The sequence below is a fragment of the Vulpes vulpes genome, chromosome 9 (genome assembly GCF_048418805.1).
Source record: "Vulpes vulpes isolate BD-2025 chromosome 9, VulVul3, whole genome shotgun sequence".
NCBI classification, from domain to species: domain Eukaryota; kingdom Metazoa; phylum Chordata; class Mammalia; order Carnivora; family Canidae; genus Vulpes; species Vulpes vulpes.
Genome location: NC_132788.1, coordinates 63,042,401 through 63,114,489, shown reverse-complemented (window position 1 = coordinate 63,114,489; position 72,089 = coordinate 63,042,401). Strand labels below are relative to the sequence as shown.

General features: G+C 37.8%; 1 pseudogene; it reads right to left on the bottom strand.

Moving 5' to 3' along the window:
- Positions 1–44,289: 44,289 nt before the first annotated feature.
- On the bottom strand, positions 44,290–45,582 carry LOC112933711 (transducin-like enhancer protein 6; annotated as a pseudogene).
- Between the last annotated feature and the right edge of the window lie 26,507 nt (positions 45,583–72,089).

Here is a 72,089-nt window from a genome sequence, read left to right as displayed (position 1 = left end):
AAGTCCTGATAATATTAGGCAGAATGAGTATCTTTTGAACTTGGAGTGGGGGAAACAAAAGGAGAAAGAAAAACATTTGCTTTCATTAATAAATGATAATTAATATATGTAGTAAGACTTAAATTTTAAGTCCTGATAATTAGATCATCTCAAGCTTATGCTGGAAAAATTAGACATCTTCTACACTTAGTTATGGTGACTGTCCATGAAAGGTCTTAGTCTGATAAAATAGTGGTGTAAATGAATGGGATTTTGGAACTCATACTTGGTCTTCAGAAAGCCTTCACTGTAGCAAAACCATCCCTAGTAGAAAGTCTTCACACATACAGTAGCCAAGTCAATTGTTTTCCTTTCTGTATCAAGAAATTATCTATGAAGATGGGATTGAATTCTAAACTATAGACCCTCTTGGCATGACCAACTGAAACAAGGAGAATATCTTAATACTGGAAAGAAAAAGATACAATAATAAGCACTTTTGATCTATTATCAATTATAGGGAGTTTTCTTGGAGTTAAGCTCACATTACAATTGTCTGACTTCTACTTCAGTTGACTTAAGGAAAGCTGTGATTATCTGACCAGTTTCCGATGGGAAAAAAATTAATGAATTTTTTTAAAGATTTTATTTATTTATTCATGAGAGAGACAGAGGCAGAGACACAGGCAGAGGGAGAAGCAGGCTCTATACAGAGAGCCCGACGTGGGACTCGATCCTGGGTCTCCAGGATCACTCTTTGGGCTGAAGGCAGTGCTAAACCACTGAGCCACCCAGGCTGCCCTAATGGAATTTTTTAAATAAGACTTCTACACCATTACAACAGTTAAGGTTACAACTGTTAAATTAAAGAAAGTCAATAAGATTTTATTCACTGGTTCGTATTTCTAAATAATCTAAGATAGTTGGTTATTTGGCTGAATTTTATAGTAAAATATGAATATTCATTCCTCAACTAACTGTTTTGTTACATCTGACCTTCCAAACAACAGATTTTGACTCTCTGACTTCTGAAGCACAAAGAAGAAAGAGAGAAATGTTTAAAAATACTTTTTAAAATTGGGAGCTCTTTAAATACAAGGAATTATCCAGCTCTCTCTTCAGTAGGTTCATTATTGTTGCCCTATGCTCCTGGCAGTGTTGTTATAAGAATCTTAGATTCTGAACTCCTAGAAAATTGAAATTGTACCTTAGCCTATCATTGTATCTTAAAAGTCTCATTAGAGATATGCCCTCATGATCGCAATAACCCACACTGGTTTCCACTGCACAACCCTGACCTAGAAAAGCAACTTCATACAACAGGGGAGGTAAGGAGAAATAAATAACAGCCATCAGTAGAATATCATCATTTAGCTATTTCCTGTTGCTTCTGGGGTCTTTCCTCAAAGACAGTCTGAACTTATTAGTCCATGTACAAGACAAAGTTTACAAGCTATACAGGAAACTAGTTGACATTTTCCAAAGTGCATTTATATCTTTTCCCACTTACTCGAAAGTACTACTTGAAGGCACCTAGAACAGAAAATATTATTTGCCAAGGAAATACAAAAAACTCAGAGTACAGGAAATGACATGCTTTGCATAAGCTATAGATGGTAGAACTAGGGCTAGAACTCATATAACCTGAGGTGCAACCCTGTGAGCTCTGGCCAAGCCTCTTATTTTCCTACCTGTTGGTGTTCTGTTACTAAAGTTCCTCATTCCTAAGGCTTATCATTAAGCATTTATTGAACATCTACCATGTGGCAAATACTTAATTCAGCTGCATAGGTCAAGATCTCTTTATGTTTTCAAGTTTCATTATCTGAGAGGCCAGTATCTTCCTCTCTGCAAAAGAGATCAACTATATTGCCTCTAAGGTTTCTTTCTTTCTGAGACCAACCCTGTAGTTTGTTTTTAATATATAACAAGAAGGAAGATAATACAAGTTACTCAGGCATAATTTTAAAAGTTTGCCTAATTGGTTCTAATTTAAATTTCTAGGGCAGCTGGAAGATCCAGCATCTTTACGTGTTTCTGGTGGGTTAATAACTTCTACATTATATAAAACAGTAGGTTGCTTAATGATATATCATAATAAAGGGTTGTAATAACCAGAGGGTGCATGCTTGTTCTGACCATTTGTTCTGCTGGCTTGAAACCATTTATTTCTCTTACTCATCATGTTATGGCCTAGGTTTGTACTTGTCCTGTTCCATAAATCCGTAGTTTAATTGGGAAAGAGAGATATCAGATCCCTATTAATTGCAATTACCCTTCAAGACTACACCCCCCTTCCAAACACACACACACACACACACAAATCCAACAACAACAACAACAAAAAAAAAAACAGATGAACAGATGTAGTCTAGTCTCTATCTGGCCCTCTATATTCTAAATAATTTCAAAAGAAATTGCTCTGACATAGTACAATTCTGATGTCATATCCATTTGTATAAAATAAGGACAGTTAAAATATTTTTCCAATAAATGCCTAAAACTGGAACCCTTTCTCTTATATCTTTGCTACAACAAAGGACTTGGATTCAGAGGGTCTAACCTGTACTTCTGAGGTTTATCACTTACGCTGTCAGCATTATTTATTTCTCAAAGTGCTTTCATGGTTTCCCTCTTGATATATACTCACCACAACCCTAAGAGGGAAAGAAGGCAAGTTGCAAATGGGGAAGGTGCAGTATTTACCTAGGACTACAGTGAATGGTCTGAGGTCTTAAGTCAAAGTGGAAATCAGACCTAGCACCTCTGACTCCTGGTCTAGGGCCCTTTACCTTTACCAGTGCTATGATTTTTCCCAAAATGAGGTGAGTGTTACATAATGAGTCACAGCAGCTTAGTGTCTGGGCTCTAACTCAGTCTCTCCATCAATGGATCACTCCTATCTTTTTCCTTCCCTGGTGTTACTCCATCACCCAACCAGGTTCACACTATGGAGCTGAGCCATTGACAAGCAGTATTAAGATTTATTGTACACACTTCAACCCAACCAAATGACAACCCAAATATTAAACTAGAAAATAAGCATGAGAACATGCAAGAGTGTTCTTGGTTTTCTTAAATGGCTACTTGGATGCTTGCTTTCTCACACTAAAATTTTTACAAAGAATATTTTGGAAGGGTCCCCTGCTTTGTAGATACTCCAAGCATGTATGCATTGTGCTGTCAAAATCAACCACTTGGCAATGAATAGTAAAGAACACACTCAGACACACACACACACACACACACACACACACACACACAACTTCTCATCCTATACAAAATCAATGCCTTACAGCAGGGGCCTCTGCCAAACCAGTGCCACCTCAGGCCCAGCTCCCTGCAGGGGTCTGTTGTCAGATCTCTAAGGAAAGCTTCCATGAAGAAAGGCACAACAAACAATGTGCTTCCCTGAGGTGCCATCCTGTCAACTCTGTTTCCTTCCACCAGGGCTAGAAGCCTGGGTGCTCTTCTAACTGAGTCAGAATCATTTAGCTCATGAATAATCCTGTCACAACTAGTGATACGCTCCACTAGAATCATTCAAAGTTAATATAAGTATAACATTGATAAAATCCAAACAGAGCTTCCTTGCTGGGAATGGCAGTGGTAGCAAGGAGAGGAGTTGTGGGCCCAATTACTTGATAATACATATGCCCCTCAAATTGCCAGTGGGATGATACAATTCTCATTGTGTCCATTAACTCAGGAATTGTTCCTTCCATTTGCAAGTGAGTTTTGAAAGGAATAATTTACATTTCCAACCACAGTGTCTCAAGCCCGAGACAAGATTTAAATTCCATATCAGACTTCACTTTGATAACTGTATATTATCCCGCCCTAACTCTTCGATTAGGCATTTTGTTATGGATCAATTTCTCTGGTGGTAGTTAATTCTGTATGGTGGAGGGGAGGCAGAGTAATGCATTGCTATGTAGCCCCCATTGTTTGCAGCTCTGATTTGCTCATCTAGACATGCCCATCATACATGTGTTCATGTGGCAGCTGGCCATAATGGCTCAGTTACATTTAAATTCAAAGTACAAAGTTTAACAAAAAATTATTCATAGTTCACTATGGAAGAAAGCCAAGTTGATAGCTAGCCACTTTCGCCATAAATAAGCAAGATAATAACCAGGCAGCACATGTAAATGATAGCCACTATGTATTTTAAGCAGTGATAGTATCACTGCTAAAATAATACTTTATTCTAAATTATGTTTCATCTGAGACCAATAATATTGGGAATGAGTCATTAGCCTCTGTTCCCCTTTGAAAAGAGCTGATTGTGTGATATTGATTTCAAAGACCTACCTGTAGTTAAAGCTGAGAGATGCTCTCTGAAGCTATCAGGATACTTGCCTTGCCAGAAAGAACTTTCCGCACAGGCCTAGTATTAGCTGCCTCCATGGACTGGGTACCTGTTAACTGCAAGGTTTTTACTTTTGGGAACAGAGAATGAACCCATTGTAACCTAACTTCATAGTAGCCGAAGGAGTACCTAGTAGATTTGGGAAAGAAAGGAGATAGGTTTTGATGGTGACTGACCCACACTGTTTACAGTTGTGCTCATGCATGGTGCAATTTCAGCCCTGCCACCTCCTTCTCACTCAGCCCTCCTCCCCTGCATGTACATTTCTGTAGGCTCAATCCCATCCTAAACTTGGGATTAATCCTGAATTGAAGATCAAAGGAGGAAAGAGTTGGCCCCTATCTCATCCTCTGAAAGGCAGCACCTTCCTCTGTTACTCTAGTTCCCTCCTGGAATGCACAACAAACTGATAGCATCATAAGATAGAAAGAGTCTGGACTCCTGAAAAATCAAAATGGAAAAGAACTTCCACTTAGTTGCACTGTAACTTACCTGAGCAGAAAGCAAACTCTCCTATGGTAATTCACTGAAATGGGGGATTGGTTGTTAACAAACCATAAAATAATACGCACCTCTTTTCTGGACCCCCACCAAGCACCATCATTTAGTCAGCATGATATATGTGCTATCATTTCAAATGCCAAACCTACCCTTTAAAGTATTCCTCAATCATTAGTCTTCCTTTGACTTCTGGCAGCTTTCCACCGCCCAATGAAATGTTGGCTGTCCCTCCACTGTGTGATGGGGTCAGTAAGAAATGAAATGAATCAAAGCTCCTGGCTGTGCCCCAGCAAGTCAGCTGCAAGTACAGACAGTTTTAATTGATGGAGCAACTTACTGAGTCTCTAAATTAAAATATTCGATTTGAGCCACATGATATCCTAGGATCCGCCTGACCTCTCTCTGGAGCTCAGAGGTGGTGACATCAGAATACAGCAGCCAGCAGTAAGTGCACCTGTTCTGTAATTAAGGTCCTTCCTCACCCTCCAGGGAATGATGCCAAAGCTTTAACTTGAGACACAGGGCAGATAAAATGTTAATTGCAATCATGTAGGAGGAGGCACAAGGTATGAGCTGCACTGCTCACCTTGCTCAGTCAGATTTCAAGAAGGTGGTGTCTGAGAGTTGACGGCTTTATTAGCATTCTTATTGTGCTTTCCAAGTCTGTAATATTTGCAGAACTCTCTCCACCAAACACATAGTTAGGAAAGATGCCCGGTAAGTAAGAGCAATGGGGCTCACAAGGGGTGACAGCTTATAGGACTGGGGGATGTTATATGTGCAGAATCACTATTATTATGCTTTGCGCATTAAGTCTGTCTGGGCTGAATGCTGATCCAATTCTGCCAAATACAGAACACAAAAAGGCATATGTTCTCAAAGGATGTTCTCTTAGAAAATGTCCATATGAAGATACCCACTGGGAAATTTGTAAGCATTTTGTCCCTTAGTAAGTATATCAATAGGTATCGAGGAATTGGAACATGCAACTTTGAAAGGCAAAGGAGAAATCGTTGGTGTAGCTTTGCTAGTCCCTTCACCTTTAGGAGAAAATTGACCCCTGTCTTCTGCTTGCAGCCCAGTGGCATTGCACTATATCTCTCCCTGGTATCACAGTGATCGCACACTTTCTATCAATGAAGTTAGGATGTCAAATATATGGCCTCTAAGTAGATACTATCTAACTCCACTATGTGTCATATCTAGCTAATTAATCTCAGCACTGCTGTTCAACCACATTCTCCAGATGGCCGCTACTAATTGACCAAGGTTAGTAAAAGAGATGAAACCAATTGTTCATTCAGATACGAGATGCTTGTCTTTATTTTTCTGCAAATAACTGGTTGAAGCCATCTCCATTACCCCAGATTCTCCCTGACAGTCTGCTCAGGAAGTCAAGCTGATCTGAGCTTAATTACCTTCATCAGTTTTGGCTATGGGTCCTGGGAAAACTCACCTGGCTGTTCTGATCCTCTGTTTATTACTGAAACGATGCCTCTTAGGGTTAATGGTTGAAACTAGCAGAAATTTTAAAGCTTGTTTTTCAGACAATTGTTTCTCTAATCAGCTATTGTTCCTTTTCAGACCCCACTAACAAATCTACTAGCTGTCTCTGCAGAAGCCTGGACTCAAGGTCAACTGGAACAAGCAAGACCCTGCATTCCTTACCTGAAATAACAAGCCCAAGACCCCATCTAGTTTGTAACATCCCTGGAAGCAGGTCCATAACCCCTTCTCCTTGCCCTAAGATAGCCTCTTCATGTCAGGGCCTGAATTTTGCCTCTTTCTAATGTTCTCTCCACCCCAAAGTGAATAGGGACTATATGGTACATACATGTTTGATCAATGTACATGCTCCAACATTCCTCATGAATACTCATAAGTCCCCCCATCCTTTTCATCAATATGTATGTCATTTCAACTGCTATGATTATAAAAAAATTTGTTCTCTCCCCTTTCAGGGAGGCTGATTGGAAACCTGCCCTCCTGTCTCCTCATCTGACTGCCTCTTGAATAAATCCCTTCCTTGTTGTGTACCTGATGTGTCAGTGATTGGCTTTGCTGCATCTTGCACACTTGGTTTTGGGTTCAGTTACATTACATATAAAATGAGAAGTAATGAAATCTTTCATACAGTGTGCGATTGGGAGGATTATGTAACATAACATATATGAAAACACCTAGCACAATGCCTGCCATATCAAAAGTGCTTAATACACACATGTTCATTACGTGTTTCAGTCTGAAAAACATTGAGATGCCGTCCAGGGACAAAGAGAACTTGCTTGCAGGTTTTATTTTTCTCTTACCCCCCCCCCCCATTATGTTATACCTATTAAGTAAGAAACATAAACTTCATGACATACTTCATACTTAGAAACAGGATTAACATTAGTGGTGAAAATATGAAGGCATGCATGCAAAATGATTTTTCAAATATTGATTTTTTCCCCAACAACATTGGCAGAGGAAGTGGGTATATGCTAGAGAGTTTCATGAATTACTAAAATGACATCAAAATCTCTTATGTTTTCTTATAGAAGAAGGAGATGGAGATGCAGATAGAGTCTGGAATCTTTGGCCTGTCTTAATTAACATAAACAATGCTGGGGAAAACAGATAAGGAAGAGGAGTCTCGTGTTTTCCTAGAAAAATAGTTGAAACTTGGAGTCTGTAGAACTCTGCCTGCAGCCCCATACGTGCCACATAAGTCAAGCAGATTATCAAAGTCTGGCTTTGAAATGAAAAGAAAAGCAGCAAGGCTAACAGCCTGCTGTCTAAGGACTGCGACACAGCAAGATTGAAATCCTTGACCAACAGATAATGTCAGCTCCTTCAACCAATGAAAAAACCCCAGCACCATAGAGGAGACCCTTAAGGTTGGAGTAAGTCAGGTGGGTTAAGGCAAAAGAATACCTGTTGCCATCTGAGAGGCATGTTAAGGCAAGAGTGCTGAAGGCCATTTCAGTTGTTTTGCAAAACCTGTAAGACAAATTCCCACTTCTAAGCATAACCTACAAGGCCTTCCATGGCCTGACCTCTCCATTTTCTCTAGTCTTATCTCTTAACCACACTCTGCCACATAGAGCAGCTCCATGCTACTTGTAACTCTGCATACCGTGATGTTCCTCGGAGGATGTTCCTCCTCCTTGACCCTCTACTCATGCTCTGCCTTCCACCTGGAAGGCACTCTCCTCTTTTTCCCTCCCTCCCACCAACTTCCTCCAATTCTCCTGCTTGACTCCTTATCTTTCAAAACTGGGCAATCCCAGGGAATCTCCCACAAGCTGTGTCACATGCTTTCTGTATGCATCCCATAATTCACTGAACATAAGTTCTGTCACTGCCGTTACCATCCTGCTTTATGACTAAGCACTTCTGAATCTTCCAGTCTAGACTATAAGCAATAGGAGAGGGGCCACGCTGTGCCTTTCAGTGCTGCAGTGCCAGTGAGTAGAAATGGTTGGGCTTGCTGCAGAGCACTGAAGAAATGGTTACTCGATGAACAAACACCTGAATGAGGAATTAATGACTAATGTACCCCTCAGACATGGAAAGGGGGAAAGAGAGGGAAGCCACATCTTGTAGACCACATCCTATCCACTCCAACCAGCACCACCCAGAGATTCGGAAGTGCCCAGGTGACTGTATGTGGAAAACAGTTAAGACTGGGGTTTCTAGGATTGTTACACTCATTTTCCCACCACAGAGAGGCAGTCAAACTCTCTAGCCCTGAGTATATCCAGTTTCTTCCTCCAGAGATGGCTTTAGAGTTATATTTTTAATCCCTTTTGATATGAAAAAAAAATCCCTAGTGCTCAAACACTAATCACAGTAGACTGTTTGTCACTTTAGTCAACACCAGAGGTAAAGCTATGCCCACTCCAGCCTCAACACGCCATCAAACCTGATGACTGTTGTGATGATAAAAAGTGACATGAGACGCGGCTGGCATACACACACCACTCACTCCTGGCAATGTAGGAGATTTAGCTGATAAGCATTTAAGGTGCAAGAGGAAAGGAAGGCTGTTTCTCAGAATTTGTGGTTGGAATAAAAAGGATAGGTAAAGTACTCTCCCGACAGCATCATGATACAAACAGTATTAACTGATGTAGTATTTTTCTTGAGCCATTGAACCCATTACTCCCTGACATAATATGTTACAAATATCCAGTTATATTACAACCTTGCTTTCCTAGGGACCAGTTGACCAGTTATTTACATCACCCAGGAGTCAAAATGAGAGTTACAGGGGATAAGAAAATGTCCATTTTATGGTTTCTCAAAAGTTTATCAATTTAGCCTATTTGCGACAAGGCACACTTCATTCCACTAATACGTTTAACAAATATTTGCTGAGTGCCCACCCTGTGCATACAGCACTGCACTAAGTACTAGAAGTTCAGTTGGGTCAACAGGGAGAAGGGAAAATAAGAGTAGAAGGGTGAACTGACATCTAAAATACAAGTTGATGAGATCCTAAAATAAATCCTTCTTTGGCAATATTTTTTAGTGGTGTTTCCTTTAACTTTGTGGTTCCAAACTGGGATTGCAACATTTGTGACAGTGTGTGCCACGTTAATGTTTTGTCTTTCCTAAAAGCTGAAGTAGAAGTACCTTTTGGATATAAGCAGAAATCTTAACCCAAGATGCAACAAAAATTGGTTATTCATGAATGGAAGATATAGCATCCACAGTAACCCTGATCCAAAATATTCTGGTAAGAAAACTAGGAGAAATGGAAAGGTAATGAAGAACCTCCAGGAACTTCAGAGAATTCAGAGAATAAGGAAAGGTGTTAAATGAATAACTAATGTCCAATAAAATTAATACCATTTAACAGCAAAGTGGCATTTCATCTTTAACACCTGATACCAGATACCAGATAATTCTCTATCTCTTAGATAGAGAATTAAAATTATTGGAGAAATGATTTATCAGGACTTGAGTACATGGTGCAAGCTTAAGGTTTGGGACCAGGATATCTGAGAAAGGCAAAAGAAATGGGAAAGAGTTGATTTTTTCTCCCAAGGGCAGAAGAGATGAATAAGAGAGAAAGTAGGGAAGGCAGTGCTGCGACTGGGCATAGAGACACATGCCAAGAGAGCTACTGGCACAGATTTGGCTCTAAAGACTTTTAGGAAGGAGAAATTCTAATATTCAAGATTAAAGTTGTTTCACATGCAAGCCTGGAATGTCAACCTCTCCACTGTCCCTCTAAAACTTATGAAATTTCTCAAAAGACTTTAGGATGCCAGAGTTTTCCTGGAACCCGAAGAGTTTTATAGTGAATTACACACAGAAGCACAGAAAAATATATGTGTATATGTGTTGGAATGGAATCCCTGAGGCAAACAAAGGCAAGGGAGTAAAATCTCTGCAAAGAATTCACTGAACTCTTGAAAAATCCCACAGACACAGAAAACTCTTGCAGTCAGGCTGCTAACTTACAGGTTACTTTGCTTTATTTCATGTGAGAACTTTTGCCTTCAGTGGTAACTGAAAGAAAACTTGAGACTATTTCTCAAATCTCTGGGGCCAGTGAGAGTCGATAGCAAGGGCACAATTGTTGGGCGTCTACCTGCAGGTTTGTGATTGTGTCAACTGGCTTTAAACAATCAAAATCTGCAACACCATCTTTTTTCCTCAGTAGAAAAAAAAAAGATTTCTAATAAAAAACAAGACTTTGCAATTAAAAGCATTGTTGAATCTTAATCAGCTGGAATGGTCAAGTAAATGATACATTTTCTTTCCTAATCTGCCACTGAGAGCCAAGAGGCAAGAGAGACAAATGATTTATATGAAAGTTTGTATAATATGACAATTTTTAAGGGGAACTTGAAACCAGCAATCGAAATAAGCCTCATTTTTCTGATCTACAACATAAAGTTATTAATGATGAGATTTGAATAAGGTCTGTAGTCTAGTTAATAGCACTGCACAAATGTCAGTTTCCTGGTTCTGATTACATATAGAATTATGTAAGATGTCCTTATAAATTGGGTTAAGGATACATGAGACCTCTCTATACTATTTTTATAACTTCTTATAAGCCTAAAACTACTTAAAAATAAAAAGTTTGAAAGAGGGATGCCTGGGTGGCTCAGTGGTTGAGCATCTGTTTTCAGCCCAGGGCCTGATCCTAGAAACCTATGATCGAGTACCATGTCGGTGTCCCTGTGTGGAGCCTGCTTCTCTCTCTGCCTGTGTCTCTATTTCTCTCTCTGTGTCTCTCACGAATAAATAAATAAAACCTTTAAAAAAATGTTTGAAAGAAATGCTGTTAATAGTATCTTCCTAACAGGGCAGTAATGATTAAATGGAATAAAATATGAAAATATACTGTTAAATTCCCAAAAGTGCAGGATTCTTGGTGGAGCCTATTCTCCAGCTCTCAAAATCAATGTTCTAGTAACTTTTCTCAGGGTAATAATAGCTAATATATGTACCTCTTACACGTGTTAGTTATCACTCTCAGTTTTTATGTCTGCTATCTCATATAAGTCTCTCAACAGTGCTATGAGAGACTAATAATGGTTTTCCTTTTTGCAGGTAAGGAAAATGAGGCTCAGAGGGATGAGACATTTGGTAAAAGTCACAGAGCTTATAATTGGATAGAACTGGGTCACAAAGCTAGGTCTAAGATTCCAGTGCTTGAGCTCTTAAATGCCACATGCAATGCTTCTCCTTCTGCTGTCTTACCTCCCCCAGGTGCCAAAATAAAAGAGATTATGGTTTGTATTCATTTTCTATTGCTGTACAACAAATCACAGCAAACTCAGCGGCTTATAGCGACATTCATTTATTGTCTCATTGTTCCTCAAGTCAGAAAGTTGAGGAGTGGCATGACTGGGTTCACAGCTCATGTTCTGAAGGACTGAAATCAAGGTGTCTGGGCAGCTGCATTTTCATCTGGAGCTCAAAGTCCTCTCTACACTCAGATGGCTGTGGCGGAATTCAGTGCTGCACAGTTGTAGGACTAAAGTCTCTACTTCCTTGCTGCTGCCAACAAAAGGACGCTCACAGCTCCTCAAGGTACCTTCAAATCATGCCATGTGGTGCCCTTTATCTTCAAAACCAGCAATGGAGACTCTCCCTAAATGAAATCCTTTTGGATTTCAAATCTCAATCCCCAGGAAGAGTCCAGGCCCTTTTAAGAGCTCACCTAACTAGATCAAGTCTGCCCAGGATATTGTCCCTTTCTTAAAGCCATCTGTGCCACATAAATAACCTAAAGATGGTATGACATATATCAGAGTCACAGCTTGGGAATTACACCAGGGTAGGGATCTTTGGAGCCATCTTAAAATTCTTCCTATCCCTTGGGCACCTGGCTTGCTCAGTGGTTGAGTATCTGCCTTTGGCTCAGGTCATGAGCCTAGGGTCCCAGGATTGAGTCCTGCATCAGGCTCTCCACAGGGAGCCTGCTTCTCCCTCTGCCTATGTCTCTGCCTCTCTCTCTGTGTCTCTCATGAATAAATAGATAAAATCTTTTTTAAAAAAAATTCTTCCTATCCCAAGACTTTCTCTGTTTTTCCAGCCTTGTCAACCCTCTCCCTTAACCTTGATGGACTAGCATATGAAAAGATAAAAGGCCATCTCAAGTTAACTCAAATGCAATTAACTGATTAATCCAGCCCTTTAGTATGTATTACACAACTGAGCAAAGTGGTGTGCTATGTCTAGCTCCCAAAGTTGCTTGATGGAGATTTCAATATTCACTAAAAGTCAAAATTCAATGTTTTGTCATTGTTTGTTTGCTGTAACATTTTGACTAGGACAGAAATCCATATGAAAAGAATACGACAAGGAACACTTGGGATGACCACTTCTCAGGATAACCAGGAGAATCCAAACTACATTGAGTCATGTGATTTGATTACTCTTCAGCGGATTCATTGGGGCAGGACTATTTAAACAGAGTATTTTGAATATTTGTCTGGCAGATGAACTGCTCCTACATGTAAGCATAAAGAGGCCAAAAATAGGGCAGCCCCAGTGGCGCAGGGGTTTAGCGCCCCCTGAAGCCCAGGGCGTGATCCTGGAGTCCCAGGATCGGGTCCCACATCGGGTCCCACATCGGGCTCCTGGCATGGAGCCTGCTTCTTCCTCTGCCTGTGTCTCTGACTCTCTCTCTCTCTGAATAAATAAATAAATCTTAAAAAAATAAAAAATAAAAATCTAAAAAAAAAAAAGGCCAAAAGTATTAAAGCATCAAAATCTTTAGGCCTCCCCCTCCACCAGAGGACAAAGAGAATGCTATATTCGTCCTTAGCTCTTCTTCCTCTTCTCCTGTACCTTTGAGACCTCCCACTCTCCAGGAAAGAAAATCAGCACCAGACTGGTTACTTGATTTGTCAGTGCATCATTAGAGAAGGGACAGGAAGACATAAGACTGAGGGAGGTAGAGGTAGGAAAGTCCTTTACAAGAAATGCTAAGTCAATCTGTAACGTAAGAAGCTGGAAGAGAAAGGAGAAGTACGACAGAAAATGTGTGCAAGCTGAAAGCAGAGAGTAGTGAGGACAGGTGGAATTAGAAAATGAGATCCTGGAGAGAATGTGGGATGGGAAGAACTAGGAACCTTTTAATAACCTCTGGGAAAAAAAAAGATTAACTTGCTCTAAATAAGTTTTAATTTGCTTGAGGGTGGACAGTGTTCCTAAATCCACTAAAATGCTAAGTAAAATTGTGTGTGAATATACTCTTTTGAAAATTATTCTGTAACTTCCATAAGAAAGATTATTTGACCCTAAAATGTTCTGAGAAAGATACCATGACTATGGGAAAAACACCAGAAAAGGCCTGGATTCTTCTGGAGAAGATACAGGATTATATTACAGTAAAAGATTCAGATAATCTTAGGTATACTGAGGCCCTGAAAAATGTAAGTCACTGCTTCCAGGTCATGCATAGCACAGGACATACCCAACACATACATCATAAAAATGTACCCAGTCTTTGATTATTGAGAAAGCTGGCCTAGTAGATATTTTGTTGTCACTTGATGTGGTGGCCAGCTTCTCTGTGGTGGCCAGCTTCCAAGATGGCAATCAATGATCCCTGCTTTCTGATTTCCACACCCCTTTCATATTCTCTGTACAAGCTGAACCAGGGATGGCCTGTGTGACAAATGGAACACAGAACTCATTATGTGTGGGTATGGAGGTTAAGTCATGGAGGTCAGGTATCATTGCTTCTGCCTTGGTCTCTTGGATTGCATACTCTGGAAGAGCTAGAAACCATGTCACAAGGCCACTCACGTTGCCCCGTAGAAAGTCCCATGTGGAGAGAAACAGAGGCCTTTCACCAAGAACCAGCATCAACTTATCAATCACATGAATGACCCACACTGCAACTGGATCCTCCAGCCCCTATCAAACCAAATGACTGCAATCCTGGCTGGTGTCTGAATGCAATCTCATGAGATACATAAGCCAGAACTGCATAGTCATGCTGCTGCAGAATATCTGACCTACCTATGTTGGAAGAAGTAATCAATTATTAATCTATAAGCTAGTAAATTTTTGGAATAATTTGTTATCCAGTATTTAGCTAGTTAATTCATAGGCCAATGTGCAGAGGTGGTACTCAATTATCAATTATTAACATTGATATTCAATCTAATATAAACAAAGGTAAACATCTAATCTAGTTAAAATAAGTAACTTATAAACACGCGGCAGTATATTTTTAACACTGACAATGTAGTTTGTTCCCTTCTGGTTACAGTGGGAAAATGCAAAGCTTATATTTTCTCTTGACATATTGATTTCACAAGTATACTATAGATCCCTCTAACTCTGGAGTAAAACCACTACTTCTCTAAGAACAATAACAACAAAAAAAATCCACATCCTATTTACATTGCTTGCCTTTACAATAACAAAGAAGAAAACTTATACTAATCCTTAGCTGGATTTAGAAACCAAAGAAAGTGATATTTGGCAGTATCTTAGTGACATAATAATGAAAATCATCAAATCGGTATTAATACTCTTGATGGAATTTGTTTAAGTAATAAATTTAAATGTATTCATTGCACACCTTGCATAATATGATATTCTCTACAATCAAAAACTAATAAGCATAAAAGTCTACAATGTATTTCTGAAAAGAACAAATACAATGGTCTCGTAAGAACAATTGGTTGATCTCAATATTTTCTCTCTCAAATCTAAAGCAATTAAAGATGAGCCAACCAGGAAGAAATACAAATAATTACAAAGTGGAAACTATTGAGGAGAAACTCACAAATAAATGATGGATTGTGTAAACTAGATCATTAAAGCCTAGTAATTTCCAAGGTTTGCTAAGCAGATAAAGTATTATTTACAACATGAGGAATTATAGTTCCTCACTTTTGCAGTACTCTGGTAATGATAAACAGTGTCATTTGGAGGTGTTTCTAGAAGGCCAACTGTATATTTCTAGAAGTAAACTGTATTTATGTTTCAATGAGAAGTCCAAAAAAGACAGGTGATTGCTGAGCTATTATTGATAATTTTTTCAAATATCTAACAGCAGGGATGAACATATCTGCAGCAAGTGACAAGAAGTAAGGTAAACTAGTATAGGCAATAATAAGTAATAAAATAATAATAGCAACATATAGTGAGATTTATGAAGCATTTAGTATAGATTGAAAAAGTGTTTATAACCATTCCTAGCTCTCCCTCTATTCAGACTCTTTGCAATGTCACAGCAGATTTTCCCATGAAGAGGTAATCTACTTCCCCACTTCACAGATGTGGGCTGGCCTCATGACTTGCTTGTTCTAAGCACCATGGGAGAAAGGATATGGGTAAGCTGCTGGAGGATGTGGGACCATGTAGAGACAAACTGAGCCATGTCAGAAACTGACCACGATACAGGAGTGAACAGAGCTGAGATCAGAATAACCACACAGCAGAACCCAGCCCAAATGGCCAACCCGCAGAATTATAAATTCAATTGATGATTGTTTTGGGTCACTAACTTTGGAGTAGTTTGTTATGTAGCAATAATTAACTGGTAGATCACAGGCACTACTTGAAGTGTTTTACACACATTATTTAATATAATCATTGCTACATGCTATAAAGTAGGTAGTATTATTATTCCCATTTTAGAGGTGAGAAAATAAGGCATAGAACAACAAAGGGAATTCATTGTTCAATGTAATTGGAATATCCCAAGGAGATGATCCAACTGGATTCAGGTATGACTGATTCAGAACTTCAGGCAATGTCACCAAGACTGTGCTTTGATTATTCTCCATTTTTGTATCCACTTGTTTCATCTCTGTATGGATTTATCCTCAAAGTCTCTCTCCCTGTGGCTGGCTATCTGGTCATAATCCAAAGGAAAATAGCTCAATTGGAAGTCAAGTGGAGCTCTGACTGGCTAGACCTAATCATGTGCCCAATTCAGGGACCAGAGGGCAGGTGAAGCCTTGTGATTGACATCAGAAGGCTGGTATATTCTAAAAATATTCAGAAATATTCAGTCCCATCAGAATCGCCTGGTCGGGACAGGATAGGAGAGGAATAATTCTGTGATGGATAAGTGAGTATTGAGCACACAGTAACACTATGTCCTCCATAATGGCTCCCAGATTCACTAAGTAGATCCTAAGGCCCCTGAGGGTGGAAGTGATTGGAAACTTCTGAACTATAACATTGAATCCGTCTAGAACCTGGTATACCCTCCAACACACAAAACCAAGGTTTTGACTCTTCCAGTTCCCAGGCACCTTTCTCTTCCCACATTTCTCCATGTCACCTTGCCACAACTCCTCTCTGAATAATAACACTCTCTGGCACTTTTTTAGTTTTATAGATTTAGCTGATGTTTGAAGAACAGCATTTTCTCCACAGCTAAATTGGAAAGTGGATTATTTGCTTTACAAAAGGATTCTCGACTTTACAAAGGATTTCCCAGAAGAGGACTTTAAATAGCAACCTCCCCCTAGTGCATTTAAACTATGATTCCATTTGCAAGCTATTGCTTCTGAATACCTCAAATTTAGTTTACTTGAGGGGCTGGGCTAGGCAGTTTCTAAGAGGTTTTCCAACTTAAAAAGTACACAGGTCTGTGACCAATGGCTCATAGAGCAAAAAGAGCAGGGTGGTGGTACTGAACAGCTCGTATTCTAAGACTGGCTCTGTCATTGATTTACTATCTGTGTGGTCACTTTGGGCAAGTCACTGAACCACTATAAGCCTTAGTGCCCCCACCTGTGAATGGTTTATTAGAATGTCACCTATCTCACTGGTATGTCGTAAGGATTAAATAAGTTAAGATATATGCAACACCTAGCACATCGCTAGTACAAATCAGGTAGGCTGCCTGCAACTACTTTGACATTTTGTCTTCTGTAGCCAGAGGGATCCATTCAAAACATATATTTTACCTTGTCACAACATTCTACTCAAAATCTCAATGGTTTCTCATTGCTGCAATTAAAACCCCAATTCCTTGTAATATTCAGTTAGGGCCAAATACCTGGCCTCCCCCTGGCTGCTTAGTTATTTTATTTTTATTTTTTATTTTTTTTTATTTTTTTATTATTTTTTTGGCTGCTTAGTTATGCTTATGCTTATTCTCATCTTTACAAAAAAAATCTATTTTTTTTAAATTACAAAAAATAAAAAATAAAACTTATTCTCTTGTTCTAGCTACTCTTGTGAGCCTCAGCCCAATTTCTGTGCCCTCCTTTACAAAGAAACATCTTGAAGGATTTGCCCACATTCATGATTTTTGGTTGTTCTCTAGCAACTGCCTACTTGACATCTCCACTTAGGTATAATATGTAAATTTCATCTCGGCATGTCCAGCAATGAATTCCTGGTTCCTTCCTTCCCTAGCTTGCTCCCTCTGGAATTTTTCTCACATCAATTGATAGCAACTCAACCTTCTGGTTGCTCAGAATGAAAATCTTACAGAAATGTCAGACTGTTCTTACCTGCCATCCATACCCATCAGCTAAGCATACTGCCTCAGCTTCAGAGTACAAGTGAAGGATGACCGCTTCTCACTATCTGCACTGCCTTCAAATGGCCTATGCTATGGTCATCTTTTGTTGGAATCACTGTAATAGTATCCTCATGACCTTGGCTTCCACCCTTGGCCCCTATGCCTTTATTTCCAGTAGAGTAGTAAGAGAAATTCTTTTGAAACAGAAATCAGATCATATCCTGACTGCTCAAAACTCTCTAGTAGCTGCTCGACTCACAGCAGAAGCCCAAGTCCAATAATGACCTGAAGGCCCTCTGTAATCTAACCACTAACCAGATCCTTTTGGCTTATTTCCTACTAACCCTCCAACTGGTCCACTCCACTCCAGCCATGCTGGCCTCCTGCCTTTACTGAACATGCCAAACATACTCCCAACTTTCAAACTGGGGTAGTCTCTCTACCTGGAAAACGTTTCCACTGGATATTTATACAGCTCACCCCCTGACCCTTCAGACTGTCACCTTCATAATTAGGATCACCTTGATCAGTCCATCAAAAGTATGAGTTGCCCCGACCTAGAGATACTCATGATTCTCTTTACCCACCTCCATCCTTTTCCCTTATTACCTTATAATGTACTATATAACTTAATTATTATGTTAATAATTAATAATTATTATGTTAAAATAGTACTATTATTACTATTTATTATTATGTTATTAATAATTATGTTAATCAATGATAATTATTTATTATTATATAACTTAATTAATTATCCTTCATTGACTCTCCCTTTCCCAAATATATAAGCTATTCAAGGACTGGCATCTTAGTGTCTTGTTCATGTATCCTACACATTCAGAAAAAAAAATTCTATATATAACTGATGTTCAGTAAATAGTTGTTGACTAAGTATATGCTATTGCCATGTGGTCTTCTTCTGTTCTCTCAAAACTTGAGGCTGTAGCTCATATATCACTTCCTCAGAAAAACCTTCAATGACCTCTCTGATAAACTTCCTCAATGACAGACATAATGTCCCTCATAGAACTTTTGAGAGATTTAATTTATATTTGCTTTGTGACAACCCGAGCTCTGTCAGGACAGGGAAAACTCTGTTTTTACTTATGAACTTATCACTAAGAGTTTTTGCATATAGTAGGTATTCAATAAATATGTACTGAATAATTGAATAGTGTATGGATATTCATATTATTATAAGAAGTTAATATTCCTTAACTAATCAATGGCTCCCAAGCACCTACACAATTAGCATGATTAAAGTCAACCTCCTTTTTTTTGATACTTGAAAAACTGCTACCTGTCCTCCAATTAGGCCAGTGGTAACCTGCAGGCTCTTGTAGATACTTGGCTTTCTACCCTATGTGGCTGAAGGAGTGCACCCAAGTGACCTGCGTGCCTTCTATGAGAATTTTACCTCAGTATTATTTGTTTTCAGCTGAAGCAGCCCCTCTCATTTCCATCTTAAAGGCAGGCAATATTTCTGTTTTATGTGAATAAAAGATTGAAATTTGCAGATTATACTAAAAAAAAACATTTTAACCTTTCCAATTTAAAGTGTTTTCCTTCTAAATCTACTTTATAAGAGATTAATTCAAAATTCATCATTGTAACAGAAAGATGAACAAGGAAGATGGTACATCTCTGACCTTCCAATAACTGCATAATTCCTATAATTCCACATGCATGGAATTATGACTAGCTGAATTAAGATTACCAACATATACCCTGGCTTTGTTGGGTTGTGTCAGTAATTTAACACAGAAAATTACTGATACAATATTCTGCTTAGTAAAATTAAATGGAGTTCTTTCTGGATACACTGCAGTCATTTTATTTCATTTGTTTTTTTAGTTAAAAAAATGTTATTCCTTGTCTTTGTTTTACAACCTAAAATCTAAAATCTAAACTCTTAGTTCTGGGGCACCTGGGTAGCTCATTGGTTGAGCATCTGCCCTCAGCTCAGGGCATGATCCTGGAGTTCCGAGATCGAGTCCCGCATCGGGCACCCAGCATGGAGCCTGCTTCTCCCTCTGTCTATGTCTCTGTCTCTCTCTTTCTGTGTCTCTCGTGAATAAATAAATAAAATATTTTAAAAAGTAAAAATAAAAATAAACAAACAAACCTTAGTCCTAGTGGATGATAAGAGAGAAGAGTTTTTATATGGGCATTTCTACCAATTATTTAAGAGGCAGTCTTTGAAGGACATTGTCATTTCTAAAATGTATTTAGTCTTTCATACCTTCTAGCATTGCTTCTCCCTAAACTATTTCAGTTTGGGCCTTCAGAAGGCTCAGAATGAAGAGACATGGGTTAACTACTTATGTATTCCTAGCTTTCTTCCCAGAACATTTACATAGTGTGTCCCTGTTGGGATGCTCAAGATTGACTGCTGAGCACTAAATAGTCTGGGCCCAGCCACAGGAATAGATTACTACATAGAGGCTTGATGGAATTTTCCTCTGAAGGAGAGTTCTACTTCTCCTTCCCACCCTGCTCTGAACAGACACTATAACTTTTGTGTGTGTCTGAGGCCTTGGTAAATAAAACAGTGGTAGAGAGGGTGGGCTGGGCATCTTACATTTGCCAAGGACTCTTGAGAGAAAAAGAAGACACTTTAACAATTTTACTACCAAATATTTCAAGCATATAAAAATGTATACAACATAATAAAATTAATACTCTTACACCCATGACCAAACTTTGCCAACTCTTAATATTTTGCCTTCTATCAGAGCTATAGAAATAGAAAAGGAACATGAGAGATGTGGTTGAGGCTCCCTGAGAAACCCACCTATACCATTCATTCATCCACCTTCTCTTTGAGATATGTTTGCTTTCTAGAGAGTAAAGTTTACATGAAATATGTTGTTTTGTCTATAAAATTTTGTTACATATTAAAATTGTTAACTATAAAATTTAGTTCATGTGTGTTTTAAAACTTTGTACAAACATTATCATATTCTGTATCTCTCTGCAAGGTATATACACGCACACACACATGCATATGGACGCACACACATGCCTTGGCTCACTGTTCTGTTTTTGAGATGTATTCACATTAAAACATGAATAAACAACATTTCATTTCAGCTGCTTTAAACTACTGAATTGCATTACAGCATTTAAACTCACTGTTGATATACTCATTCTCATGGTGGTGGTATCTGTTCATGATATTTCTTTTTCCTTGGGGGAATAGGGGGCAGGGGTAATTGTGGTAGGAGTGAGGGAAGAATAAAGAGCTGCTCTTCCTAGTGATTCCAATCTGTTCTCTGCAAGAAAGCCTGTGTGGTTAAAAGATGTCTATGACTGTTAATTTTATGTGTCAACTTGGCTGAACCATGGTAGATTTTTGGTCAAATATTATTCCAGATGTTTCTTGAGGGTATTTTATGGATGAGATTAACATTTAAGTTGATGGAATGTGAGTAAAGCAGATTGCCCTCCATAATGTAAGTGGACCTCATTTAATCAGTTGAAGGCATTAAGAGAAAAAAGACTGAGGTTCCCTGAGCAAAAAGGAATTCTCCCAGCAGACTGCCTTGTCTATGTCCAATGAACAGCAACTCTTCCCTAAGTCTGCAGTCTCCCAGCCTATCTGGTAGATTTTGGACTTACTGAACCTTCACAATCACATAAGCCAATTCCTTAAAATCAATCAATCATCAATCAATCAATTTTTCTTTCTCATTCTTTCTCTATATATTTATATACATCTATACACACACACACATACATGCATATGTGAATATACACACACACATACATGCACATACATACACATACATTCTGTTCCTTCTATTTTTCCGGAAAACCCTAATATAATGTCAAAATACAAATTATATTTGTTGTCATTTATGTCCCTTTGGTCTTTAGTGATAAAAAAAACTAAAGGAAAGATGCAAGAATATCAAATAGGCCTGGAGCAAAAATTATGGAGATATTTGTTTAGTGTATTCTGTTCTAGTTCACCCAAACTTATACTTTCTACCCTGAACCATGACTTACTTTCTCTACCTACTGTCTGTGCTTGATTAGAAAATGTAATACCCTTCATAGGCACTCAACTAATGTCTATTGAATTATTAGGTGAATAAATCAGTGGTGATTTCAGAGAGCCAAACAAGGATAACAGTAATAAAGGAACTAGTTAACCAACAGATTCATCAGTAAAAATACATCTGTGGGTCATGGTCGTATATTTATCACTATGCTGGGAATGGGCAATGGGGTCCAAAGAGACTTGGAAAAATAACTGCAATGGTGACATTTAAGATAAAAATAATAAAAGCAACCAAAAAACGCTGCCATAAAAGGTGCACATGATAAAAGTAAATATAAAAGGAGTCATAAGAAAGTAGTGATAAAAATGAATATGAGAGCAAGTATAAGAAGAATGAGAGGTAGCATGACAAAGTAAAAAGAGTGCTGGATTTGGGGCCTAAAGTCTACATTCAAATCATTAGCATTGCCCCTCTCTGTCCCATATAACTCTTGGCCAGACAATTAACTCTAGCATTAGTTGCTTTTTCAAGAGGATGGCTTTCAATTTTCTCTCACTGTGTTCATCTTCTAGATTGCCCATGTGTTGTCTGGTGAATAAGTTAGTTATTATACTAACATCAAGTACTAATTTATTGATTTCCCTCTACCCTCCATCTCTCCATCACAAAAGCTAGTCAGTTATCCAGGCATAGCAGCATTCAGTAATCAAAAGGGTGCCATCTCTAAAAGAAACTATTGATCTCTGTCAATATCCAGGAACATGACCAAGTGTAGGGTGAACCGCCCCATTACCTCTTAAATGATTTCACATTTCACATCCTGTTCTGGAAACTTCAGAATCTTTTGACATATCATATAATGAAACATGGGTCACATAAGTGCCATCAAGTTGCTCAAATCAGCAATCCTGTAACAAGATAGGCAGTCAGATGAAATTATCAATAGCACAGATGGCACTCAATTGTGTTTACTGCAAGAGAATTCTTTCTCAAAACATGCAGGGGTAGAGTTCTCCTTTGTGCTACCCTTTGTGGAAACGTTTTATGTTTAATCAACTTCTCTTTGCCCACATGCCTGAGAAATGCAATTCCCTTTTCAATAGGGAAAATTGGCCCCTGACTGATTTCCATTATATTTATATATCTTTAGCCTTGCTGGGCATGCATCAGTTGGGTCTCTGCAATGACAAACTGATGGATGGGGCTCTCTGAAGTGGAGAGGAGATGCATCTCTATAGGACCAAATTTCTCCTTTCCATCTATCTATTCTGAAGGTATACCATCTCCCAGCTGGAAGCCACAGAAACACAACACAAAAATCCTGAGACACAACAAAGTGCTTTGAAAAAGAGAACTGAGAAATACAAAGTATAGTCAAAGGGATCAAAGCATTCTGTTACGTCCTGGCTGTGCTGCTAGCTAAATAGGTGACCTTGGATAAATCACATAAACTCATTAGTAAAATGAGATTCTATCTCATTTATCTTAAGAAACAACAAAAAAATGAAAAATAATATTATAAATGTAAGTTTTTTTATAAATATTATCATATACAGTCTACTAGGGATAAAATCTCAAGATGCCTCCTATGGTGTTATTTAACCCACAGCAATAGAGTTTTGTGGTTACATGTGAGAAAAGGGTGTTAGAAGTGACCTGCAGGGTTTAAAATCCCACCTCCGGGATCCCTGGGTGGCGCAGCAGTTTAGGGCCTGCCTTTGGCCCAGGGCATGATCCTGGAGACCCAGGATCGAATCCCACGTCGGGCTCCCGGTGCATAGAGCCTGCTTCTCCCTCTGCCTGTGTCTCTGCCTCTCTCTCTTTCTCTGTGTGACTATCATAAATAAATTTAAAAAATAAAATAAAATCCCACCTCCAACTCTGACTGTATGTGTGACCCCAAGCGAGTTACTCTAAATAATCAACCTTCTCTTCCTTATCCACAAAATAATTAGCTCATAGAATTATTCTCATGTTAGTTCCATAGATGACAAAATTAACATAACTGAGTTGATTTAGTTATAGACATTAATTTTGGACATGGTGATGTTATTTGGTGCAGTGTTTGTTTAAAAGATTGAGAAGTGGGGCACCTTGGTGGCTCAGTTGGCTAAGCATCTGTCTGCGGCTCAGGTCGTGACCCCAGGGTCCTGGAACTGAGCCGCACATCAGGCTCTCCACTTGTGGGAAGCCTGCTTCTCCCTCTCTCTCTGCCTGCTACTTCCCCTGCTTATGCTCTCTTTCTCTGTCAAGTAAATAAATAAAAGCTTAAAAAAAAAAAAAAAAGACTGAGAAGTGAACTTACAGAACGCTATCACAACAAATCATGGCAAAACTCCTTTTTATGCCCAGTGTCAGCATTCACCCCCAGACCTTTCTTCTCCTTCCCTGCTATCCCTTTAGTGAGCTCAAGTTCAATGGAATTCTAAAGCAGACCTTTCTTCATACTGCCCATTATAAGAATGAAATGTAGATATAAGACACTGTCCTCCAGAATGTGCATCTTTTGGGACCAAACGCAAGACCCAAGAAAATCTGGAGGAAAAATTCTAGAATGTATACAAAAATGCTCAAGACAAAGAAATGAAGCAAGGGAGATGAAGAAGCAAGGGAATTATCCTAATGGGATATTGGTCACCATGGCTATCTAGACATAATCAGTTATGTTCTTTGAATGTCTACTATGCAAACATTGTCCAACATACTTTATTTATCTCATCCAGTTCTCACAGCACAACTTCAGGGTAAATATTATCATCCCCCCTTTACAAAGGAGGAAAAAGATCATAGTGATGTCTCCTGGCTGAAGTCACACAGAAGTAAATTATGAAAAGAGAGTGAATCTGTGATAGGCTTTTGCAGCCATGTCTTACACCCCATACTCTCAGGTTTTTAAAAGTTCATTTAACCGGTCACGTAAAATAATTAACCCCTAAGTGGTCAAGGCGGTCTTCTGGACCTTGGGCTATTATTTTCCTGCTTTCTTTGACCCACTGAAAGCTTCAGTTCCCAAAATCTCTAGTAAAGAATGGCTCCAAAGGCTCCCTGAGTCTAAAAGGGAGAAAAGAATAATAAGTAGACAAAATCCTAATTACACAAGTAAAAAATATTGGCAGAATAGACCACTAAAAATAGGAGCTAACATTTCCCAGAAAATGAGGGGAATGAAGTTTTATCTTGAAAAAATAAAACTAAAGTGCATTAAAAGGGGTTGATTTTATATTTAATAAGAACATGAATTATATTGCAATTATTTGATGATTAGTAATAAAGAATATTTGAGATTATTTTCCAAAGAAATTATATAATTGCATACTCATGATACCCTTTAATGTAAAGGGAATCATTTTTGCAAAAAAAAAAAAAAAAAAAGGAAAAGAAATTTCATCAATTTTCCCAAAGGCCTCCCTGCATCTTTTGATATTCAAATCATCAAATTATTCTCCTTTGAAGCCTATCATGTCATGATCTTCCTTGTCAATTTCTCTCTTCTTCAATTATTAACCGGTCTAGCTTTGTCAGATCCTCATTTGTCAATTATCTTGCATGTGATTAGAGAAATTCTCCATCATCCCTTCATCTTTGCAAAATCCTGCAACTTTTTCCAAGACATGCAGTTTCCTTCTGCAATGATATTGGAATATATATGTGCTCTGTCATCAGATATTTGAGAGCACCCAGAGAAGGTACCAATGCTGTGAATGTAGAGAGAAGTGTGTTAAGATTCACATGGACACTAACTGTAATGAGTGGACTGTTTATTCGAGCATGCTGTCATGCACCAATGCCTTTCATCCCACTCTCCTATATAGCTGCAACTTTAGGGTTGATGGTAAATAATACTGGGATAAAAGGATTCTCTGTAGTAGAAAGAATAATAACTCCTAACTCATGGAAAGCTCTTCACAGACAGCAAGCTACTTTCACATCCATCACCTGGTGTCATCAAAACACCATCCATTAGAGAGAGGTGGAACAAGTATTTTTTTTTAAGATTTATTTATTTATTCATGAGAGACAGAGAGAGAGGCAGAGACACAGGCAGAAGGAGAAGCAGGCTCCCTGCAGGGAGACCGATGAGGGACTTGATCCTGGATCCCAGGATCCTGCCCTGAGCCAAAGCCACCCAGGCGTCCCTGGAACAAGTATTTTTATACACAATTTAAAGATGAGGAAACTGAGACTCGGCAAGACAGATTTTTTTAAAGAGTTTCTTCCTAGGCTATCTGCATAGTAGTAACTTTCATTTACTGTTCTATTGCTTGGTATTGAGCCCTGTGCTAAGTACTTATATATCACCCCATTTATTCCTAAAACTGTCCTACTGAATGATTACAATTAGCCACGATTAACTTAATTTTACAAAGACAAAACTAAGGATAATCAAAGTTACAGAACTTGCTGTGTTAAGTTGGTTCTTGCTACAATAATGCTGCATAACAAATGACCCTGAAATCTTAATGGTTTCCAACAACCATCGTCTATTTCTTACTTAAAGAATTAGTTGGAAGACTGAGGTGACTCTGGTTCAGGTTGTGGGTTGGGTTCAGATCTGTTCCATGTGTCACTCATTTGTGACCCAAGCTGAAGTTGCAGTAGCTATCTGGGGTAAAACCTCCTCATGACATGTCAGCAGTACATGAGGCTATGTCCATGTTATATCCCCTAACTTATCACTATCCAAAATGAGTCACTGGTTAAACACAAAGTCAATAGAATAAGGATGTAGAATCTGTTTACTCTCCTAGGAGGCACTGAAAGTCACATGACTAAGAGTATATGTGGATAATCCTATTACGGGGGGGAGGGGCAGACAGTGTAATAGTTAAGCATCTTCAACAATGGACCTATTTTACTACTGGCTCAACTTCTCTTAACAAGCTCTGGCTCCAGAGTCTATGCTGTTACCTACCTCAGGGTACTTCCTTAGAACTGCACCTATTGCACCAAGGTGAGTCCTTATGGTCATGTTGATATTATATCACCTCTTCCTCCCGACCAAAGTTGTTTGGCACCTGCTGGCTGAGCCCTCCTGATCCTCCTCTGTATATATGGCCCTATGTAGCTCAAAAACTGACCCAGATCTGGGTGATTACTTTCCGTATCTTTAGTATAGCAGCTAAGTAAAAAGAAAAGATTTCCTCCTGGCCTGCACTGACCTTACAAGTATATTGAAATAACAATTCTCAGTTCACATACATTTCCATAGGTCTTATCTCGATGGCCCCCCCCCTAATTTTTAGGGGGTAGACATCATTATAGAGATTTACAGATTTAGAAGCTTAGGCTTAGCAAGATAAAATGACTCTCCAAATAAATAGCTCCTGAGATCCATGGTCTTGATGTGACCTGCAACCTTCTGTGTAATGTACTTCTATCATCTGGGCAAGTAACTTACTGAAACTACTACAGATGGCTTCATTTAATCTTTACAGCAGTGAAATGGGAAAGATGTTATTAACCCTTTCTGTACATGAAAAGTGATAACAATTGTTTCAGCTCATAAGCTAGGAAGGGGCAAAGCCAGAGTCCAGCCCAGCTGTGTCACTCAACTGCTTGAGCCCTTAAACTCTACACTATTTTGCTTCTTCCTGCATTCTTGTCTCACTTCTTTGCTTAGTAATCAGCTGTCGAGAGCTGGATAGGCTTTTGCCTTGAACCCTTGTGATACAGCTAAACCATGGTCTGGTTCCCCATCTCTAGGCTCTGTCCTTGACTCCATGCCTGAATCTCTCTTTGCTTTCTTTTCTCAGACACCTGTTTACCCTGTCTTTTAATTCCATCTGGATCAGTTTCTTTCTGACCCCTGGGGCCACTGGATAGATTCTGATGTCTGTTGCCCTTCATCCTGCCACACAGAGCTCTCCCTTCTTAATGTTCTATTTTAAGCCATTTTTGCATTCACGACTTTATCAATTGGATTGGAATGTCTTCAAGTTCAACTTTGGGACAAACAGGTTGACCATATGTTTATAAGAATAAATCTATCATCGCTGCTTTTGTCCACAATATAGCTCATATATTTACATTGTTATTTTTATTTATATTTACATATAATAAAATTAAACCTTTTAATATACAGTTCTATGGCTTTTAGCACACAGATAAGTTTGTATAACTACTATCAGAATCGATATACAGAACCATTCTATCACCTCCCAAATTTTCCCTCTGCTTTCCCTTTATAGTTACACCCTTTCTCAGTCCTAGCAATTGGTAACCACTGATCAGTTCCTCATTACCCCAGTTTTGTGTTTTCAAGACTGTTGTATAATTGGAATCATATAATATGCAACCTTTTAAGACTGGCTTCTTTCACTCTGCATAATGCTTTTGAGATGCATCCAGGATGTTGTTGTATGTATCAGTAGGTCATACCTTCTTAGTGCTGAGTAACAATCCATTATATGGATGTAACACAGTTTATCCATTTCCGGTTAAAGGACACTTGGCCAGTTTCCTGCTTGGAGTGATTATGAATAGAGCTGGATGAACATTCACATACAGATGTTTGTATGAACAGAAGTTTTCACTACTCTAGGAGGTCTCCAAGAGCAGATTGCTGGGTCATATGGTAGCTGTATTCTTAACTTGATAAGAAAATGCCACAAAGTTAGAGCTAGTTTTCATACCTACCTGTATGCCATTTGATTACAGGCAGATGCAATTATAGTACTTATTCCTGCTCTATCCTCCTCCAGATCTACTCTTGGCTCTTCTTCATCTTTGTCCATGCTCAGAAGATTAGTATCTATGACTGCACCAACTGGCTCCCTTATCTTTTTGCTTCTCATTGGTTTTCACTTGTGGTAGGCACTGTCAAGATTGCAGAGGGAAGGAGGAGAAAGATGTCTGGATTTATTTGCCTGATTCCTCCCTATTCTGGTTGCCAGAGTTGCTACATCTCTCTAACAGCTGCTGCTGCTTCCAGGCCACACACTTTCATTCCCTCACCTCCATTGGCCTACTTTTGGTCACTGTCCCTGGGGTGCACTGTCCCTGGTCATTTTATATTTAGTATTTAACATTTCCAAAATCATTATAAAATAGGAAGATAGGTGTGAAAACAGAGGCTCAAGGATAATTTGTCTAAGGTCACATGGCTATTAAGTAGCAAAGCCAAGATGAAAATCCAAGTCTTTTGACTCTCAAGCCCATGCTCTAACCAATAAGCTAATTGCACCCCTTTTGTGTCAGTGGGCTTATTATAGATCTCTACAAATAATTCACTGCACATGCTGGAAGCATTAAAATAAACTAGCAAAAGTCTTGAATTCAGGATTGCATAAATTGTATGAGCAGATTGTATCAACATAAATTCTCTTCTTATTATTTGTTTGCTTTTGTTTCTTAATTCCTAATACCCAAGGTACCTTTCATATCAATTCTAAGCATAATAAAAATATCCAAAATTCTTGAATAAAACACAGGAAGACTAAATAAAATACTTTCATTTTTTATAGTGAATATTGTATAATGCTAACATGTCCCATATTCATTATATCAATGAATAACTGAACGGATTAATAATTTCTTTTAAACTTCAGATATTTTAAAACAATCATCTACTGACATAATTACCAATGGTGAAGCTGAAAGCAACTGATCTTGTTTAAACTACCAACCAATGCCTACTGTTGGTCTGGCCTTACCTCCTTTAGGGAAAACCATGAATATAGGTACAATTGACAGTTCTGTATGCACAGTCATGTATTCATTCCTTTGCAAATAATTATTGACTTCATTTAAGCCCTTTACCCAAGGTCTCTCTGCTAGTAAAATGAGGAGCAACTTCTCTTGATTTTCACATCAGGAATCTATTTGCTACATGAGTGTAATTTTAACTGGTATCTGCAGAACACAGAGCTCTTGAGATGCACTCTTAAGGATCTGCTAGGTGCTCTTAAGGGTGTCCAATCATCCCAATTTGTCCAAGAGTGAAGGCTCTTCCCAGGATATGAGACTTTATGCACTAAAACTGGAAAAATCCTGGGCAAACTGGAATGAAATGGTCACCCTAACTAGATAGCATATGTTTGAATTCAATTATAAGGTCACCTAGAGGATTTGTTTTATATATATATATATATATATATATATATATATATATATATACACACACACACACATATATATATACACAGTCACACACACTATACATATATACATGCACTATACATATATATACATACATAGGTTATATATGCATATATACATATATACTCATAGTACTATTGAAATTATGCGAACAAAGTTATTTTTAGCTTCAATTCTCTTCTCTACCACCTTTCTTTCCGCTTATCCCCAACTCCAGAGAAGCCAGAAGCAGCAGGCCAAGTTGGGAAAAAGACAGAGAAAGGAGAGCAAAGAATAGCCTGCATTTCCTTCCCTATTGCTAATCAGTGGAATTCAAGGCAAACCTAAACTCGAGTGAGCAAATCACCTCTGAATAGGATGACAGACTCTTGACTCTTGGACTCTTGAGTTTTCTATCTCTGAAAATTATATTGCTAAAATATCTGAAAGTGACCAAAAAACTAATGGAATCTGCTTAACATAGCATCTGGGAACAGAGAAAGGAATTCAACAGAAGATATCTGAAGGCAGAGCTGGGTATAAAACAAAGCCATTGGGGATCCCTGGGTGGCTCAGCGGTTTAGTGCCTGCCTTTGGCCCAGGGCACGATCCTGGAGTCCCGGGATTGAGTCCCACATCGGGCTCCCTGCATGGAGCCTGCTTCTCCCTCTGCTTATGTCTCTGCCTCTCTCTCTCTCTCTCTCTCTCTCTCTCTCTCTCATGAATAAAAAAATAAAATCTTAAAAAAAAAATAAATGGCATTTCAAGATTATTAAAAAACAAAAAACAAACAAACAAAAAAAGCCATTTCTTAACTGTTCCCTACCAAGACCAGCCTGCTTTAAAAAGTAGTTATGGAAATGCAGGTATCTCTTTGAATATTGATTACAAATTTTGGGGGTAAATTCCCAGAAGTGGAATTGCTGGATTACATGGTAGTTCTATTTTTAATTTTTTGCAAAACCTCCATAATGTTTTCTATAGCAATTGCACCACTCCTGCTAACAGTGCATGTGTTCCAATTTCCTCCCCCACATTCTCACCAACACTTATCTTTAAAGTTTTTTTTATTTAAATTCAATTTAATTAACATATACTACTGCATTATTAGTTTCAGAGGTAGAACTTAGTGATTCATCATTTGCATGCAACACACAGTGCTCATTATTTCAAGTGCCCTCCTTAATGCCCGTCACCCAGTTACCCCATCATTCCACCCACCTCCCCTCCAGCAACCCTCAGTTTGTTTCCTATAGTGAAGAGTCTCTTATGTTTGCCTCCCAGTTTTTGTCTTGTTCTATTTTTCCTTCCCTTCTCCTATGTTCATCTGTTTTGTTTCTTAAATTCCACATGAGTGAAACCATATAGTATTTGTCTTTCTTTGACTGACTTATTTCACTCAGCATAACACCCTCTAGTTCCATCCATGTCATTGCAAATGGCAAGATTTCATCCTTCTTGGTGCCTGAGTAATATTCTATTGCATGTGTGCATCACTTCTTTTTTTCCATTCATCTTCCATGGATATCTGGGCTTTTTCCATAGTGTGGTTACTGTGGCCACTGATGCTATAAACACTGGGGTGCAGGTGCTCCTTTGGATCACTATATTTGCATCCTTTGGACAAATACCTAATAGTGCAATTGCTCAGTTGTAGGGTAGCTCTATTTTTAACTTTTTGAGGAGCCTCTATACTGTTTTTCAGAGTGGCTGCACCAGCTTACGTTCCCACCAGCAGTGTAAGAGGGTTCCCCTTTCTCCATATCCTTGCCAACATCTGTTGTTTCCTGAGCTGTTAATTTTAGCCATTCTGACTGGTATGAAGTGGTATCTCATGGTGCCTTTGATTTGATGTATTTCCCTGATGCCAAGTAATGTTGAGCATTTTTCATGTGTCTGGTAGCCATGTGTAGACCTTCTTTGGAGAAATGTTTGTTCATGTCTTCTGCTCATTTCTTTACTGAATTGTTTGTTTTTTGGGTATTGAGTTTATCAAGTTCTTTATAGATTTTGGATATTAGACCTTTATCTGATAAGATATTTGCAAATATCTTCTCCCATTCCAAGGTTGCTTTTTAGTTTTGGTGACTATTTTCTTAGATGCGCAAAAGCTTCTTTTCTTGATGAAGTATAATAGCTATCTTAATGGGTGTGAAGGGATATCTCATTATGGTTTTGATTTGCATTTCACTAATGATCAGTGATACTAAGCATCTTTTCACATTCCTGTTGGCCTTTTGTATGCTCCATTTTGCAGAAATGTCTATTCTATCAGACAGAAATATCTGTTTTTTTCAATTTTCATTAATCAGATTATTTGGATATTTTTGCTATTGAGTTATAGGAGGTCCGTACATATTTTGCATATTAACCCCCTATGCAATATATGGTTTGCAGCATTATTCACAATATCCAAGATACAGAAACAACAAAAATGTTCATCAGTGAGTGATTGAAGAAAGAAAACGTGATATATACATACAATGGAATATTATTCGGCCTTTAAAAAGAAAGAAATCCTGTCATATGTGACAACATATGGAGAACATTATGCTAAGTGAATATGTCAGTCACAGAAGGACAAATACTTCATGATCTCACCTATGGAAACTAAAATAGTCAAACTTATAGAAACAGAGAATAGAATGGTGGTTGCCAGTGGCTGGGAAAAGGAAGAAATGAAGAGTTGCTGTTTGACAGTTGTAATATTTAAGTTATACAAGATGAATGCTTTATAAATCTGCTGTACAACATAGTACCTATTTTTAAAAATACTGTAGTATGTACTTTAAAGCTTGATAAGGGGAAGGCCTCATTTCAAGTATTCTCACCTCAATTTAAAGACAGAAAAAGTAGTTATGAAAGAATCAATGGCCCCAGTGAATGATTTAGATGTGGAAAAGGAGAGGCAGGTATCAGGGTTCTCAGCCTACCTATGGGAGACATTGGAGAAATAATGATATTTCCATGTGTTATGAAGGTCAAGGATATGGAGATGGAAGGCTTGAGTTCTAGTCTCCCTATGTAGTAACACTTCCTGGCTGTGGGATCTTGGGAAAGTCATGAACTAATTTTAAGTCTCATTTTTGCATCTGTAACATGTAGATGGTAATAGCCACTACACAAAGTTCTGGTGAGGGGAAAATATGATAGGGCATGGACAAGTGCTTTGTAAATATAAAGTACTATGGAAACATGAGATATTATTATCGGCAACAGAAAATCAAGAGAAAGGGTCCTAGTATGGCATAGACAGCCAGGTTTCTATATGGTCATTCCCAAATGATAAAGTACAGAGGAGTGGATGAATCCTACAGACAGTAGAAAACAAGACGAGAAGTCAGGATCAGGGTTGTTGATTTGTGGCTTTCCCTAAAAAAGGAGAGCCACAGTCAAGTATTTTGTACCACACCCTGCCATCACTCTCTTGCTCACTATCAACTCATCTTTCTGATTTCAGCTCAGTGAGCACTTCCTCAGGGAAGATTTCTCTGAACACTATCCCCACCCCTCAGACAAACTCCACTTCAAAGTCCACTGTCACATTTATTTTTTCAATTACTTGATTGATGCCTGTCTCCACTCAATGCTAACTATGTAGCAAGCTCCAAGGATGAAGGAATCAGAACCATGTATGTTTACTTTTATATCCTTATCACCAAGAAGATTGGCTGATGTGTAAGTGGATACTAAAAACCTGAATGATGGGATCCCTGGGTGGCGCAGCGGTTTGGCGCCTGCCTTTGGCCCAGGGCACGATCCTGGAGACCCGGGATCGAATCCCACGTCCGGCTCCCGGTGCATGGAGCCTGCTTCTCCCTCTGCCTGTGTCTCTGCCTCTCTCTCTCTCACTGTGTGCCTATCATAAATAAAAAATAAAAATAAAAATAAAAACCTCAATGAATAAGTGAATGATACATCCTGCCCCATCTGTCCTTCCTGATCTGCCTAACCACGCTACCTACCAACTATCCCTGAATTCTGGAACTTTATTATATCTGGCCTTTTATTGGATTTCTAGTCAGTGTTATGCTTCTCTAAATTGACTCTCTCCTCCTTAAAGATAGATGTTGGTTTGTCTCTATTTTGTTCACCTCGTAACGCCCAGGATCTGGATAAACTCATAGGTGGTGCTCAGCAAGTGCACAGTGGCTCTTAGCTCATGAATTTGACTGTAGGAGGGAATTGCCATTTTCTCCATCATCCTTGCCAACTGCACCCAGAGGAGAACCTATTTCTGAACTTGATGCCAGCTGGGTCTCTAATTAAAATAAATTACCCAGATTCTGACAAGGCCTCCACATGCACACAGAGCTATAGAGTTCTTAGTCCAATGGTCTCAAATGGTGTATCCCAGAGTTCCAAGGTTCACTGCAGAACCTCACAAACTGAGCAAAGCAGCTTGGTGAGGAGCCAAAGGGGAAATTTTAAGTTTCCTCATCTTTTCTTTAAGCCAGGCAGCTCTTTCCTCTGTTCAATACATTGAGGTTTTAGGATAAGATTTTAGTGATTGAAAACAACTGCTCTAGCCCAATCCTTCCATTTTACATAAGAGAGAATTACCCAGGTAACAGAGGGAATTGGCGGATAAAAACTGAGAGCAGAATGCTACCCATGAGAAAACTATAATGATAATCTCCTTCAAGCAGAATATTTTCCAAGTTTCTATGTGATCTGAGCCTCACTTCCTATGAAAACAACAGTCCCCAGAGCCCTCTTTGTATCATATATTCTACAATTTGGCCGATTTGGCAGCATTATTAATAATATAATTTAGAAGGTATGATTTCATAGTCATCAGTAGTAACTTGCTGAGTATCTCAGTGTGTGGGCCTGTGCGTGTGAATTTCCACAGGGGCGTGGGCTTAGGTGTCTCTTCCATACAAGTAATCATCCTGTCATTAAGTCTGTGTACTGCCACACTTGTCAGCAGTAATCACGGCATCATCAGTAACCAGCAGAACACAGAATAGATATTTTAGGGAAAATGGACACATCCAAGACTTTACAAAAATAGAATGATCTCTAGCATTTGCATTTGTTATTCTGTGTATGTGGTTTCTATTTTCATTGACAATGCTTTTTTTCTCATTTATTCTTTCTGGCTTCTTTGTCACATATAAGTTTATAATACTATTTTTCCATTTCATAGTCTTATGTGCTGAATCTCTGAAAACATAAGATTAAACCAGCAAAAGAGTAGGAACCTCTTTTAGGAGCTGTAAGACAGGGAATACAGAAAATTTCCTAGGACAAGGGACACTGGTTTTTCTTGAGAAGTATTGCCATTAATCTAACCATGAAAAGATATTTTCCAGACCTAAATGCTCATAATGGAAAGAAACAGAGATACACAGAGACACACACAGACACACACACACACACAGAGCAACAGGTCACTGAGAGAGAAGTTCAGAAATAATGGGGAAAAGTTGGTGAGCAAAAAGCATGAGTCTCAGAGTTTATTGAAAGGAAAAAATTATTTAAAGGAAAAATAGTAGCCCTCACAAATCATTTCAACCTCTTTTGGTCTCAATACTTTATGTACTTAAAATCTATTGAAGACTTCACAAAGTGTTTGTTTATGAGAGCCGTATCTTTTAATATTGACCATATTTGAAATTAAAATGGAAAAATATAAATATATTTATTAATTTATTTTAAATAACAATAAACTAATTATATTCATAACACATTTCTATGAAAATGAAAAACAAAAATGGCATTAAGCATTGAAAAGCTATCAAGCTCAGGCTGGCAAATATAAATTTTCCAAAAAATTCTACAAATGGTTGCATGGACCCTCAAATTTGCCTTTGGCAACTAATGCTGTCAGTTGTTTTTCTTGAAATGACAAGCTCACTTTGTTCATTTTAGAGAAAATGTCTGCCAAATGCCCAAGACCAAATACCAAAATTTTTTCAGTCTTTCAAGTAAAAATGGCATGCAGTGAAAAAAGCAAATAGTTCAGCTCACAGCTTAAATAACTGCAAAAGTATGTTTCCTCGAGATAACCATTATACTATACCTGGCTTGCAATAGAAATATTTCACGTATGTTTCTTATTTCTTTACACAGAATACTTAATAAAAATAATATCACTGCCTCATCAAGGATAGTTCTAAATGAAACTAGCATTTTTTGAAACTAGCATTTTTCAATACTGTAAATGCATAGTTTGAAGAATATGACTCCTCTTATGATTTGATCCCATTGCTTTGATTTGTACTAAAGCAACATTATTTTTGTAATAGCAATGCAAACGTCAGTGGAAAAAACATATGGAAAAAAAAAGGAAAAAACATATGGCATCTCAGTATTACTATGAATATATTTTTTACCTCAGACTCCCTGAAAGAGTCTTGGAAACCTCCAGGGCACTACAGTGATGACCACTGTCTTCAATTCTTTCCTTCTTCCCTTTCTTTCCTCCCTATGCTTGTGAACAAAGCAGGCTGAGGCTTGGATCCAAATACTAATGGGAAAGCACAGACAAATACAACCTCTCTCCTGTCCCCACAAGACTCTAGTCTTCTTGAAAGCCCCATCTTCTAGTGACACACTCCCTTTCTTCTCATACTGCCCTCTGTTACTTGAAAAAAAAAATCCCTAATCAAGCAGAGCATTTAAAAGACCCAAAACAGATTCTTCAGGTTTAATTCCATTCCATGGATTTTCCACAGCCTACTTTATCTATTATTTGTATCTATAATCTATTAACATTGATTAATTTATCAGTATTCAAGCACTCATTCTCATTCCATTTCTTATATGCTGCAACATGGATATGTTTATTAGATTGAATTATATGAAATTTCCATTTTTGAGAGTGTCAAAAATGGTCGAATGACATCAATTTCATGTAGTTCAATCTAAGAGCCAAAGCATTATTTTCTATTATTGGAAGGGAAAAAGCAAAATACATCAGCTGAAAGAAAACAGGCTATTCCCAAGTGATAGGATGGGTATTTACTCCAATAAGAAGGATATTCAGTGAAATAAAGATCACATGACTTAAAATGTGTCTTTGTTGGAAAAACAAGGCCATTTTGGACCACCGTGGTTTTATTCAAAGATTGAACTCATGTGTTTTGTGTTTTTATGACCCTATACTGTTGAGGAAGACAGGTCTCCCATCGCTGATGTACATCCATGTGGACATCCAGCTTCTCACCATCCCACACTCCTCCTCAGTGGGAAATTTGAATTAAAGTACAGGGCTTTTTCTGGACTGATCTCCCCCTTTCTCTTAGGATGACAAATTCAAGTCTACTCCTCCAAACTATGCCATATACAGGGCAAGCCTCCTAGGTGTGAGGAGGAGGTGGGCTGTGTCGGTGCAGCATGTCTTCAGGTAGAAAATTTTATAGTAATCTAAGGTTCACAGTAAAGAATCATACTATACACACATCCAAAGTACTTTCATACTTCTCAATGGCTAACTCTCAATTTGGCAGGAAAATAAAGATTAATTTGTGACTCTAAACATCAACATAGTGCTGTTCATATTTATTCACCCAGTCCATAACATAATGCTTGGCATACAGCAGCCTCTCAACAAATATTTGTTGAATGAGTGAATGCTTGCAAATATGGAGCTTCTTAAGAATTAGCCTCTGTGGCTTATTGATGCATGAAGGCCAAGGGAAGAAGTTTATATTTTATATTAAGGATGTTAAGGGAGTAGGAAATTACTGAAGGTTTTAAGCAGGAAAGTACATGATCAAATTCATGTTTAAAATGTTAATTAAATAATTGTGAAGACAAATGGGAATTTGTTTCTGGTGGAGATCCAGACAAGGGCAGGTGGTGGTGAGTAGGGGAGGAGGATGTCATATGGGTCTGTTTCCGCCTCATTACTTTCATGGTCCTCTTTCAAGAGATGAAATGGGGAGACCTGCATCCTGCCTGATCTCTGTAGGTAGATGGTGTTACTTTTGTGACCTGCTTCACAATATCTGGCTGTTTGTCCTTGATACAACAAGGCTTCTCTGAAGGTTATGACAATGATGTCAATTATTTTTCCCAGAGGGAAAATAAAATTGACTGTAGAATTTTATTGATGAGTTTTGGCTCTCTGCTTCTCAGAGATAAAAAGCCTTCCACACATTATATGACTGGCAATTTAGGCACTCTTTCATAGTCATTGTGGTCTAGTGAACATGGATGTCATCTGGGGACAAACCATTTATTTGTCTTTGCCTTCTGCCTCAGAACTCTCTATAAACAAACTGATGGAATATTCCAGATATGGCAAGGGGATTTGAGAATCTGCTGTAAGGTTTTAAAAGTAACTTCACTACTTGCCATCCTCAAGTACAGAATAGGTCTCTTTTCTCTTAGAAGTCATCATCTTTAGTAAAGGCCACATCACCTACAACATAGAAGGAAGAAGAAAGTGTCAGTCTACCCAACTAGATCAGCTGGATTAATCTTGACCACTTGTAGGGTGACAGAGATTGGTGAAATCTCATATTTACAGCCAAATTTTAAGAAAAACTTAAAATTAAAACCGATAGTGACCATGAGTAAATGAAAATAGGTTTGACATTGTCACAAACTCATGAGACTATGCGTTATCACATAGAAAGGTAAAGAGAAAGCATAATAGCTACTGATACTGTTTTTCCCCTTAATCCCAAGACTTCATACTTAGATTCCTGATGAAAATTGGTAGGATTTAGATCATGCTGCCAGTGAACACAAAAAAAGTAAACCCATACCACCTTTCCAGTCTCTAGCATAACAGGACTAAGCATTCTCTTTTACCAGGGCCATATTCATCACAGAAATGTTTGCTTACAACTTCAGCTGTGCAGTTTTTTGCATGGATAAGCCATAGAATCTAATTCTTAAGAAGCTAAATATTTGCAAACATTATTCATTCAACAAATATTTACTGAATGGCTGCTGTGTGCCTTGCATTATGTTACAGATTAAGTAAATAAATATTAACAAACCAAATATAGCCTGTGACTTCAGGATTACATATAATGCAGGCATGTGCAGAATATAGAATTTTCCATTTATAAGCCAGATACCAGAAGAGCAATTTAACTTATCCAATTACACAGATGAGAAAACCAAGGCCTAAGGATTTAGGCCTAGAATCACACAGTAATAAACAAGAGCATTGGTGGTGATAATAAGTACCACTAATCTTCACTGAGTACTAACTATGTGCCAAGTATCTGGTAAGCAAGTTCTTGACACGGGCTATTTTCATGAATTTGTATACAATTTTTCTCAAATAAGAAGCCTGAGCTATAAGTTCATAGAGCTGGGAAATCAATGAGCTAAGGTTTATCTATGCCTGGTGACTTAAAAGTGTTACTAATCATTGTCATACTGCAAAAGTATGTCATCTCAGCAACACATCCTCTTATCACTAGCTAAAGTCCAACACCTGCTAAAATCCACAAAATTAAGGAAATTTAGCCAACGTATAAAGAGATGGTGATATAGAAACCATCTGTTTGCCTGCATTAAAGCCAAGAGTGGCCATGAAAAATATAAATAGGTTTGAGATTTCCAAACATGTCTGAAATCTTGATCACTGGTATATCAAATTTTCATGTAGGAATTATACATGATGCTAGAAAATGAGTATTCTTAACAATAGAGGTTGAAACCAAAGGTTGACTTTCTATAAAGATGAGTATCCATTTTACCAGAAAGCTCCTCCAAGCGGGCCCTTGAAATTTTATGACTTTCAGTTCCCTCAAAACTTATATTTGTCACTGCTTTACCCAATATAGAAGAGAGAGTTATGAGAGTTAACTCTGACTTTGAATTGACTATGAGGCTTTGGGCAATTTATCTCTTAGAATCCATATTTCCATATCTACTAAATGGAAATATATACTCGTTACATAATAGGGTTGTTGGGAGAACAAGAGTGGCCATGTTCATACAATAAGAAAGATCAATGGTACATGTTACCTCTATCCTTCTATTTCCTTGAGAATAGCTTTTATCCACAATAACAACACCTCAAGACACAGTGATTAAAATGAACAAGGGTCCATCTTTCTCAGCTAATAAAAAGTCTAGAACGAGTCTCAGAGATGTCATGGGGATCCAGATTTTTCTCTTCCTTAGTGTGGACTCCATCTTCATAGTCTCAGAATGGCTTTCTATTCCAGACATTGTGCTTGCATTCCAGGAAGAAAAAAGAAGGGAACATGAGGTATGCCAGCTGGATTCATCTCCTTATAACAGGAAAATACTATTCCAGAAAGTCCACTGTGCAGAGAGAGTTAATTTGTGGTTGATCTGTGATAATTCTATTCTTATCTTACGGATGGCTAGAACCATGCCAGAAGCCATGGTACGGACCCTCAGACAAGAAAGGGATTAAACACACTAGCTAGCAGTTTACAATATTATGCTTAAAGTCCAAAATTCCCCCAGGAGGCATGCTATACCAGCTTCTTTACACTGTTTATTGAAAATGTATAGATTGATAGGCTGCAGTTGGTTTACCTGGTTTTATAGCCTACTTGACCAGTGGGGTATAAAAATACTGCTCAGGAAACCTGTGCATCAGCTTCCCAAGAATAAGCTATTTCACAAGTATCTGGGTAGTTTATGATCTGGTGAGAAAGTACCTCCTCTGAGAATGAGAATCTGTACCTAGATAGCTCAAACCTCCCTATGCTTCCTTTTTCTTTCTATATTGTATTTTAAGTCTTCTTTAAAGATACATATGTGTCTGCGTGTGTGTGTATATATATATATATATATATTTATAGATATATGTATATCTTTAAATATATAACCACTCTATATATTTGACATATAGAATAGATATATAGAGATAATATCTATGTAGCAAGAACCTAAGTGTATATATATATATGTATGTGTATATATATATATACACACACACACACACACACACAAGTTGTTTTAATGAGCCAACCTTGTGTAAATGTTGCACCCATCCAGTTATATCTCACTGATAAGAAGTGAACCCCATGAAATCTCAGCTCTAGGGGATCTGAGGTGGTAATAATTTTTAACTGTTAACACTTCTTAAACAAAATTGGAGTTCTGTAAACATGAAAGAGAAAGTCATTTACCTAGTATAGGGTTCTCAAACTTTAGCTAACATCAGAATTATAGATTATCAGGCCTCATCCTCAGAGTTTGATTCAGTAGATCTGGGATGGGGCCTGAGAATTTTAATTTTTAACAGCTTTCCAGGTGATGCTGTTGCTGCTGGTCCAGGGATTATACTTTGAATGCCTAGCAGGAAAAAAAAAAAGATAGGATTAGCTTTACTTGGTCTTTGACAGCTTCTACTGGGTTGATTTTATGGTCCAAGCAAAGCAGAAAATAAATGAAGAAACCAATATTAAACCTGGATGGGGCTTATTTCTATTTTTTCTGGGGAAAATGTCACATAAATATCAGTCCATTTCATTCACTTTATTTGGTCTGGGGACCATAAGGGTGCTAAGGAAGAGGCTGGCTATTTGGCCAAGGATTTTTAGACCCATCTCAGCAATGAAGAGTGAGCACTTATGCCAACTGCCATAGAAGAAACACAGAGGAAAAATGACAGATGAATCCTAGGGACAGCCAGTTCTGAAAATGCTATTTTCCACTGCAAAAATATGACCAGAGAGATCATGTATTCTAGAAGCTGCCAAGCATGAGCAACAGGAAAAAGGAGAAAAGCTAAGAACTGATGCCCATAGCTTTGTATTTTAGGTCTTCATTTACTTCAGCATAATGTTTGTGTTCTGGCTGTCATGGGAAGGAAATATGGGGTTCTCTGACAAGCCACTGGAGGAAGACACTGGACCTAACTTGGCTTCACTTGAGAAATGCTAGACCTATCTCTTCTCTCCTAAATTCTAATGACCCATTTCCCTATATCTTGTTTAACAAAGGTCTATGATTACTTATCCACAATTCTAAAATCCAAACTCTCTGAAAACCAAAGGTTTGCAATCCATTTGTGGTAAAACTTGACCTGATTACATTTGGCAGCAAAGCCTGATTTGAACTGACATAAAACTCCTCATAGTCTAAATTTTCTTACTTGATATGAACAATTCTACATTTCACTGCAAAAAAAGATTAACACACTTGATTATAAGGCTCTACCCAGACATGCTGGAGAGGTTTTACATAATCAATGAAAAATGCATCATGATACCTTTCAAAAGAAGAAAAATTCTGAATTCCAAAGCATATATAGTCCCAGGAGATTTTAATATGGTATTGCGGACCTGACCTTTGTTTTGCCTGTTCATCCTGGTTCTCATTTTTGATGAATCTTTCTGTCATAACCTTGCCCAGATCTCCTTCCCCTGTGGTACTTTTTCAATACATCCAGATGTTCTTGAGTTCCTTAGCAACTGGAGATGTGAGACCACTAGTCCGTGGCTGAATCCTATTCTGAACTCAGCAGGAGGTTTTGCTCATGAAGTCCCTTCTCAGTGGACTGAAACTCAGGAGAGGAAGTCTGAATCTCCTGACTTGACTGCTTACTTTGAGAAAACCACTTTAATAATTTAAGTCTTCCATTTCTTTCCCAGGTCACATCCCCGGCAGTATTTTTATATACAAAGCAAAGAAACCAAGACTCAGAAAAATGAACCAACTTCTTATATTACTGCCCTAACATGATACTAAGACATAGTATTGTAACCAACTTGAGGGAAGTAACAGATTCCACCATCTTCTGTACAGAACAATCAGCATAATTTGCAAGCCCTGTGAAAACAAAAGTGTGGGATCCTTTGTCCAAAATGTACTAAGGATTTCCAGATGGTAATATTAGAGCATTAAACCCAACACCTAGTGCTTTAAGTGTGAGGTAGTTCATAGGTGCACAAGTTCCACGCCCACGAAGCCAGCACTGCTTCTGTATTTTCCACATCATCACCTGATAAAGTATGACTTGATGAAATAATGTTTTAATTGAATATCATCAATGAAAATCAATGGAAGATAATGCCAAGAAATTACATCCACAAAATATTATAGAGTTGACTTCACATTATTCCTCCCTACTTTAGTACCAGCCATTAGACAGTCTGGTTAACTTGCAAACTGCTTTTTTATGCATTGAAATACCACTTCTGTAGCAGGCATATTGCCCAGGAGATGGCAACACTGCTAAAAACCTATCTGTGCTCAAAGTAATTTATTATCCCTAAAGCTTTTCCTTCCTTTTATACATCAAGTTATAACCTCTTCCAGAAACCATTACCCAACACTTTCTCAAAACACTTTCTTCTGGTTACATTGTGGATGTGATGGCATGTCCATTTGTCATGGTGAGTTTATAAACATTCAACTTTTTTTCACTGAATATTCAACTCATTCAAATACTGCCAGCTCATGACAAGAAAAGCAAGCTAACCAGTGAGTAAGGCCAGAGTCGACACAATCATTGCCTAATTGGTAGAAAAGGTTGGTTTCATTATGAATAAGCCAGTAATGTTCAATTATCTGTACAAATGAAAGGAAGCAGAAGTATTTAAAATCTAAAAAAATACATAATTCGAAGATCTCTTTTGTGACTGCAGAGTTGTCTTTTTTTTTCTGTATTCTCATCAGCTCTGCTTTGTGTATGATGTGTGAAGAGCTCAATAAGCCAAAGACGTGTCTCGTGTCCTCTTTTTGTGACCTTATGCAACTCTACGGACAAAAAGATGCTCAAGCTTTGGGAAATCTTAAATATAAATAGTCCCCACTTCCTCATATCATGGAGGGAAAATCTGAAGCTCAGAGAGGCTTCTTCCTGCAGTCCTATCTATACTGGAAACTGGAATCTGATTCTTGTCTCCTCTACTCTCCTCAAACGTACAAGGTAGTCAAGAGCTTGCCATCTACTATATTGGCCTAGGTTCTACGTCAAATATATAGCTGAGCTGTCAAGGAAACTGTTAAAGGCATATCAGGCATCATGGCATTTTGACTTTTGAAGTGTCCACAAAAGAAGTTTCTAGGAGTGTACTAACTGCAATAAGGTCAAGCTATTCACCAAATCATTAAATAGAACCAATCTCTGGCTAAACAGCACTCTGCCAGGCACTGAAGGAGTTAACAACAACAAACAACTAGGCAATAATATACTCCTCTTCCTCCTGAAAAGAGTCAACAACCAATTTGGGAGACAAAGTGGGTTCTCACCCTAAGTTCCTCTGGAGCGAGCTCTGTGTGCCTATTTTGTTTTTATGGGTTTTTTGTTTGTTTGTTTGTTTGTTTGTTTTCCACTTTTTCCAATTGCTTTATTACATATATATTACAAAGATCTTTGGCCCAAATGTGCAATGGGAAATAAACCCAGCCCACCCACCACAATGCCGCCACTTTGTTGGAGGAAAAAGACCAAAAAAGGATCCCAAGTCAGAACCATAGTGCCAAGCCCCTCAGTAGGTGATCTGGTATACCGAGGTGTGGTCATTGGACCCTGTGACAACCAGGCAATTACTGAGGGACACATCACAGCATAGGATGGAAGAAGTCTCCAGTACCTAGAACTCTGTGGTCACTGCAGGCATGCTGTAGATGCTGACTAGGTCATCCATCTCAATGCTCACCCACCACTAACCAAGAGGGGAGAACTTGAGACACAAGATGGTTTCCTCTTTATACCCCATCACATGCTTCTGGCCCACTTAGATGGACTGCAGCCGGTTGGCTATTGGCTATGCCCACCAGCACCCAGTCCTCCTGAGGACTAGGGGATAGGCTCATTATCTAAGACTCAAATTGGTATTTCTTGGGCTCCCCAGTGGTCCTCAGGTCCCAGCACCATAGGCAGGTGTCCAGATCCATCCCCACTCCCCGTACCCCCAGTCCAGATGTTCTGGTCTTTAACAGCAATGCTCTTGGCTCCATTTGGGTGGCCCAGCAGGACCTTGATCCTGACTGTGCCATCAAGTGAAGCCAATGAAGGCCAAGTTGTCTTCAGGGCAGGAGGCCAGGGCCTGGCAGGTGATACGTACACAGGGCAACTCATCTCTCATATGCAAGGAGGGCACTGTCAAGCCCCACATACACATACCAGCCAGGTTATGGCCACTCATCAGCATGGTCATACTGTTTGAGGACAGTAGGCAGGTGTGCAAGTACACCTGGTGGGTCTGTACACACAGGTGGCTCTCAGGAAACCTGTCCTCTACAACCTGGTTGACCAGGCTCCATACTTTGACACCACTCTCCCCATAGATGAATCCATGTCACATGAAGCTGCTGACAGCCCTGACCAGCACTGATTCCCCCATGTTTTAGCATCTGCATCTTCTCCATTTTATGTGGGATGGCCAACTTCTGGATTGCCAACACAACGCCTGGTCTTTTCCACATGTCCCCAAAGTCCTCAGGGTCCCAGCATATGGGCTTCAGAAATGGATAGATTCTCCAAGCAGACTACTGGGCCACATGGGATAGCACCCCCTCTGCTTTGATGCCTGGCTCTGTGCTCCCTTCTTTAGGACCCTCAAGGGGCACTGGGATTGGAAGCACAAGTAGGCTGAGAAGAAAAGTGTCTTTGGTACATGGCTCCAGTCCCAAGTAATATGGTCCTGGCATTCCAGGCCTGGTGCCTGTTGTGTCCTCTTGTTCTATAGCTAACCCACCTTAATGTGGGTCTCAACAAAAATCTGCCAGAGTAGCTCAGTCACAACATCCTGGGGCTCAGAGGCTCTGGAAAGCTGCATGTTCAGCTAGTGGACTAGAACAGCATCTGCTCTAGAGGGCTCCTTGGGCCAGTCTGATGACCTTGTAGCCATGACAGCTCTAAAGTGTGGCCCCTGGAGACTGGAGGGCTGTGGGGTCTTGAGCACGGGGTACAGGGAAGCCTGGGGCAGTGTGGCCCCTAGCAATTCTGGTGAGGCTGCTCACCAGAGGAGACTGAGCTCATCTGGTACTCCCTGGGCAGGGAAGCCAGAGTTTGGCTCCAGGTCACCATGGTCTGCAGGAAGTGTTCTGCCTGCTTATGATGTTCCTGAAGACCCTGTCAGATCTTCTGGAGTGTGTAGTACATGCTCTCCATCTGTGCCATCAGGTGAGGGAGGAACCTGGGGAACTGCTATTGGAGCTGATCCAGGACACCCCAATAGTTCAGTTCAGGATGAGCCAAAGTTCCTAGGAGCCTCCTTATCCTTTGATTGTGCTCCTGGGAGCTGAGATGGCCCCAGTAGGTCTCTTCAGGGAGTAGTCATAAGGACTTTTGTCAAAGACTCTCCTTGAAGATGGAAGCCCAGGACAACAGGGAGGAAACTGTGGAGGATCATCCAAGTTCAGACTGAGAATGAGCACCCCTCTGCTGTCTGTTTGCCTTTTACCTCTGTGCAGCCAGAGCAATCCTTCCAAAAGGGAAGTCTTCACAGGTTTCCTCTGCTTTCAGAATAAGTGCCAAATCTTTAATGCTATCTTTGAGGTATGGCACAGTATAAACAAGGGATCAGGAAACTTCTGTGTAAAGAGTGAGATAGTAAACATTTTCAGCATTGCCAGCCAACCGATGCCACAGAGGTGGCAACCTTTGCATCACACCACTGCAGCAAGAAAGCAGCCAGAGATACTTCATAAATGAACGGGCAAAATTGTGGTCCAATAAAACTCTCTACATAAACACAGGCAGAGGGAGGATCTGGCCTGCGTTCCACAGTTTGTGGACTCTTGAAATAGACTATGTCTCAAATAATATGCCTACTAATCACCCGAGGATCTTGTTAGAGATTTTAACACAGTAGGCTTGGGGTAGAGACTTAGAGACAAGTTTGCAGCTGATGCTGGTGCTTCAGGTACAGAGAATAGTGACTCCACTTTTCTAGCCTCAGCTCATACCCAGCTTCCCTTCGCTTTCTGTGATGGTGCCCAGTGGACCTGTCAGTTCCTTCTTCCTGTCAAACTCCCTATGCTCCAGGGCCTTTGTGCATGCTGTCTTTGGGCTGACTTGTTCTTCTTTTTTCTTAATCTATTCATTTAAATCCCATCTCAGGTGTCCCCTTCCTTAGAAAAGATGTTCCACAGTAGGTCAAGCAAACCACCCATATGTTCTCACTGGTCCAGATACCTCTTCATCAGAGTTATTATCACATTTGTCATTTTATATTTCTTTATTATATTATAAATGCTGATTAAGGGCTATCTCTTCCACTGGAATGTAAGCTGCTTGAGAAGAGACACTATGACAGTTTGGCTATTTTATACCATGTCCCAAGCACAGATTTCCGTATTAGTTGCTATTCTACAATACTGAATAAATCAATGTATCAACTGATCAATTGCTATTGATTAGAATGACCCATAGTAGACAGGTGCTCAGTGCTCAGATTGTTGAATAACTTTTAGAAGGTTTTGGAATTCCCAAGATTTGTAAATTTTGGAAGGTTTTTTATTAGACGCCTTTACTGTTCCCCTTCCCTTCCTTCTGTTCTCTATTCATGTCTCTCAAAACCAATCATGTCCAGCAGAACTTTCTACAATGATGGGACTGCTCTGTGTTGTCCAGTATGGTAGCCAACCATGCTCCTGAGCATCTGAAATGTGCTGGTACAACTAGGGAATTGAGTTGTAATTGCATTTAATTTGAATTTGAATTTGAATTTGAATTTGAATTTGAATTTGAATTTGAATGGACACATGTGATTTGTGACTACTATATTGGACAGCACAGCTCTAGATTTTTCTGGAGTGATTATGTCTATTATAAAATCAATGGTCATCACTATGATGCTAGTTACTAAATCTTTTAGAACTGAATCACCAGGAGTACAGGGAATATCTTGTTTTGGAATCCATTGTATTGTCCTATGTCTGGCATCAATTGTAGTATGCTTGTAGCTTGAAGTATATGTGAGTGGCACATCTTTATGACTTCCCAGTGCCCAAACAGTTCCTTTATAGAAATCTGAGAATGCTTTTCCTGCTCTTACTTATTTGACACAATCACATCTATTCTTTTTTAATGGTGAAATAACTTGAATATGAGTTATCATACTTTTTGAGATATAATTCACATACCACAAAATCCACACCTTTAAAGTGTACTATTCATTTAATACTCTTCATGACATTGTATAATCATCACCACTAACTCCAGAACCTTATAAGCTCCCCCAAAAGAAACCCCATACCCATTAGCAGCCACTCTCCATCTTTCCTTCCTCTGGAACCCTGGTATCCACTATTGAACTTAATATTTTCTTGGATTTGTCCATTCTTGACACTTCATATAGATGAAATCATATAATATGTGGCCTTTTTTAGTTAGCTATTGTCCCTTAGCATGAGGCTGTAAAGTTCATGGAGGCTGTAGCTTATATTGGTACTTCATTATTTTTATACTTCTTAATGGCACACCACACTTTCATTATCTATTAATTATTAGGCACTGGGGTCATTTCCATGTTTGGACCATTATGAGAAATGTTGCTTTGAAATTCCATGTGCAAGTTTCCTGTGAACATAATTTCATTTCTCTTGGAGATATATCAAGGAGTACAATTTCTGGGTCAAATGATAGTTCAATGGAACTGCCAAACTGATTTCTAAAGTGCCTGTACCAATCTCCATCTCCAAAACAGGATGGCCCCAATTTCTCTACATCTTAATGTTTGCTATTACTGTCTGTCTTTTTTATTGTAGCCATCTTAATGCATGTGAAGTGGTATCCAATTGAGATTTTTATTTGGAATACACTAATAATTAGTGATGTTGAGCACTTTCAATGCTAATTGACTATTTTGGAGAAATGCCTATTCAAATCTTTTCCCTGATTTTTAATTAGGCTTTTGTCTTCTAATTTTTGAGTTGTAAAAGCTCTCTATGTATTCTGTAGGTAGTTCCTTAACAGATATATAATTTGCAAATATTTTCTCCCTTTCTGTGGGATGTCTTTATGCTCTCTTCATAGTATCCTATGAAGAATAAACATATAAATTTTAATGAAGTCTGATTTATCCATTTTTTTCCTTTTTGTTGTCTGTACTTTTAGTATCATATTTGCCAAACCACTGCCTAATCAGAGGTCAGAAATATTAATTTATACTTCTTTTCTTTTAAGTGTTTTTTTCATGTTAGCTCTTACCTTTAGGTCTTTGATCCATTTTGAGTTGATTTTTATTAATGGCATGAGGTAGGGATCTAACTTCATTCTTTTGCATGTGGACATCCAGTTGTCCTAGCACTTTCCCCCCATGAATCATATGGTATCCCTTTGTTTCTTTTTCTTTTATTTGTCTAAAATTGATGAGAGTGGACTTCCTTGCTATTTTTCTGATCTTGGGGGGATATTTCAGTTTCTCACACTTAAAGTATGATGCTAATTTACTATGGGGTTTTGATGGATTACCCTTATCAGGTTGAGGAAGTTCCTTTCTATTCATGGTTTGTTGAGACTGTTTGCATCATGAAAGGATTTTGGACTTTGCAAAATGCTTTTGCTGCATCTTATTAGTATAATCAAATGTATTATTCCCATTTGTTCTATTAATGTTGCATATTATATTGATTGACTTTTGTATGTTAGGCAAGCCTTGTATAGCTGTGGGATAAATCCCACTTGATCCTAGTATATAATCCTCTTTATATGTTGTTGTATTTGGTTCACTGGTATTTTGTAAAGGATTTTCATTTCTATATTAATAAAGCATACATTTTTTTCCTTTTCATTCATTTCAAAGTATTTTTTTAATTTCCATTGTGATTTTTATCTTCAACTCACTGGTTATTTAGGTTTTTTAGGAAGATAATGTTTAATTTCCACATATTTGGAAATTTCCAAATATCCTCATGTTGCTAATTTTCTATTTCATTACATTGTCATCAGGGAACAACATACTTTGTATGATTTCAATTCTTTCAAATGTATTGAGACTTGTTTTATGGCCTAATATATGATCCATTCTGGAGAATGTTCCCAATGCACTGAGAATATATTTGTTCAGTTACTGAATGAGAACCCTATAGATGTATTAGGTATAGTTAGTTTAGTGTTGATAAAGTCTTTTTCCTTGTTCATCCTCTATCCAGGTGTTTAAGCTATTCTATAAAATAGAACATTGATGTTTCCAACTATTAAAGTTTAATTGGTTGACTCTCTTTCAATTCTATCAGTTTTTGCTTCATGTATTCAGGACTACATTGTTTAGTTTATAAGTGTTTATAATTATTATACCATCTTGGTGAAATTAACCTTTTATAATTATAAAATATCCTTCTATATGTCTAATAACAAGCTTTATCATAAAGTCTATTTTGTCTACTATTAGTAGAGCCACTCTAGATTATGGGGTTATTTTTTATGGTATATATTTTTCTATTTTTTTACTTTCAACCTATTTGTGTCTTTGAATATAAACCATATCTTTTTAGACAGAGTTCAGTGGAATTATTTTTTCCAGTCGAAGTGAAATAATTGACATACATCGTTGTGTAAGCTTAACATATACAGCATGATAGTTTGATTACTATATATTATAAAATGATCACCACAAAAAGTTTATTTAACATCCATCACCATAGAGATACAATTTTTAAAAAGAAAAAAAGGAAGTAGCCCGTGTCCATCGATAGATGAATGGATAAAAAAGATGTGCATACATATACACATATATGTATATATATACATATATGTATATATGTATATATGTATGTATATACATACATATATATGTATATATATACATATATGTATATATGTATATATGTATGTATATACATACATATATATACACATATATAACAGAATATTATTCAGCCATCAAAAAGAATGAAATCTTGCCATTTACAATGATACAAGTGGAGCTAGAGATTACAATGCAAAGCAAAATAAGTCAGTCAGAGAATGACAAATACTATACGATTTAATTCATATGTGCAATTTAAGAAACAAAGCAAATGAGTAAAGGAAAAAAGAGACATAAACCAAGAAACAGACTTTTAACTAAAGAGAACAAATTGATGGTTACCAGAGGGGAGATGGGGGGAATGGGTGATATAGATGACAGAATTAAGGAGTACACTTGTGATGAGCACTAGATAATGTACAGAGTAGTTGAATCACTATATTGTATACCTGAAATTAATATAACACTTCATGTAAACTATGCCAGAATTAAAATAAAATTTAAAAGATACCAAAAAATTTATTCATGGATGAGAACTCAGGATTTACTCATTTAACAATTTACCTATTTATCCTATGGCAGTGTTAACTATAGTCATCATGTTGTACATTACATCTTAATATTTATTTATCTGATAGCAGCAAGTTTGAATCTTTTGACCACCTTCATCTAATTCCCCCGCTCCTCCACCCCCTGCCTTTGGTAACCACAAATCTGACTTCTTTTGCTATAAATTTGGTAGCTTTTTATTATTGATTCCACAAATAAGTGAGATTATATAGTAGTGTCTTTATATCTCTGACAAATTTTACTTGGCATAATACCGTCAAGTTCTAGCCATGTTGTTGCAAATAGGATTTCCACATCTCTTATGGCTGAATAAAATTTCAGTTGTACATATATAGCACAACTTTCATTTATTAATCCATTAATGGATACTCAGTTGTTTCTATGTCTTGGTATTATTAATAATGGTGTTATGAACATGAGAGTATAGCAATCTTTTCTAGTTAGTGTTTTTTTTTTCTGTTGGCTATTTTCCCAGAATTCAAATTCCTGGATTATATGGTAGTTCTATTTTTAATTTTTGAGCAATCTCCATACTGTTTTCCATAGTGGCTGCACCAATTTACAATCCTACCAACAGTGCCCAAGGGCTCCCCCTTTTCTCCACATCCATGCCAGTTTTTTAATTTTTTTTTTTATTCTAGCAGGTATGAGGTGATCTATCAGTGTGGTTTTAATTTTTATCTCCCTTAAAAAAAAATAATAATAATTTTTATCTCCCTAATGACTAGCAGTGTTTAATACCTTTTCATGTACATTAGCCATACATTCTCTCTTTGGAAAAATGTCTAGCAGGTCCTTTGCCCACTTTTAATTGGATTATTTGGAGTTTTTTATTTGCTATTGAGTTATAGGAGTTCTTTATATATTCTGGATATAAACCTTATCCAATATATGGTTTGAAAATATTTTTTCCCATTCCATAGGTTGTCTTTTCACTTTGTTGATGGTTTTCTTTGCTGCACAGAAAGCTTTTTAGTTTGATGTATCCCACTTGTATTTTGTTGCTTTTGCTTTAGGTGTAATTTCCAAAAATATCATTGCCAAAACCCATGTCAGGAAGTTTTTATTCTATGTTTTCCAAAGGTTTGTCAATTTTGTTTATCTTTTCAGATAACCAGTTTTTGGTTCATTTCATCTTTTCTATTGTTTTTCTGTTCAATATTTCATTTACTTCTGTTCTAATCTTTATTATTTCTTTCCATCTGCTAACTTTGGGCCCAGTTTGTTTTTCTTTTTCTAATGTCTTAAGGTATAGGATTAGGTTATTTATTTGGATCTTTCTTGATTGTCTTTCCTCCTTTCTTTCTTGATTCTTAATGTAAGTATTTATTGCTATGAAATTTCCTCTTACAACTGTCATTGCTGCATCATTCAAGTTCTGATATGGTGTGCTTCCAGTCAAGAGACTTTTCTATTTCCCTTTTAATATCTTCTTTGATCCATTGATCATTCAAGAGTGTTTGTTTAATTTTCACGTATTTGTGGATTCTCCAGTTTTCCTCTTACTATTGCTTTCTAGTTTTATGTCATTGGAGTCAGAGGAGATACTTAATATAATTTCAATCTTCTTGAATTTGCTAAGATTTGCTTTGTGGCTGAACATATGGTCTATATCCTAGAAAATGGTCCATGAATATTTGAGAAGAACATATACTCTACTCTTGTTGGATAGAGTGTTCTGTATATGTCTCTTAGGTCCATTTGGTTTTTAGTGTTGTTCAAACCCACTATTTCCTTATTTTGATTATTTATCTGATGTATTCATTGATGAGAGTAGGATATTGAAATTCCTAACTACTATTCTATTGCTATTTACTTCTCATTTTAGTTCTGTTAGTTTTTGTTTTACCTATTAGGTGCATCAATGTTGGGCACATATTAATAATTGCCTGTGAGGTGAGTCCAGAGTAGAAGCTCTTACAGAGTAACACAATGCTTGGGGTTTTGATTGTTCCCCTGGGCAATCTATTCCAACTAGAGGAAAAGGAATTCCTTTTGCATTGTTCAGAACTGACGTAGAGGAAGAGCCATGTGGTCAGCATTTAGCTGTTCCTCCTCCCCTTCTAATGTAGTCCATCTTGGTCTCTTTGGTACAGGAAAATGTTTCAGCCTCATCCCATGTTCTAGAAATCTCTCAATGGTGTCTTGTTTTTAAATACTTGTCAGTTGTTTTGCTTGTGAGGGGGAGTAAAGTGAGGAATGACCCATGCTGCTATCTTGGTGATGGTACTCTGGATAGTTTTTTTTTTTTTAAACTCATTCAGCCAATCTCTGCCTTTTTTGGAGTATGCAATCCACTTATAACTAATGTTATTACTGATAAAGTAGAATTTGCACCTGCCATTTTGCTATTTATTTTCTGTATGTATCTTATGGTTTCTTGTTCCTCTCTTCCTTCACTTTTGCTTCCTTATGTTAAACAGATTTTTTAGTGTACTATTTTAATTATTTTGCCATCTCTTTTATTATTTTTTATTAATGATCACCTTACAGATTACAATTAACATTTTAGTTCGTAACATTGTAGTTCAGACTAATACCAACTTAATTTCAATAGCATATGAAAACTTTGTTCCTATATATCTGTATTTCCTTACCTCTTCTTATACTGATTGTCAAACAAATCACATCTTTATAAACTGAATGTCCATCAACACAAATTAATAACTATTGCTTTTTGTAGATGTCTTTAAATCAAATGAAAGAAAAAGGAGTTACAAACCAAGCATACATTTATATTGCCTTTATATTTACTTACAAATAAAAGAGAACCTGCTAGTCCTCTTTATTCCTTCTAATAGATTTAGGTTACTCTGTAGTATCATTTCATTTTAGCCTGAAGGACTTTGTTATTTCTCACAGGGCAGGTCTGCCAACAAAAAATAGTCTCAGTTTCTACTTACTGACAATGTCTTCACTTCTCCATTTCTGAAATATAGTTTCACTGGATATAGAATTCTCAAACAACAATCTTATTCTTTCAACATGTTGAATATGTTTTATGGGATCCACGCTTTTAATATGAAGTCAACTTTTGTTCTAATGGAGGACACCATGTACATGATAATTTTGTTCTTTCTTGCTGCTTTCAATATTGTCTCTGCTTTCAGCTGTTTTGCTATAATGTCTCTAGTTATTATCTCTTAGAGTTTAGCCTACTTGGAATCACTGAGTTTATCCGATATGTAGATTAATGTTTTGTATCAAACTTTATCCATTATTTCTTCAAATATGTTTTTACTTTCTCTCCTCTCTTTCTAGAACTTCCAATAAGAGTATGCTGATGTGCTTTGGTCTCCCACAAGTCTCTTAGGCTTTCTTTATTTTTCTTTATTCTTTTATCTATTTTTCAGACTGAATCATCTCAATTAATCCATCTTTAGGTTCATTGATTCTTTCTTGTTCCTAATGAAATCTGCTGTATAATCCCTCTGGTAAATTTTTCATTTCAGTTATTATACTGTTCAACTGCAATTTTCTATTTGGTTCTTTGTTTTAAATAATTTATATTTTTTATTGTTATTCTCTATTTGGTGAAACATTATCTTTACCAGCTTGGGCTGTCATAACAAAATACCATAGACTGGGTGTCTTCAACAACATAAATTTATTTTCTCACAATTTGGAGGCTGGAACTCTGAAATCAGGGCTCTGGTGGGATATTTCTTCCTTGCAATGGCTACCTTCTCACTGTGTCCTCATGAGATATGGTCCAGTTCTGGTGGGGTATTTCTTCCTTGCAATGGCTACTTTCTCACGGTGTCCTCATGAGATGGAAACGTGAGGTAGTTTTCTCACAGAGAGAGAACTCTCTGCTATCTCTTCTTTAAAATCACTAATACTGTCACAAGGACCTCATTCTTATAATATCATCTCATCCTAATTACCTCTCAAAGACCCTATTTGCAGATACGACCACATGGCAGGGCAGGGGTGCTTAGAGCTTCAACATAAAGGGACTGAATACAGAGGATCTGGAGCTGACTGCCATTCTAAATACAAATTCCTAGTTCATTTTCAGCCTACCTCTCTTTGTCTTATGCTGCTGAAGCTTCAAAATCCTTATCTGTCTCTGTCCTGTCTGTGTCTTTGACTTTGAAGTTTGAAAAATCTGGCTCTAGAACATTCCAAATGAAAACTAAATGAAGATATAAAAGAATAATTTCAAAAACATTTGTTATTGAATTCAACCCAGCCAATGGGCTTTTGATGAAGTACTTCCCTGGTTTTCCCTGATCTTCCCTGTAATCTTTTGCTTCTGTCCTACTGAGTTAGCCTCCTTCCCACTACTATTTCTCCACTTCCTTCTACATTTTTTTAAATTAACCAAGGACCTTCCTTTTCGACAGAAAATGCCCTATAGGGTGCTCATTGTAAAGTGTTAAGTCATGGATGATACAGTAAAAAGGAAAACTGAAACTTAGTTTCCACGGATTACTTTTCTATACAGACTTAGTCCATAATTTGTATTGGAAATTTTTTTTCTTCCCTCTGTGCCTCAATTTCCTCATCTACCACATGAATATATTGATCTCCACAATTTTACTTTTAGTGTTGCATAAGTCTGTTATTATTCAGTCATTACCTCTAGATACTACATATTTTTAAGTATATGCATTTAAATGAGAATAAAGAAAGATGGCAATGTTATATCTTCATGCAGGACTTACCAGTGGTAAAATTTCAGATACTACATATTTATTGTACCAACATATACTAAGGGTGCATGCTAAAGACCCTCCCTATGTGTTGGTAATACAGATAGTGTACTTACACAGTGGTCACTTATCTGTATGTGACCTATGAAAGCACAGTCACACAAAAAAAATCCATTTTTGGAGAAGACTTAGTCCAACCAGAGTGGTAAATGAAATCTTAACTCCCTTGTCAATTTTACTCTATTAGTAAAGCCCACTTTAATAATCATTTTAGCTCTTCAAGATAGACTGCTGGAAATAGCTATGACATATCTGTTAGGCATACAGGTAATAGAATGGTACCACAGATTTCCTATCCCTACTCTTAGACTACTTCATGTACTGACTGACTGACTCTTTGCATTAGTTTTCCATCTCTTCCCATTAGTTTCCCTTATTTTTCACTATGCTTTACCTCGTTGAATCTTCTCTCTCATCTAAAGCATGGGGATAATGATAGCACTTACTTTATGGGACTACATGAAGACTAAGTTAGAAGACATATGTAAAACAAAAAGCAGAGTCTGACACACAATAGGAAACCATTATCCTCTAAATCAATGTTTCTCTATTGGTTTGGAGCAGGAGGTAGGGTGGGCTATTCCCACCCCCTCCCGCCCCAGGGACATATGGCAATATTTGGAGACATTTTTGATTGTTACAACTTGGGGAGGCACACTACTAGCCTGTACTGTCTATAACCCAAAGATGCTGTTAAATAGCCTGAAATAGACCAGTCTTCCCCCACAAATAAGAATTATTCAGTCTAAAATGTCAAAAGTATTAAAGTTGAGAAACTCTGCTCTAAATTAGTACTAGGAAAAAACGCTAAAACAAGTTTTTACTATAAGATATTAATTTTTGTTAATTCTCAAACTAATTATCTACTTACTTTTCCTAAAATCATAATACATGAAATTCAAAATGTATGCTCAGTGGTGGACACCAGGCAACAAAGAAAATAAAGCATAGCTTTCCTCCCTCCTTACATCGTCTATCTCTTCCTTCCTCTCTGTTTCTCTCTCTCTCTCTCTCTCTTTTACCCAAAGTTCTGCAAAGATGGCTGCTAGGTGCAAGCAAAGATTTGCAAAGAGTATCAAGGCACATAATTTGCATTTCAAGTTCACCATGAAAATTTATGTTCCTGCAACAGGCAGGAAGCCTAGGAAGCTGATTTTCTCTGGTGACATATGCACTCCATAAGGCAGAAATTGTTGTTGTCAGAATAACTGAGCTAAAATATCAGGATATTTGCCTAAACTCAGAGAGCTTGTCATATAAATTGCCACTGAGCAGGGACTGCATATGGGATTAGAACCTGCCTTTTGGAGGGGCAATTTGTCAGCCCAAGCAGCAGAACCAGCACAGTAAATAACACTATAATGAAATGAGCTACATTCTCAGAAATGCTGTACTTTATGTTGCGATGGGCAGTTAGGGAAATAGAGATAAGTAATGGCTGCCCACTTCATGCTCACATTTCTACCCAACCATGGCCTCCTCAGTCACAGGTACTGTGTATCAGCATGAAGACTGACCATGGGTCTGACATCCTTGATGGGGAGGAACATGTGCATAGAGTTAATAACATGCCAGAGGAAAAAAAAATATGGAGCTTTAATAAAAGAAAAGAACATAGTGCCATGAGTGGATAAAGAAGGTACAACTGGCTGGGATTAAGTAGGACTTTGAGAAAGCATGTTTGAACTCAGCTTTAAAATATGTATAGGATCTAGATAAGAACTTCTTGAACTCTATGAGCCTTTGAGTGACTCTATGAATTTGAATGGGAAAAAAAAATCACATCTTGATTTTCACCAATCTCTGACATTTAACATTTCCTTCATTTACTAATATAAGCCATACACATAATAGTTTTGGTAGAACCCGTGATTCTGTCAAGTAGAAATCACAGGTACTCTCATGGCATGTTCTACATTATAGATAATTGAAATATTATTTATGTTCATTGCTTCCTTGAAATTACAGTAATTATTAGGCCAATTGTTACATCTTATTTATGAGTCCATTAGAAAAGCACATACATTACTCTAACACAAATTCAGTTTTTAAACTTTTGTTGATTATTTTTAAATATAATTCATTTTCTGTGTAAATTTATGGATTTTATATTGTGCATTTAAAAATGTTCTGACAACATCTTAACAGACTTCACCAGATGCCAAACAGACCCAGGGCACAAAGGAAACTAAGAATTCATGATAGAAAACAGAGACATATATTTGTCACATAACAGTAGAGACAAAGGTACAGAAGTATGACTCCATAACTTTGAGAAATGACTTCATGATATCCTTGAGAATAACAAGAATAAGATCTGACATTTTTACAATGCTTTATAGTGGGTCAGACACTACTCTAAACTAGCCAATTTAACACCCTCAAACTTTATGAAGTTATGATTATTTTCCTCATTTTGCAGATAAGGAAACAAGGACAGAGAGGTTGCTATAGTCACACAGCTCTTAAGAGGTAAAGGTGGCCAAGCTGGTAACGACTGTTATACTGGTACACAATAACAACAGCAATCCTAATGTTAGCAATGATCATTTTCTGATGCTGCCTAGGCATTAGGTGCTGCATTAACTGCATTACAAGTATCATATAGTTTAATTCTTATGATCATTCTGGAAGGTGTTTGTTATCCCTACAGTAGAGAAAGTGAGGCATAGAGAAACTATGAGATTTTCCCAAGTCAGGCAATTAGTGACTAAAGGAGAATGTCAAGTCTGGGCTTTTAATGTCTGTAGCCATGCCAAGAAGTTTGATTTTAGCTTATGGCAATAGGCAGTTACTGATGACTTTTGAGCAGAGAACCTACATTATATGCTCTATATTTTAGACAGATCAAATTGATAATAATATGGAAGATACTAGAAGGAACAAAACAATGGGACCAGTTAAGTAGCCATTGGAGAACCTGTCCCAGGAAAAGATAAAAGTGAGAATAGATAAGAAGGACATTTGGGGGAAAGAATTTAATATAGTACAGATCAGATATTACAGAAGGCAGCGTAAAAAGTAGAGAAGTCAAAGATATCACCTAGTTTTTTAGCTAGTGATTAGGTTGAAGATAGGGCCACTAAATGGAAAAAAAACATGGGAGGACAACAAAACAAAATACAGTTATCTCTGAAGGGCAAGGAGAGTAGAAATACCATGAGGTCTTCTTTGCACATACTGAATTTGAGGTACCCATTAAATACACTAGTGGGTACATTCAATTGAAAGCTGGAAGTTTGACTGTAGTCCTCTACAACTGAGATTAGCTCATATCTTGGGGATGTTCCTGCGTTTCAAAACTAGATCAAAGAAGTGGATCCAACAGAACTGAGAAATGGACAGACAGGTAGAAGATGCAGACATCAAGAGAAGAAACTTCTCTTAATAATGGAAGGGAGTCGTGGAGATAGCGGAAAATGAAAGAGTAATAAGACAATGAAATAGATCCCCAAGAAAGATTTTGAATTTCCTTTTTTGGAGGCTCTTTAAAGCAAGTAAGAATAGGCTTCTTGGATTTATTTAAGTCCTTATTTGTATAGAGGCAAAGGGATGGAGAAAAAGACACTACTAGGTCCTACCTGATCCAGGTACAGATTGAAAATTCAAAGATAAATAATGAAAGAACCATTTGGGTTCCCACACAGAAGAGAGGTTAAGGCAGTGATTGGATACCTAAGGAACTCTCTTTTCAATTGGAAAACTGGAATGACAGAGGCATGTGTGCATGTGCTTGCACTCGCATGTACATGTGTTTTGGGGGGTAGCCTTAAGTTGTTTACATTTATATGCCAATGTTACAACATTGTACAAGCTCTGGAAACAACTTGCAGAGAATTTAAACCATGATAACATAAAAAGAGCCTGAATGTGAATGTGGTAATTTCTATAAAAAGCCATGATTCTTTGTGAGAGGTGGGGGGGGGGGGATAGAGAGTGGTAGATAATAAACTACTCAAGCAGGTGAATCATTTTAAATACCTGGGAAATCTCAATAGCCCAGGAGAGGAAAGAATCCTGAAGTTAAGAGATTAAAATTTATTACAATAAAGAGGAACATTAAAGGAGATTTATAATATAGTCACAAAGCCGATTATTAAATTTGGCAGGGCAACTTGGATATGGAAAGGAGAAGATAAAAAGACAATACGGTAGGAAACTGTTTTAATGAAATTTCCCCTCTTACTTGAGGCTTGGATAAGATTTAAAGAGTGGAAATTTAAAGAGATGCAGAATATTGGTAATCAGTGACCAGAATTTACTTTTACAAAAACAGAAAAAGAACAACTAGAAAATACATCTGAGACTTGGAAATGCCAGGTAGTCTGAACCAAACAAGATGTGCCAGATAGTGCCTGCCCATTCAAATATAGGTCCCATCAATGCAGAGAGTGAGCACTAATCCTCCTTGTGTCTGACTTGATTAGAAGTCTTCTGATTTGCCAGTAACAGAAAATCAAATCCTCTGTGAGGAAAAGAGAAAATTCTTGACTTCTGAACCAGGAAGTTCTAGGGCTAGCATTATATTTAAAGTCAGTTTAAGACAGAGGCCCAAATACTTTCTCAAGAATTCTGTTCTCTTTATCTCTGAGACATCTCTGTTCCCCTCCTCCTGTGATTTCTTTCTTACACAGGATCTCTCCTCCTGGTCTCAAGGCGGTTGCCAAACTCTAAATCTTAACTCTTCTCAGTTTCCTAACCAGTGGGAGAAGCACTGCTCTCCCTACAATGGTCAAACATGAACCTGGGATATGATGCTCACTGACCAGACGTGGACCTTCTGCCCATTCCAAGTCAATCACACTACGCTCAGGAAATAGGGAAATGATAATTGGCTTAAACCAATCTGAGCCCAGCCCTGGACTGGACTGGTAGAAATTAAATCATAGGAGTTAAAAAGGAGTGAGAAGTGGTTCCCCAGCAAAAAGAAGGGGAAGTTTTTTACAAAATGGGAAAAAGAATAAAAAAATAAATAAATGTTCACTATAGTTTCCAACCTTTAGTTCCCAGAGAGTCCCACCTTTTGAATCACTTAAGCTTCTTATGCTAAAGTTTTAATCTAGTCCATTTAGATCAATGATAGTATCAAGTACACATCAATATGCAAAAATCCTCATTTTTGCAATGGAGAAAAGTCTTTTGATACTTCACATGGGTGGTCTGCCAAATTGAAGTAATTCTAGTTATTGTAATTGAGCTATTCTCATATTTTTTTCAAACTTAAGGAAGACAATGGTGGAATATATATTTAGGAAGGTAAAATCACCCAGCCACACAGTCATCAAATTATCATATTGCTTATTGTATAAAGAGCTTTTGATCCTTTATTTGAGTTCCTCTGGTGATCACCTGTGTCTCTGTACTGTGAGATGTCCACCATTCACTGGCTCCGTTTCACAAGTAAGGTCTGAACTTATTAATTACAACCTACTAGACCTCAGTGCAATTAATGCTGTTGAGAACATCAAATGTCTTGGAAAATAACTAAAGAGGAATGGTGGTTAAGCATTGTAAAATTTCTGCACAGCACACGACAAAGCAGCACAGACTCATTTGTTAAAGAGAATGTGATTTTTAAACAGAATGTGATTATCATGCAGAAGAAATAAGTCAAATGGCACTGGATCTCCAGCTCTGCAGGTGGGGGTATTTGAACGCATTAACACATTAAACTTTTTTAAAATCTAGGAGAAGAGTTAACTCTCTCTCCACGTTATATTTTCACAGTGTATAATTACAAATGTCAATCCAGACACAGCAAAGGCCGCCCTTGAATATATTAAAGGCAAAACCATGCATCTCTGGGGGGAAAGAAAGTAAGAGAAGCAAATTGCATTGTGTCATCCATCAGGCAGGAGCAGTTCTCTGCATTGAGAGTACAGAAGAAAAAAATATACATAGGGAAAGGTCCCTAAGCCGGAAGGTAAGTATCAGAAGTGGCATTTCATTCTCTCTGCTCAGTCTCACCTCTTTTATCCCACACTTCCCCTTTTCCCATGCCTAAGACAATCTTGACACAAAATAGCTAAGATAGAGGAGTCATTAGAAAAATATACTTCTTCATAGAAACCAAGCTCTCAGTTCTTAGAAGCTTCCTTAAAATATGAATTCTTAAAAAAAAAAAAAAAAAAAGCTCTTTCCGGCTGTCCTCACATTGTGTTGTCAGCTTTCAAATACAAAATGAATTACAATCCTTTTGTGTCACAAAAAGCAAAGCAGATAGAAAAATCTTCCAAGAGAATGTATTCAAGACACTCAGCAAATCATGTAATACAAATAGACAAGCAAGATCCTGCCCCAGAAATACACAATCCAGTTCTTTGTCAGTTTCTACAAGCAAGAGAGGGATGTTCAGAATCAGTCTTCCTTAATTATTGTAGGTAGCTCTGAAGCACATTCATTCACTCACTGAGTGAACATTGGTTGATGCTTATTATGTGCCAGACACTGTGCTGTTTACCTCCACATATTGTTTCGTTCAACCTCACTTTATCTTCTAAAATGAAGATAAAGAAATGGAAAAACTAGGGGCTCAGAGAGGCTAAATAACTTATCCAAATACAGAAATCCAGACAGTGTTAGAGCAAGGTTTTGAACCAGAATCTGCCTGATTCGAAAGCTTCCAAAGCTCATGTATTTCCAGTATACCATGTTGTCTATCAGGAAAAGGAACCTAAGAAAAATTTCCATGCCTACTGTGGTGTCAAGGACTCATGAAGAGGATGCTACCCGGATCTGAAGATGATGATCACCTGGATGATGCCCCATGGTGAAGACAACTCAGCTGAGACAAAGGATCTATTTCAGGGCCTCTAGCCACTCTGCATTCAGCACTCTCTGCATCTAGGACCTCAGGAAGAAGAGAGGAATCTTCCTTTAGGAAGCAACATCATGACCTAGGCAAAGGTGGGTCCAAAGGGAGCACCAAAGCTTCTCCGGGCTTACCCTCAGGAATGAAAGAAGAGAGGCCAAGATTGAGGAGACATCCATTTAAGAAAGAAAGTCATAGACTATAGATCTTGGCCAGTGGCTTTGGGAATGCTTGGAGACCTATGGAATTTGCTCCTTCCCTTTACATCTTATTCACATCATTTCCGTGTTTAGATAGCAACATCCTAAAGCCAGGAAGAAAAAAAATGCACAGATTATTTGCCTGAGCAACCAGGGAGGTAAAGCAATAAAAATGGCATTCACCACCACAGCCTGGCCAGGGGAGGGTGCAGTGACTTAAAAAATAGGTCTACAAACTGAAAATTCTCCCATGAAGAGGTAGAGACTACTGTCACTCCCTTGGAGGGTAGGCTAGGCTAAGTGACTCACCTGTAATGGAACATAGAATAAAGCAGAAGTCACAATGTCTGACTTCCCCAAAATGGGGTCATGAAAATGGTACTATGGCTTCCATTTCAGTGGCACTTTCCTTTGAATCACTTACTTTGAGGGAAGCAAATTTTCTTGTTGTAAGTAGCCCTATGTAAAGACCCACATGGCAAGGAATTGAGATCTCCTAACAACAGTCACAGGAATAAGGTTGGAAGTGAATCCTCCAGCCTCAGTCCAGTTGACACCTTGACTATAACCTCATGACAGACCCTAAGCCAAAACTACCTATGTAAGTCATTCCTAGATTCCTGATCTCAGAAACTGTGTAAAACAATACATGTTGTCTTAGAGCTACATTTGGGGATAATTTGTAATATACCAAATATTAGAGAATTCAGAGAAGAACAGGGTTGAAGAGTAAAGGAAAACTGGATGATGCTTGAGTCTTTGCTGATTCCTAAAGCATAGCTCCAAGACCCAATCTAGAAGGAATGAGGCTCCCTAGTTTCCTTACCTGGAGAAAGACTGGAGAGGTTCCCACATTAGTTACTATGTGTCAGGTCCTGCATTTGCCTCTGGACAGATGACATAATGTCAGATACAGCTTCTGCCCTCAGGATCTTGAAGTTTACATGGAAACAGACAGATAACAAGATTCCTTAATACTACATGTGGTGAGGAATAAACATGGGATGTTCATAAAAGTAGAGAACAAGATGGTAAGATAATCATATATATGCTTCTAGATAATTAAATACCAAAGTTTAAGGTATGAAACAAGAAATGTGGACACTGAGAAGTCTTAAGAAGGAAAACTTCCCAGTAGGTTGTGGTTATTAGAGAAGAATTGAATGGAGAGGAAAACTTATTGGCCCTTGAAGGACAAGCAGAGAAAAATGGTAAGGAAAATAGTAAAAAAAAAAAAAAAAAAAAAAGTTAAGGAGACATGTCATAGAGACCCTTTTACCAGACTTAAGTCTTTACATATGAGAGTATTTAAAATATGGGAAGGAGCATTTGAGAAAGTCAATGTATTACTTTACTCTTACTGCAATAATGCTGTGTAACACACAACCCCCTAACACAGGGACTTTGTGATAAATTCATCTTTTTCTCACTCTTGAGTCTTTGGGACAGACAGGGCAGCTCTATCTCCGATTATATGTTGGGCTCCAGTTCACTCATGTGTCTGCACACTGGGGCCTAGCTTACAGAGATAGTGCCTGCCTCAGGCATGCTTTTCTCATCATAGCTCACAGAGAGGGAAATCCATGCAAGCAAAGTTCTGTTTGCATCATGCTTACTCATCTTTACTCAGTCAAAGCAAGTCACACAATCAACTTCAACAGGGTAGCAAGTATACTCTACTTACATGAAGAGATACTGCAAAACTACCTGGCAAAGGCTGGGATTTACAAACCTATTGTGAAAAATGGGAAAGAGTAGTCCAATTTATCCCAGCCAGCCAGAAAGTTTTTAATTTATGTTCCAGGCAGTAGAGACCTATTGAAGTTTTTGAGCATCAAAGTGGCAGGCAGTGGAAACATTTTGGTAGGACGTAGATTAGAGATTGGAAGACAGAGGAAGCTAGTGTCACAATTCAGGTATACAGTAATAGAAGTGGTAACTATTACATAACAATGATGATCAAGGAAAATGAAGAGCTGGGGAAATTGCTTGAAGGGTGGACTGAGAGGACTTTAATGACTGATTGGAAAATGATGATGACAGGCAGAAAAAGTAAGAAGACAAGTCCAAGATGATTCTAATGTCTCAGATTTGGATGAGCAGAAATTCTGTACCATGTTCACTTAAAGGAGTGGAGTTGACTGGAAGATAGGAAAAGAAGAGAGTGTTGTATATAATATGGGATCCTATGGTATGTTTTATGTAAATGTGAAGTAGCCATGTTGGGGTTGCCAAGAAATGTCTAGAAGTTAAAAAGTTCCCATTATCATCTGGGAGAAAGGCCAGATTTGAATGAGTAGAATTAAGGTCCTTCTATGTGAAGGAGTAGTTGGGATTACCAAGTATGTGAACATAAATAGAAAGGACCAAAATTTACAGAAAGTGGATACGGGGGTGAAGTTGATGAATGAAGAGGGTAAGACAGGACAGTGACACTCTGCATTAAAAACAGTAACTCGGGACGCCTGAGTGGCTCAGCAGTTAAAGCATCTGCCTTTGGCTCGGGGTGTGATCCCAAGGTCCTGGGATTGAGTCCCGCATCAGGCTCCCTGCATGGAGCCTGCTTCTCCCTCTGCCTCTCTATCTCTCTGTGTCTCTCCTGAATAAATAAATAAAAATCTTTGAAAAATAAAAATAAAAACAGTAACTCTGTAGACAATAATATATAGGCAGCAAACTTCTCAATATAATTATCTTAGAAATGTCTTTGTCCACATTAAAATTACTCTGGAATTTTAAAACAGATTGTATTTCTGTGCCTTTGTAGAACATTATCTGGGTAACAAGAACATGTAAAGATGTGAATTTATGGATGTTAAAAAGCTAGAAGAGAAATGCAGCAGCTGGAGTGTTAATGAAAGCATAATCTGTTATGCGTGGAAATAAGCAACATACATTTGCTGTGATGGGAAAACCCTTATGAAACTTCACTGCAGTAAAGTGAAAAATCTGAGCAGAGAAACTTCCAGCCAAAAGGGAGAAATGTGATGAATTCTTTTAATTTTCTTTAAACTCAAATGTTCCCTTGCATATGCCAGTATCACAAGAGAAGAACGAAATTGGCTGTGTATTGGAGTTGTACACTTCTTTAAAAATTAAGTAAGTCCACTTAATGCATTAGATAATCATCATTTATTCATGACAATGTTATATATGATGTCAAGTCTGACATATATAATAGAATCTTAATTGAACCATGGAAACATGCACAAGTGAGACAACGTTCATCTATTATTTGGGAAATGCAAACTATGGTTCACAAAACAGTTTTGTACACATGATAGTCTTTGATCTTCACACAATAGTCTGATGATATGTTCTTACCCAATTTATAAATGAAGAAACAAAGCATAAAACTGATTAAATGATTTGCCCAGTATCATGTAGCTGGATGGCCAAAGTGGCTTTGAAACCCATGTTTGGTTTGATGGTGTACATCAAGCTACTTAGCTACACAAAAAAGAGGCCTCCTCTATCCCTCTACCTCCTCCCCTCCACTAAGACCTCTATTGGCTAGTTACTGTCTATCAGATAGGGTTCAACTTTCTTCACAGAGCATTCAAGCATCTTCATAATCAGTCCTTTTACAATCCTGATCTCAACCTCTGTCACCATCTTCCTATCCACCTCATCGCACTGGTTTCTCCACCATGATTATCTGGTGACCATGGGGCTCCCTCTGGTCCTCTGTGGTACTTAGTGGGTAAAAAGAAGTTCCCAACCTGGGTCATCAAATGTTTCTTGTCAGGAGAGAGTGTAGTATGGTGAGATTCCCTTACCAGTGTCCCTCAGCCTCCTAGTGACTCTGAGCATAGAAATGAGTCCTAGGTCTTTAGGGACAAAGAGATAGCCTGGCCTAAGCCAATTGCCGTAACCAGGTCCCTTTTTCTGGTTCTGCTGGCCCATCTGGGATTTGGAGGTCAGGGAAGAAAGAGCCTGCAGGTACAAAGAAGTTTCCTGGAAACTTGCTATACCTGGGTTTCTCTTGCTAGTTCATCCACCTTTCCTCTGTATCTCCTGGTAAAAAAGTGGAGTTCTAATCTTGGTGTGGAAGAGGTGGCCCCTTGTTTCTGGCAGAGTTCTGAATCTATCCTTTTTCCCAGGGCCATCAGGCTTACCCAATGTTGTGAAAGGGACTTCTGTTCAATTCAGGCTTTCCTGGACTCTCTTATGTTGCTACATCAGGAGTCAGGAAATAACAGGTGTGTGACCTTCTGATGGGTGAGAGGACACAAAACCTCCTACCATTATGTCATTCTTTTAGACCTAGGATCCAAAACTAGGTCATCTTCTTCTTACCTCCTAGCAGAGTTATCCTCTGGTTGTGTCTTACACCATTTCTAGGCTTTGTAGTTGTGCTTAACAGAGAAGAACAGAAATAATGGGTCTGTGACATCTTGTTTGAACCAAAAGCCAACCCATGTTATTTTAGCATATCAATGCCAGGATTTTCATTACTGTAATTTCACTATTTCAGATATGACACAGTAATGTCCTCCATTTCTCATTTCTCTCTTCAATACATATCTCCTGCCCTCTCCCTGCCTTCTTGCTCCCATCCCCAAAGCTCTCACCACACCTCTCCCAGCCATTTTATTTCATTGAGATTTCCTGTCTCTTTCCATCCTCTCTTCACCTCCTACATAATAAAAACGATACCAATTATCATTATTATTTAAAGTAAAGCTTCTGGGAGTCACTTAGAAAAACATATATAGTCACCAAGACTATGTGGTAAGATATGGACTAAGGGCAGAAATGACCCTTGAGGTCAACCAAGAAAGAGAAATCAAAACTATTGAGGACTGAAGATCAAAGATGCTGAGCACTAGTACAGCTAAAATTTAAAATTAGAAATATGTATGTTTGTGTAATATTTGTATTTTCAAAAAATTACATTTTGCATGTGTTTTGAAGTGTTCATAAATTCCTAGTTTGAAATTCACTCAATATTTAGTTTCGTTTGTTAAATTTGTAAATTCTAAATCATTTAAGACAAAATACTAGTATTAACATCACTGTTTTAGTAATATGTGGAATAAATAGTAAAATGCAGGTAGTGATAGCTTCTTCGGTATTGAAATTGCTAATCACACATAACACTACTCTTTGAACATGTCAGCATTTGAGCATTTTAATCTTCATTCATCTCCAATCTTTTCAGAAAGTAAATTCTTCTACTGTACATTGAGCAAGACAAGAACAGCCTATGATCATTTAGATACTACAAAAATTTGGACAATACAGGGGGATCCCTGGGTGGCTCAGTGGTTCAGTGCCTACCTTTGGCCCAGGGCGTGATCCTGGAGTCCCAGGATCGAGTCCCGTGTCAGCTCCCAGCATGGAGCCTGCTTCTTCCTCTGCCTGTGTCTCTGCCTCCCATTCTCTCTCTCTCTCTCTCTCTCTCTCTCTCATGAATAAATTTTTTTTAATTTTAAAAAATTTGGACAATACAGAAAACACCAGCTCACATCAAAGTTTGGCATACCCCTAGGTTACTGTTCAACATGGCAATCAGCAATTCTTCCTTGCACATTGTGAATGTATTACTGTAGAACCCTACACATTCACAACAAAATCAAAGATACAAGTTAATGAAAACCCAAGGGCTTTGGGAATGTTGAGTGGGTAAGCAATAGGTATCATAAAGTGCCACGTTGCATAATGGAAAACAACTAAGACTATTGTATAGAACAAAGATATTATACCATTTCCAAATGCACTTGCTAAAAATACAGATACTATAATTTCAGTAAGTGGATTTTATAACTATGGCCATGTGACTTTTTTCCCATGAAATACTCATTAAATCTACCATTCTATTTTTGTGTTTGATAATAATTACTTGAGAAAAGATAAAAGGTGAATGCTGAAACTGCTCTACAGTTTCCATTTACCACATCTGGTGACAATGACTAATTCATAGAGATAATAACAAAAAGTAATTCCCCGAACACATACATATACATTTTTTTTTTTTACTCCTTATTGTTCATTCCAGCTATACTTCTGTTCCCACAGAAAACAAATTGGCAGGAGAGAAACAGCTGCTCTTATCATACCGATTCCAAGTGGATTATGCAAATCTCATCCTCTTTTATTTGTTTTTCCAAAAACTCTCTTTAGAATCCACTTTGATAGAATACTGCACCTCTAGAATTTTAAGGCCTACACCTTTGTTCATGGTGTTATCTGATGTAGAAGAAAGGCTCCATCTTTTCCACTTCCTTAAATCCTTACCTGAATATTCCAGCCACCAAGAATGGTTTTGTCCTCCCACTCCTACAGAATGACTGTCATAAAATCAAAGATTCTCTAAATGGGACAAGATCCTAAGTATTTTAGCCTCCCCTCAATATTTAGTTTCATCAATTTATCTAGTTTTCCATTCAACAAGCATTACTTAAGACTTACTTCATTGTGAGGCACTGTTCAAGACATAAAGATAACTGTGAAGAGACATACACGTTGCATATCCCCAAAGAGCATATCTGCTCACCTTCTCTAGAACTGAAATCTGTCTGCTATTTAGGGTTACCTTCTTTCAGCCCTTAAATAGCTCATGATGGTAACTTTGTCCCTGCTCTTTCCTTGATCTGAATATCTCCAATTCTACTGAACCACTGCATTTTATTTTTAATATCTGCCTACATGTCTGCCTCCCCAACTAAACCTTGAGCTTCTAAGAGCCAAGTTTCACATATTATCGCTATTCATCTAGACAGGCTTTTATAACCTCAACATTATTGACTGGATAATTCTTTTTTCTAGATAGCTCTTCTGTGCATTGTAGGATATATAGCAGCATCCCCAGCTCCTACTCACTAAATGCCAATAGGAACCCCCTTTCCAACTGCGGCAATTAAAAATGTTTCCAGACTTAGTCAAATTTTCCTGGGGACAAAGTCATACCCAGTGACCACTGCTCTAGCACTGTATCTGGCAATGGACTACACACTGATATACAATTCACATTTATAGAGCAATTTACCATTTGCAAAAATTTTCAAATATATATCTCAGTGATATTCATTAGATTTTCTGAATTATGTCTTTGTGCTTATTTTGTATTTGAGATTCAAACCTGGGTCATTTAAATCCAGACTCAGCACTTTGAACCTAGCTGTGTAATCTTGGGGAAATTACTCAATATGCCTAAACTTCAGTTTCCTCATCTATGAGATGGAGGAAAATAGACACACCTGTTTCAGAGTGTTGTAGTGATGATTACATGAGATAAATGTAGCACATAAGGGCTTCAAAAAAGTTGGTTCACTTTACTAGTCCAATAAATACAGATTTGAGTGAGTGTGGCCAGATAAGTGTTCCATTAAATCCTCAGGAGAAAAAAAAAAAGTTATCAGGATAGACTACAACTCTTTTTGGAATCTCAAAAAGTGTTATTAAGTTATAACTTGTGATTTGATATCACATTACAGTTATCTTTCCCACCACATGAAAATATCCTATGACATTAGAGAACTAGGACCACATCCAAAGATAAAGAGACAAGAGATGAGAGAGAGACACACAGAGAGCAAGAATGACAAAAAATTATTGACATTAAATGCATACAACTAGTTATGCCCTTCAACTCCTTAGTACTTGAACTAATACATCCCCTTTTGTGCTTAAGCTAAGTAAAGATGAATTCCTATCTTTATCATCTGAAAGAAACTCGACTAATACAGACATTCAGGATGACTGTTTACTCTCTCCCAAAGAAAACTGTTCTCTTATAATCATGAAACCATGACAGAGGTTATAAGTTGTTTATTATAGTTCAAAATCAATGAATTTTTGTTGAGGGGTAATGATATACCCTCGTTTGAACTATACAATTTGTTTAATTCTACTTTTCTGTAATTATAATGGACAAAGTTTTTCAGTTTGAATGGCCTCACTATTTAATTAATACTTACTACTACAAAACAATTTTGCAGGTCTAATGGTATAATGAGAAAATGAGGTCTTCTCTAACCTTACACGCAACTTTCTAGAAGGAAAACAGATAAACTTCAGAGACAACATATTGAGGCACAAGCAGAGTTCTTTGAAGCCAGAGAGAAGATTTTAAAAAAGGAATTTCAATATATGACTGATGCCAGTTTCGTCTCTCAATGTAAATATTCATGCATATTATACATGCACACTCATGCACACACACAGATATCCTCAATTTAAAAATTCTCCTGATCAAAAGGAAGAACAGACAGAAATATATAAAAAACAAAAACAACATGAATCCATGAAGATTATGACCAAAGAGAACAGTCAATTCAAGGTGTAAAGAAGTTTCATCCCATCATTGACACCTCAAGCATAGTCTTTGATTTGTGGCCACCGTTCTCATGTACTGTTTGCATGCTAGAAATTTTAGTTTCAACCAGAAAGGAGTTGGGTTGAAGATCAAAATCAGAGAGTTGCTTAAATATAGCTGAGAAAATTAATCTTCATAGTCTAAAATTGTTCAGCCAGAAGGTAAATTTGTGACTAGCAAGTCCTCTGAAAACCTACAAATACGTTTTCTTCTCAAACTATAATTCCCCTGCTTTGCAATATTCTAGCTTTTGCTACACCTCTATGGTATCCCTATTAATTTCATATTTCTTCTACTGAGTACTGTTTTAAGTCTGTAATCCTACAGCTTTCTAATTTACCATTTCTCAGTTGGCAAGCAAAGAAAATCTTCTTAGGCAAATATCTCAAGTAAGACAGAGATTAACAAACTAAGCTACTGATCACATTTATATACCTATTTATATATATGCTTAATGTGGCAATGAGCACATTTGAACATGAAGAGGGAATCTGTTCTCAAAATTGAATGTGTCTATTACCCTGGCCCACCAAGTCCAGGGGAGCAAAATGTGATGCCATAATAAAAATGAACATTTTTACAGAACATTCAAGTTGAAAAATGCTTTTTCATACCCATAATTTGATTTATGAGAGTTAGGAATCAGATCCAAGCCTACTGGCCCTACATTCCATGATATTTACATCATATCTATTGACACTTCGAGCCTTAATTTTGAGAGAGCAGGTAGTGCCTTCCCTGGTGATTGCTGGTGAATTTCAGCAATCAAGATGGATAACAATGGGGGAAAGAAGTTTGAAGTGATAACACATCAAGAGTCACCATCTACCTGTGTAACTAGGAGAAATCATGATCTGATCTTTAACTATCCCTGTCCTGCCTACATTGTCTCCCTGAGATCAGTTATCATATGCATATACATTCTTCCTACACCTATATGATCTATATATAAAACTGCTAAAGTCACATAT